Source organism: Brachyistius frenatus, unplaced genomic scaffold (genome assembly GCF_029030835.1).
Source record: "Brachyistius frenatus isolate BFR_SWC_R1_liver_20210118 unplaced genomic scaffold, ASM2903083v1 Contig_56, whole genome shotgun sequence".
NCBI lineage: Eukaryota > Metazoa > Chordata > Actinopteri > Embiotocidae > Brachyistius > Brachyistius frenatus.
In genome coordinates, this window is record NW_027210655.1 from 1,937,409 (window position 1) to 2,009,497 (window position 72,089).

A 72,089-nucleotide genomic window follows, 5' to 3' on the forward strand; every position below is an offset into this window, starting at 1 on the left:
AGATCAAATATGACTGCGCATGTCGTGAGCTGATTTTGTCATTTCTCACCGCCGCCTGAGCCGAACATACAAGGGGGGGGGGGGGGGGGGCACATCATAACTTGATGGAGGTTCAGGTTTGCTTCACTGTGACACGCTATAGCATTTATGACAAAATAACAGAACGCACTAAATTTCCCTTTTAAACAGCTGTCCCCGTGCACTCCTGTGCGACGCCCAAAGCCTTTGCATTAATCACCCTCCTCGTGCATCCAGTTTTTTTTTTTTTTTTTTTCTCTCAGAGCCGTACATTCATGTGAGGCAGTAAAACTGTCGAAAGTTAACAGATAAAAAGATATAGCACCCAGGACAATTTTTAAAAGCCTCCTCTCTGTCAGCATGTTTATGCTAATACGCCCTCATTATCATTCTTTATAGAAATCTGGGCCCCACACAGGAAGTCACATGACCAGGGCTTTGCACACTCTTTTTTTTTTTTTTTTTTTTTGGAGGTCATTCAAAATTCAACGGGGACGTGGTGTAATTAATCAAAATGATGTATTCTGCAGAAACAAGGCAATGTTGGACAGCGGTGCTCAACAACGACGTGAACGTGGAACGCATTTGACGGCGTGCCAACGTATCCATAATGGCGTGGCACGCAGTCGAAGGCAGCTTTGCATAACTCTCCATTGTTTCCCAGTTCCCTAAAATAATCTGGCCTAGAACCTATGAGAATGGTTGAGACATTATTTTTTTTCATTCCTCACATTTGTTTTTGTTTTTTTTTCCTTTTCTTGCGCTTTCTTTTGCAAAAAAAAAAAAAATGTGCCACAAAAATCTGAAAGAGTTCGCATAATTGGGCTGTAGCTCGTCACAAAAGCACCGACCAGAGAGACTTAAATCTGAGTGTTGCTTCAGATATTGCTGCACTTATCACACACATTACCATCTACGGTGAAAAATTGGCCTCTGAAAAGCATCTTACTGACGATATCGCTGATGAAAAGAGCAGGTGTTTTAAATAGAACCGACAAACTGATGCCGTCATTGTTAAGTCTTGATATATGTCAAACCCCGTTCAATAACACTGTACCGTTTGCACTATTCAGAATTGCACCATCACTATTGCACAAGGTACAATTGCACCAGTGTTTATGTGCACTTATGGTTTTTTTTTTTTTTTTTAGCTGCGTATATGTCTATTTATTTTTGATATGTCTATTTTTGTCTGTACGTCGAGAGAGCAAGTTACAACCGGAGTCAAAGTCCTTGTACGTGTAAACATACCTGGCCAATGAAGCCGATTCTGACTCGCATATATTTTCACAAATTTTTAATTGAATTGATTTCATTGCATTGAAAAAACAAATCAATCACAACAGGTGTCAGTAACCAAGAAAGTAAAAAATGTCACTATAGACGCCTTGTCCCACTTCTATGGCAGATACTTTTTGAGCCTTTATAAGTGAGAAAATAACATCTATTTTTTTTAAGACTTTGAGTACTTTAATTGCGTCCTACATACGGTAATCGTGCACTTCTTGACTGCACATTAACTCCGAATTGCCTGATTTCGACACGTTTGAATATTTTACAACCTTTCTCTGTATTCTTTTGTCTTCATAATAAAAACCGGAAGTGGTCTTACGTCCCCCGAGCAACATCTGAAACCATCAGCTTTCTTTTCACAGCGGAGTGGAAAACATTTACCCGCTTCAAAGCCATTTCACCAGTTTCTTTTTTTTTTCTTCTTTAATCCATAAAGGGGCTTTCGTGTAATATGCATACACAGAAATGCCACTTTAATTATCTGGAACTGCTGTAATGAGAGGAAACAGAGTACATTAAGGTTCATCCTCCTACACTGCTCACTCTGATCACTGAATACGAACAAAATCAAATGAAATAAAAAAAGAAAAACACAAATATAGTAAAAAATGCCTGGAGGGGTGTGGGGTGTTTCCACTGTCACAAGCACAGACAGTGCACAGTGAGGTGAGACTATATTAGCATCCACATACAAAGAAAAAAAATAGAAAAAGTGACAATTTAAAGGGAAAATCGTAATAAATAAACAGAAAAATGGCACACGAGGACAAACGACAACTTTGATAGGTATGAATGCGAAAGCCGTCACAGCCACAAGGTCTCTCGTGGTGGAAAAAAGCACCTCGCTAAAGTCACTTGATGTTGTTTTTGTTTTATTTTTGAATTGTCAAATGATGCACTTGCGTAACGGCCTGAAATAGAGTCTATTACCATAAATTTTGTATAACGCGTCTGGCGACCATCGCAATTGCAGTAACCGGATATCCTAAAAAAAAAAACACCACAGAGCAAAAACAAAAAAAGGTCTGAGTGCTTTTCAGCTCACATTACATCACATTGGCAGATTCTTTTGTCCAAAGCATGCGATTTCGTTGAATTCAGTGTCGCTCAAGAACCCTCTAAAGACGTACAACAGGAAATGGAGGGGGGTTGTATCGGACCACTAACCCGACAGCAGCAGTCCTCTTAAAGTACATCCTTGACCTGAATATTTCACATTTCTTCTGATTCATACTAATGTACTACTTTTACATACAAAACGCAAACCTTTCATAAAATATCAACAAAGTAAATGAAATATAAAAAAAAAAAAACTTGCCAGAATGTGAAAATGCTCCTTCGATACTATACTCAAGAAAGAATAATCCAATCATTTGTTGTATGACAATATAACAATGAGGAGCCGTGCTTGCACGTAAGATTACATATTCTGGATTTAGCATTTTGCTGTAATTTCCTCAAGAATTTGGACGCAACAATAGGATTTAAATCAAATATTTTAATACAGCCTCATTTTCAAAAAAGTTGGGACTCTGTGTAAAATGTAAATAAGAACAGAATGAAATGAGTTGCAAATCATGTAACCCTATATTTAATTGTAGACCAAAGACATATCAAATGTTACATTTTATGGTGTATGTGATTTGCAAATCATTGCTTTATTTACATTTTACGCAGCGTCCCTACTTTTTTGGAAACAGGGTTGTAAACTTTCATCATTGGCCTTCCGTTAATGCCCGAACTGCTCTACTACTACATGAACTACTCATAATAGAAATTTGCAGGGACTTGTAGCGACCACGACCAAAAACGGAAATCAAACAAAAGGTGCATACGTCTCAGCAACTTCGTGAAGGCCAGGTGACGGCCATGCTGTGTGTTGAGGTGAATTATAATCTTTCATAATCTTTGAAGTTCACGAATCTATCACAGAAATCTTCCCAGACTATATAATGACCGGGGTCAAGCCCCCAAAGGCAAAAGCACGAACTCTGTTTCCATTTCAATGTGCCCTCCTGAGAGGAGCGGGCACTTCCTGTCTGTTGGGATCCAGGTAGCGTTACTCTAGTTGATGCTAATAATGCAGTCCCTCAGCCTGTCTTTAATGGAATTTAGGCCATACGTGACAGGAATACTTTCCTGTTCAAAGTCACGCAGTCGGTTGCATATAGTCTCCTGTTCATCGACTGCTGCGGCAGGGATGGAAAAAGTCAAGCGCACTCAGCCTTTGCTCTCTGCGTGGGCTTCATCTTCTGGATATCTGTCTCTTTGGGGGCGGCCATTTTAATATTCAAACCAAGCAGAGAGAACAAGTGCAGAGGGACAGCGGCCATTTGAATAATTGAAGAGGCTCCGTAGTGCTAGAGGATCCTCTCTCTCTCTTTCTCTCTCTACCATATTTTCCCTTCCACGTTTTTTTTTTTTTGTTTGTTTTTTTTTTCCCCCCCAGCCCAGCTTCTTGAAGTTTGTCCCAGAAAGCAGTCTGGGACATGTGCTACCACAGCAGCCGATCCAACGATCCCAATGGGCTGATGGGAAAAGATAGAAAAAGGAGGAAGGAGGAAAAGAGATGTCTCGCAGAGAGAAAGAAATATAGAGGCCAAATGCATTTTGACAGAAAAGTGGCTACGGACCAAGAAGAGGGATAAAAAGAGTCAACTGAAGCCATCTCTGCCCATAATTTGTTAAACACTCTCACATAGCTTTTCCCATCTGTGTCCTTCAATTTGTTTGACAGACTTTAAAGCCAGGATCTCTAAATAAGTCAGTGAGAGGAACCTTGTCCTTCCCCAAAAAAATGAATGGAGGAAAAAAAAAGCACTTTTAACTTTTAAGTGGTCTTTATGATTTTTATCAAATCTCAACCAGCGACTCCGTCTCCTGGAAATTACGTTCCCGTACAGCCAAATCGTTTTTCCCAATTATGTTTGCGCAAGGCAAACGCTGGATTACCTGTTAATGTACGAAGCTCCGCATTTATGAACATCGGAGTCGGCAGGTGGTTGGCGCCCATGAGTAAATAAATGTGTTGTGTGTCATGTCGCGGTGGAATTAGTCTGTAATAAACCAGACTTTTCTCTGACTTTACCCAAGTCCTGCGAGTGTCTAAATATAACCATAAAAAGTTCAATAATGCTGTCGTTGCTACAGGTGTACATCTCACAGCCCGGTATCACGCGCAGCCAATCCGCCTGACGATATCGTGTCAGTGTGACGCTTTGCCTCGTCTAGGCGTGAAAAGTACACGCATCTGAAGGAGGTCATGTCATGAAGTACGAAGAATGATTAAGTGCCCATGAAGAAGAGGTTGGAGTTAACTGGACATTACAAACACGGGACTTCACCCGCACATACGGTGTTCAATTGTGAGAAAACGATTTCTTCTTCTGAAGTTACGAACACACATTTAACTTGAATAAGATACGTTAAGTAATGCGTTACATTACAAACAAATGACTTTTTTTTTTTTTTTGTTTAACTCGAACCATGACCTTTGCCTAAACCTACCCGCATGACTTTGGTTACATTTCACGACTGGGCGAACCAAAACGTGACACTGAAACCGTGCCCTCTAGTGGACTGACAGGTGTATTACACGATTTAATGTGAAAGCGGGTTGTATTCTACCACGTGATCAGATATTTTCATGAAAAAATACACAATCTGATATTTAAGAATTTGCGACTTACTGAATAGGATAATTATCAATGTTATTTTTCTTATATTGACAATGTAATCCTATCACATTTACTTCCTAACATATTTGCTTTTGCAATTTACTTGTATTGGAGCCCAATTTCAAGGAGAAATTTCTAGGTTGCAAGCAGTAACAGTAAAACTATTTGAAGCTCAGCGAAGATTTCAAAAGTGATACCCTTTGCATTTTTTTTTTCTAATCAAGTAGGAGCTCTTTGTTAGGAACGCATCGCATTTAGAAAACAAAAATGAAGGTGCACACGGATTATGAGCTTCTACACTCATCTGTCTGTCTGAATAAAGCCGAAAGTGGATAAATTCTGTTAATTGCACATCTTCCTTGCAAGCATATCTGAAACCTTTAAAATAAAAAAAACGCACAGGAATGCACACATGGTTGAAACCATTTCCTACTTTGCCTTTTGAATAGAGGATAGAAAATAGAAGTAACAGAAGCTGTCAAGCTGTCAAATATGCTTCAAACTCCATGTGTTGATTCTTTCCCCCCCAGAACCCATTTGTGGGCTGGAAATCGTTGGCACTGAAACTCAGAATTGCTGTTGTATAACTTCAAATAAAACACACAAGGAGCACTATATTTATTGTCCTCGTACGAAAAACATTGCGATGATGGAGTACGTTGTCGAAGCAGAATGTGGTTGATGTCGATTTTGATTGTATAAATCTGCTGAGGGCATTTTTATTTTGTATTTTTCTGCTCAGGAGATCTCGAGGAATTAAAATTCATATTTCATCAAAGCACGAATAAAATGCTGATAACAGAAAATATATCAAATGCATCTTTAGTGTTTGTAGAGGAGACCGTGCAAGTCTTTTTGCGGTTACGTAACTGTTACCACATTAATATTAGCGGCGCGTATGAAAATGTTTATGGAAGTAAAGTCCAATTAGGCCTCAATACAGGTAACGTGAAACCCACAGGGTCCAGTTTTGGGCACCTTCATCCGAGGCAATGATAATGATCTCGGAAGAGTTTTCCACTGATTTAGCTTCTCGGACCAGAATTCCATTAAATCCACGTGAAACTGGCTTGTGTTTTGACGAGCTACTCTTTTTAGTTATGCATGAGGAGAGCAGCTCTGGGTTTCACAGATGTGGAAAAAAAAAAAGTTTTATGAGAGTGTAGGAGGTTGTTTTGTTTTGTTTTCATTAGTTAAGGCAAGTAAAGTTGGATAAACGTTAACTGACTAAAAGCGGGACATATACAGTACGTGTAGGATTTCAAATTGTTCACGAAAGTACGATTTAAGATGAGTCGGGGGCTCCTGTTAAAACATAACTGTGGTTTATCACACCTGAGTTCAATTTCTCGAGCCACACCCAGGCCTGATTACTGCCACACCTGTTCTCAATCAACAAATCACTTAAATAGGACCTGCCTGACAAAGTGAAGTAGACCAGAAGATCCTCAAAAGATAGACGTCATGCCGAGATCCAAAGAAATTCAGGAACAAATGAGAAAGAAAGTAATTGAGATCTATCAGTCTAGAAAAGGTTCTAAAGCCATTTCTAAAGCTTTGGGACTCCAGAGAACCACAGTGAGAGCCATTATCCACAAATGGAGAAAACATGGAACAGCGGTGAACCTTCCCAGGAGTGGCCGGCCGACCAAAATTACCCCAAGAGCGCAGCGGCGACTCATCCGAGAGGTCACAAAAGACCCCACGACAACATCCGAAGAACTGCAGGCCTCACTTGCCTCAGTTCAGGTCAGTGTTCATGACTCCACCAGAAGAAAGAGACTCGGCTAAAATGGCTGCATGGCAGAGTTCCAAGACCAAAACCACCGCTGAGCAAAAAGAACATTAAGGCTCGTCTCATTTTTGCCAGAAAACATCTTGATGATCCCCAAGACTTTTGGGAAAATACTCTGTGGACTGACGAGACAAAAGTTGAACTTTTTGGAAGGTGTGTGTCCCGTTACATCTGGCGTAAAAGTAACACCGCATTTCAGAACAAGAACATCACACCAACAGCAAAATATGGCGGTGGTAGTGTGATGGTCTGGGGCTGTTTTGTTGCTTCAGGACCTGGAAGACTTGCTGTGATAAATGGAACCATGAATTCTTCCGTCTACCAAAAAATCCTGAAGGAGAACGTCCGGCCGTCTGTTCGTGACCTCAAGCTGAAGCCAACTTGGGTTCTGCAGCAGGACGATGATCCAAAACAAACCAGCAAGTCCACCTCTGAATGGCTGAAGAAAAACAAAATGAAGACTTTGGAGTGGCCGAGTCAAAGTCCTGACCTGAATCCTATTGAGGTGCTGTGGCATGACCTTAAAGAGGTGGTTCGTGCTGGAAAACCCTCCAATGTGGCTGGATTACAACAACTCTGTAAAGATGAGTCGGCCAACATTCCTCCACAGCTGGAAAAGACTCATTGCAAGTTATCGCAAACGCTTGATTGCAGTTGTTGCTGCTAAGGGTGGCCCAACCAGTTATTAGGTTTAGGGGGCAAACACTTTTTCACACGGGGCCATGTGGGTTTGGATTGTTTTTCTCCCTTAATAATAAAAACCTTCATTTAAAAACTGCATTTTGTGTTTACTTGTGTTATCTTTGACTAATATTTAAATTTGTTTGATGATCTGAAACATTTAAGTGTGACAAACGTGCAAAAAAACAAGAAATCAGGAAGGGGGCAAACACTTTTTCACACCACTGTATATGTAATTGGATATATATTTCCAATTAGTATGACCTAAATTAACCACCAAGTGACTTATTTTTGCACTGAGCACGTGCACCTTGACCCTTCACCACCTTCATGGTTATGTCGAATGAGGTCAGACCGACTTCTCAAAACTCTCAAAAGACTTCTGACTTTCCCAGCGGGAAATTCCCAGATCGCCAGGCGTTCAGGGCATTTCTCCCACTCGGAGGTCCAATTTCTCCCACTTCCTGGTTGCTTGTGAACGCACCATTAGACCTTCCTTTAACTTCAGTCAAAATTCGTTAAAAAAAAAAAATTAAAAAAAAAAGTATTTTTGTCATTTCGACTCACGGAAACACTTCTTCAGTTACATTTAAAATTGGGATGCGTTATAATCTATCTACCACAACAATGACAGACACCGTAAATTGATCACTGAATGACAAAATTACAGGAAAATCCAATAAATTGCCTCGATAAGGCGCCGGGACGTGACGATCTGCCAGAGCTGCCTCGATCCTCACTGGATGAGTGTCTGGAATGACAGGGATATTTCCTCCAGGGCTGAATCAATTAGCTGATTAATAGACGACTCAATCAGCATCTGCAACTGTTTTCATGACTAATTAATCATTTAATTCATTTTTGGCCACACCAGTTGTGAAGCTCTCCGGGTGGAAGCGTTGTTTAGCATGTCGGTCCGCCACTGAAGTCTACAAGCGAAATATCTTAACATTGGATGACTCTTTGTTTTGTTTTTTTTCTTCCATCGATCGCCAGACTTTTCCTCGGGCCATCCGCAGGTTGACATTTTGTGGTTGAGCGTTGAACTGTCTCAACAATTGTTGGACGGATTAACATTCAGCTCGGAGCGGAAATCATTGTCCGCTCTGCGATTTTACATCTTTATCGGGTCAAAATTGTTATCAGTCCAAAACTTTGCCTTGTTTTTCTTCACCAATTGCAACGGCGGTGATGTAACGTCTTGTCTTCTTTTAACAGAAACGCTAAAAGTTCACCTGTTCAGGCTTCGCGGTTTTCCCCCCAAAAAAAACAACAACTCGGTAGTCGTTGACTGGACGAGCGGTTTGATCAGAACTAGGGATGAGCATTTACTCATCGATTTTGTAGATTATAACGACTATTTGAAATTCGGGGCCCGTCCCTAATTGGAACAACATCGTTGTTTGGGGGGGGGGGGGAAACGTACAACGTATTTCACCGTTTTCTGATATTTGTGACATTAATAATAAGGAAGTTATTAGCAGCTGTCTTCGTTTTGGATTTGATGATGTCGATGGAGAGCTAACGGTCCAAAAAAAAAAAAAAAAATCTCCCACGGGTGTTAATCTTTTGATGTGGTGACGGAGAAGGCCTTCGCACACCATTCACCTCATTTTCATACCCGTCAACCCGTCCGGTGACACCTCGTGCCCTTTAGGAGAGCGTTCGCCATCACTGGTTCATGTTTCTCTCCCAATTTATTCAAGTTTTTTTTTTTTTTTTTTTCCCCCTACCAGAGCTCTGTAATTATTTACTCTGGATATGACTCGACTCAGCTCTCATTCGATTTTTTTGTTTTGTTTTTTTAGCCGATCAAAACAACATGTACTACAGTGCCATTATGACTGATTTATATTAGTCTTCGTTCTCTCTCCCTGACTTTCTCAATCTCATAAAGCGCCGAAGCCTCGGCGACCGGGGCGACTCGCCGGTTCATTATGTCCTCTAATGAGACAGGCTGCTCATCTCAGATCCAATGAAAGCCACGCTCGCTTCTTGTCTTACCTGCCGGTCTTCACAAGGCACCGAAACCTCCTCACCTTCTCCACCAAACCTGTCTGCCTTGTGCAGTCCATAAAGTTTTTTGTTTTATGACCTTTTTGCAGATTTCAATGAATAAATTGTTTGCTCATAAACACTCTCACTAAAAATAGCAGGTGGGAAAATGATCCTCCGGCCAAGACCAAGAGCAGAATGACGACTTTCCTCCTCCTGGTTGTGACATGGACACATGCACGGCTGCTTTTACTGTGTGGGGGAGGGAGGGAGAAGGCGATCAGATCAGACCTCTAACGTGTTGAATGTGAATGTATTTGTGGATGCTGACGGAGGAAATGGTCCGTTTTGGGTGACTGGGTAGAGAATAACGCCTGTAGGTGGCAACCATACCTCATCAACAAACTGAATCCATCGTGCGCGCGCGCGCGCACACACACACACACACACACACACACACACACACACACACACACACACACACACACACAGAGAGAGAGAGAGCCATCAGATTCCGGGATTTATGCGTTTAATGCTATTGATCCCTGATAATTAACGGCCGCTGGGTGATTTAAATGGGCAGACGGACGCGCGGGCAAAGTGGTCAAAGTTAAAGTGGTCCCTGGGCGATTACGGGAACACGCTCACGCCTCCACATGCGCGCACCTTACCAACACTTCGCTCCACTCACACACACACACACACACGTGATTTCAACACCCACGCGCGCGCGCGCGCGCAGATCCTGTGCCCGGAGACCGTGATTTCAACGTGCTCGCTATTCAAGTCATGGACTGCAGCGAGCGGGGGGACCATTAGGGAGCCGGTGGCAAAAAAAAAAAAAAAAAAAACCCGCTTTATTTGCAACACACGGATGCTGCTTGCTGCTTGCTGCCGCCGCCTCACCAGCCGGATCGGACACACGCTGCCTGACAAGCGGAATTATTACTAATAGCTGCGCTTATGTAATCAATACACCGAACTGTTTTGGAGGGGGAGAGGAAATAGCACCCGTAGAATCTTCCCCATTCTTCTTCGTGGAAAATACTCTATGCCATATGCTCTGCGATTTTTTTTTTTTTTTTTTTTTTGTAGAGCAGCCTATGGCAACCCATTTGTCCTGATGCGACGCGTGTGATGGTTGCAGTGGGACGGATATCCTTTTTTTTTTTTTTATCCAATAGGCAGTCTCAGGTTTTTAATTTTATGATTATTTTGTAGGACGTTTTCTGCACCTTTTTTTTTTTTATTATTATTTTTTTTTTTCCCCTCGCGCTGACCTTATCCACAATGCTTTAAGGTAATTGTTAACTGTCATGTCTGTCCACTGATCCTGTTAATTTGTTTGGAGAGGGGGGAGGGGAGGGAGGTGGGGGGGGAGAGAAATCACAACCGGACTGCCAAAAGAATTACTCCACTTTTTTTTTGGTTTTTGGTTTTGTCCTTTTTTTTTTTTTTTTGGTTTTTGATTTCCAAAGAGGAAAACCACCGGTGGGAGTCGATTTCGGACTGTGACTGGTTCGGGAAGAGGGCAACAACAACAAAAAAAAAAAAAAAAAAAAAGGGGGGGCCTATATACGGACTTGATCCCCTCCTACCCCCCCTTCTCCCCCCCCCCCCCCCATGATCCAAAACTCTGCAGGATTTCCTCCTCCTCAGTCCAGAGGAATACCTTTCAAGTCCAGGGGGGCTATACTGCTGGTCCTCTGAGGGGGGTTTCATCGGCGTACGTTGCATCTGAGGGGATGGTGGCCGCACCGCAGATCCGCGCAACTCTTTCTGAATGTTTGGCATTTTTCGCAGGCGAGCATCTTGACTTGTGATCGAGAGAGACGCGGACTGCAGCAGCCTCCTTTTCACATGGAGATCTGTGCCTCGGTCGTACTGCACATCTTGAAAACGGGGACCGGGGCCCTGCTGATTTTGCCTGCACTGCTCTCAACCTCGATTCCATTTATTCGAGAAAATGCGTAAGTATTTGATTGAATTCAGTCCAATTGTGCCGGCTCGGCGCGGTGTGCTGCTGTATGTTCCCATGCAGACTGATCTTTTTCATCGCCATTTAACCCAGTGGTTTCGCGGTTGGCTCACAGACTTCAACGTAAAGAAAGATACTTTTTGATTTTTGGGGGATATGTCTTTCTTTTTTTTTCTCTTTTTTTTTTTTTTTCCATCTGTAGGTTATGATAGCGGTCGCATCCTTTTTTCCGGGTGTGAGCGATTGTGCGCGTGTCGTAATGTGTGTGTGTGTGTGTGTGTGTGTGTGTGTGTGTGTGAGAGAGAGAGAGTGTGTGTGTGTGTGTGTGTGTGTATATATATATATATATATATATATATATATATATATATATAGAGAGAGAGAGAGAGATAGAAAGGAACAGAAAGGGGGTTGGAGGAGATGTGGAGGTAAACTGGTGCAACAAATTGTGCGTTTGAGCGCTTGACTGTGAGTCTGTGGTAGTCCCTGTTGCCAGTAGGACATTACTGCTAGAAAAAGGCCTACGTCATATGGTAATTCAAATTCAGTTCAGGTATTCTCAGCATCCACGTTTGCAGCAAAAAGGGCGCCGGATTGGCCAGGTGGACCAGTTGGTCCGTAGAGGAAGGGCGCTTGAAGTTGGAAAGCAAAAAAAGCCTCAGATTGAGCTTGATTTTACACTATCTGTTTTTATTTCCTCTTTTTCTTTCTTTTTTTTTTTTCTATGCGTGTTGACCCGGCGTGTATGAAACAAAACAAACAACAACAAAAAAAAAACAGCCAGGCCACCCCGTGCGTTCTTCACCTCAAGCAGAAACAAGGCTGTCATTTCTACCCAAACCACAGCATGACCAGTTTAACCAGAAGTAGCACAGGGGTGGATTTTATAATTTAAACTGTCAAGTTGTTGCTTTTGGCGATGCAGCCCTTGAAATGATGTTGAATAGGAGCTGTCCATCAGTGGGAGGTGCTGAAAATGCCCTGATGCTGAAAATACATGCGTGTGTTGGTTGGAATGGGCAGAAAGAGAGAGGAAGAGCTGCGTTTGGATCAGACATCACATCTGAAATGTGCTGGTGCCAAAAAAGCATCCCACTTGAACCAGAAACCAGTTCCTCCTCAAGTGTACACTTTCAAATTCACATCTGGCGATTTTACGAGCCGCCTGTAAAAAAAAAAAAAAATGAAGAACACAAGTCTGAGTGTGAATGGGTCTGTCACTCTGGGTTTTGGTTACCACAGCATTGGCATGCATGTATAAGCACAGTCTATCCATTATGTAGTCTGCGGTGTCTCACTTGTAGTCTTGCTCGATTGGTTTGGCTCTTTCGACGACTAAATGGGGAATTGAATGCTAAGAAGACGTTTCAGCGGGTTGTTCTGCCGATTGCAGAAAGATTAACCTGTTACCGATCAGTTCATTTATTATTTAGTGTCGGTATCGGTCTTTAAATGTCTGAAAACTGTAATTTGAGGTGTTATTCTTCCCTGCATTTGAATATGTAGTACATACACTGTGTCCTCTATGCAGAAATACTGAACTACTGCTCCTTTACAAATGATTTTCAGCTGGTTTCTGCAGTTCTAGGTCTAAAACCTGCTGTTACTCCTTTGTTTCAGTGCACTGTAATACGCTGGTAAGAGTTAAAATGAAGGCCACACACCAGTAAGTGTCTCAATAGGGCAATGGGCCACCTGAGCAGCTACACTCAGCTTTTTAGATTCAGAATAAAAAAAAATAAAAAATAAAAAAAAAAACCTGGAGATGTGAGTATTTCTCACCAGACGTTCACAGGAAGTTTAAAGGCGGTCGGCATTGATGTTTCAGTGTTGAGAACGTGTGACCATTAAGGCTGGTTAACATGATTTGCGTGCTTCGCTTCATCAGGACAGAAACACCAAAAGCGGTTTTGAATGGGGGAGGAGGGAGAGGGGGTGTCCTTTACCTGCCTGCTGTGGGAACGAACGGGTGTAAACCGAGCCAGAACCGCTCACCAGAACAACCACTGACAGAAGCCTTCACTGTGGGAAATAAGCTGAATAGATTTATTTTCATGCGTGACACGCATGTAGTCAACCACTGGTTCAGAACAGGGTGAACGGTGACTCATATCAGCATCCGAGGTTCTTTCCTCTCCTCCCTAAAACCTCTCTCCCCCCCCCCCACTGCTTTTGTTCTTTCTGCATCAAAGAGGTGATTAATATATAATAAGGGCTTTACATTTTCCACCATTATACTCCTCCTTAATTTTTCCTTCTGACAAGCCGCCTTCTTCTTCCGCCTCAGAAAAACGTTTTTTTTTTTGTTGTTGTTGTAGCGGCTCCATTCACGTTGCCTTGTCTTTGTTTCTAGAGTCAAATGTTTCCCGTTTCATGCCATTTGTGACCTTAGCTGCTCTGACCGATCATCAAACAGCATTTAAGTGGAGCAATGTACACCACAGTAGATGTATTTCAGCAATCAGCCCTGCTGATGAAACTCTCAGGGTTTTTTTTTTCTCTTTGAGCCACAGGAGCCAAAATAATGAGCAAACCGAGTCAGCCCTGGGTTTTTACACAACACTAAGCGTGGTGGGACGTTAATCACAGAGCTATTTTAAATGACCGGACCCACACATGTGGAGAATAAACTGCCCCCCCCCCCCGCCCCTTCTTTTGGATGTCCAATGACCCGTCAGCCAAACTAGGATTTCTTAATTAGTTTCCTCAAAATCCTCAGGTGACGGGTCAACTGTTGAAAGTTCAGAGCGGTTCATTGGTGCTGCAGCCGAATCTGATTTCTGTATGATATTTTGAAGATGAAAAAACAAATCTGCTTGTTGTAGTTATGATGGTACTAAAGTTTGTTGGGGATTAAACTAGAACTGAAAAAAAAAAAAAAATCTATCAATAAGTAATGACATAAATGAAGTCATATTACGATGATATATTATACATTATCAGGATTTTCTGATTTTCTTATTGTATATCGTTTGCCTCTTGGTTTTTAGTATTGCAATTTAAAGATGTCAAATGCAGCTTTTGGAAACTGAAGGGCATTTTTCTTAATTTTCTCAGCTATTTGTACTTGAAATTATTCATCGATTAATCAAAAACACAACAATCGAGAGATTGATCCTCTGTTGAGAGTAATAAATTGCTGCAGCCCTTGATGCTAAATATTTTACCCAGTGGCTCCACCTTGTCGCTGTCATTTAGTCAATGATTGACGAACCTTTTGACAAGCCTGAATGGCTCTTTGTGCGATGGTTGTTTGGTGTTTGTGAAGGTACGACAGGTAATTCTTGACTGAAACTGCAGATATAGATCAATGCCCATTTCTAAAATCCTTTGGTTTCAACCTGTCATTTGCAGAAAAAAAAAAAAAAAAAAAAAAAATGCTGATTCATTTTCAAATTACTATCTTATCCAATGCACTTCTGCTTTTAGGACGATGGATGCGGGCCCTGATAGTTTTTGAGGAATATGCTTTACTGCGCACTATTTTGTTGTTTCATCAACTTTGCCCTCTATACTCCTGTGTGTGTGTGTGTGTGATGTGAGGACTGGTGATAGCAGTGGCAGATCATTTATGGGCCAGAGGTGTCTGGATAAAGTGGAAAAACAGCACAGTGTGTTTTAACTTAACTAAACAGGGATAGAGTGTGTGCATTCCTATATGTGTGTGTGTGTGTGTGTGTGTGTATATACATATATATACTTTTTTCTACATATATTTTTACATGTATTTTTACACATATATTTTTTTACATATATATGTGTCTATGCGATGTGAATATGTGAGTGGGGTGCAGCTCGGGATTAGCCCTGACTTCCAGCCGGCTCCATTTTGATAGATAGCGCTCTGTATCTTTTCCAGTAGTACCTCCACAAAACATGTGTTTGTGTCGAGTCGAGAGACAGGCTGATCTGAGCGAGTCGGACTGCTCGGGTGTGAAAGAGTCCAACGCATGCCAGGCTGGAGAGAGAGACTTAGTATTCACTGTAGCAGCTTAAGTTATGCCTTTGTGCACCAGAAAGGGGATTATTCAGCGAATCCTGCTCTGTGTCATTCACGAGTCGGCATTTCTAAAATCAACAAATATTAACGTGGCGATGTCTGAGGAGGCTGTTATGCGCCGTTATGTGCCTGTAGACCCACTACTGTTCATTACAACTACGTGTGACTTATGTGGAGTGACAGTGTTGATGCCTGCAAAAAAAAAAAAAAAAAAAAAAAAATCCCAATTATGACACAAATGTCATAATTGTTTTGACTGCGGCCGTTGGTGCTTTATTTCGGCATCTGTGTTGAGCACCATGTGTCTGCAGTGGCCTGCAACAGGATCCCAGCCATCCACCTCCAGCGAGAGCCTCTGGTGGGGAAGAGTATGTTGAGGCTATACAGGTACCACGTTTTTCTGCCTCTTCAGCAACCACCTTCCGCAAATGCCATAACGACCTTTATAGATTCCTCCACAGATTCCCAACAACCCACACACACATATATATATATATATATATATATATATATATACAGTTTAGCGCTAGTGCTGAAGTCAACAATATTTTCTGTGATTATATTCTGTGACGTGAGTCCTGCTCACTGCTCTGAAGAATTCATAATTACAGTAAACAATGGCCTAAAGACAGCTTCTTTTTTTTTCTTTTGTTTTTAATCTATTTTGTACCATTTCAAAAGTTGTCCTTAGTGTAAGAATATGGTCAAATAAATCAAAACATATCACAGCAGATGACACGAAAGCACAGAAAACAGTGCATCCTGGGAATTATTCGGAATATTTCGATTGTCGATTTCATTTCGGATCTGATTCCAAGCTCACAAAAGACGCTGATTAGTTCATGGCAAAAAAAAAAAAAAACCCTCTTATTAAATCTTCGATCTCCACTGTCTATCTGGTAACAATTCAGTAATACCAGAAAGCGTTAAAACTGTTGATTTGAAGGTCAAAAGATGTCCAGACATCTAATTTACCGCTCGGCGAAATTCATTGTTTGTTTTTTTAGCGTGTCTTGTTTACAAATAAATACGACTACAATTTCACAGCTCAACAGCTCCATTTCTGTGCAGAGCAGGTCCTAACCACAAGTTCAAATCAGGTCACTAAAAGTCTAAGTCAACACATTGGCTGTGTGTGAACCAGACGTTTGAGAAAACTGATATTTTTGGACTCGCCAGTCACCAAATGAATATTCTGATTTATCTCAACAACCTCGAGTTGGCTGGAGTGTACGTCCAGTAATGTTATATATCCAAATATATATGTCTTGCATTGACTTATTTCTAACTTCTTTAACTTCTAACTGCTGACAATTAAACCATGGTGAGATTAGAATATAGATTTAATGAAGTAAGGGCCTGAACACGATTCTGATTTGTAAGATTCATTCTTGGATTCAGATTCAGAAACAGGTTTTCCTCGATATAGAATCAACTAAGCCTGACTTTACCATTGCATGGCATACAACGATAATAGAAAATGCTAATTCGGCTAAAATGTTGATTTATGGTTCCTCTGAAGTCAGTTACCAGCAATGACAGAACAAGTCAAACGTACATGACAAAACATGTGACTCATTTGTTTACGTGATGTTAAAATGCAATTTAAATGCAGATCAGCAAGGGATGAAATATTGGAATACGTACAGTCAACTAGAGCTGCTTAATTTGCATTTAGTAATCCATAAAATAAAGAATTCAGAAACTTATGTTTATGAATATCAAAACACTCCACCAGCGCATGTTTAAAAGGTGGAAGAGCAGCTTGTTTTTTAAATGCCAGAGTCCCAAAACAGTATGAAAACCTCCATGAATGTATAAACTCCTGCAGGATTATATCCCGAGCAGTCACATTTTATTGCTAATCACGTTGCAAGTGTCGTGGAAAAACTGCTTAAGACTTAAATAAAAACATGAAATTCTTGCAGGTCGTTGACAAATGATTATATTATGCTGTACAGTGTAATATGGGGACAGTCACCTTCTTCATCTCGAAGCCTGACAGACAAGTCCTTTCTTTTATAGTGTACGTTCTCCTCGTTCCGTTGGTCAATTAAACATAGCTGCATAGTCTCATCATACATACACTCAACATAGACACTTCAAGTAACCAGAAAAAAAAAAAAGCCTTGAGGGGAATTGCCCTAATTTACAACCCAGGCCTCTGACCTTTGACCTTTTACGCAAGTTCATGTTGCACATACGCCAGAATCATATCACTATAGTGTTAAAAAACGCACCGACACATCGTCTAGGAGAGGAAATTATCATTATGGGATCAACAAAAATGAATGAATAGAAGCGCCTTAAGCTGCAATACCACCGAGTGCCACTAGAGGTTGGCTTCAAAAAGCCTCCAGCTGTGTTTTTTTTTTTGGGGGGGGGGGGGGGCTTGTCTGTTTGATTGACAGGCCCGTGGAGCAGTCAGATCACAGTTATCGCTGGGCGGGTCGTAGTATCGCCGGCTGTCCAATCAGACAGAGTCAGGCTGCCGGCTCCAAACCACCCGGGACTAGGAACATGACGCCGGCCAAAATCCGAACTCACGGCTTCACAACGGCCGTTCACGAACCGACGGGTGACGTCGCTGTCGGCTGAGCATCGCACACCTCCAACGCGTCATCCATTTGCTTCTTCCCATCTGAAAAACAAAACTCCTCGCTGCTCTGCCTTCACTCTCAGCCCGCAGCTTTACGCCGGGAGAAATTTCCCCGAGTGTGTGTCCCAATTGCGAGAAGTTACAGCTGCACCTTTGACTTTTTCGAGGGTTTCGGCTCCGACGGTACTAATTAGCCGGAGACTCGCAGAGGGCAGAGCGTCAAATTCCCAGCAACAGTTTGCAGAGACACCTGGAATGTTTCGCTTGAAAACACGACTACACAGCAAAATCCAAACCCGCGCCAAAGAGAGTCATCGGAGTATTCTGCCATTTGATGCGTCAAGTTCAAACCTAGTGTAGGTGAAAGCCAGCCCTTGGAAAGGCTTTGCCTCGAAGCGCGGGCAAATCTCATTGTCTGCTTATCAGCCTCAAATTTACTCCGCCTTACTGAGATATTCCCTCAGAGAATTAGGGATAATAGCTGCAGTGATGACTGTCATGATGAGCCTCTATCTCTCATGTTCGATGCCTCCTCCTCTTTTCCATCTCTCTCTCTCTCTCTGTAACTTTCCCCTATTTATCTAATTCCCCACATATTAATATACATTCTATCGCCTGCCAGTTCATTTAGCTTTAGATGTCTTTGACGAGGAGTGTCTTAACGTTACTGAGGGCCGCGCATGCACCGACTTTCATGTCGCAACTCACGAGGAGACGGGCCGGGATTTGTGATACAATGAATAGAGTAAGCAAAATCAGCGGAAGGATGAAATTAATATCTACTTCATTAATGCTTTGGCAAACAGCGCATATTGTAGCTGCTGGAATACACTAGATTGGCTTAATTGGCAAAGATGAAACCCCAGTAACTGGCGCCAAGTCAAACACTACTAAACCGAGAGGGGAGTCTTGTAGGGATGACAAGATTGCCTCTTTAGTTCGAGGCCGGGAGTCGCCACTGCTACGTTCCTCCCGCCTTTTATGACAACACTTTTCTTCAAACGCACTGTTTTCTGGGCTTGAACCAAGCTGTTAGAACATAATGTTCCCTTGTTGCTATGCACTAATGTATTATTGGTAAACCTCATTGTTTGCCACAAGAGTATTTTGTCCTTCAAGTTCAAAGGAAGAGAAAGGGGGAAAAAGCTTTTATTTTGCTCTTCTTTGTCTCGTACATCCAATAATAACACAAAGTCCCTTCCATTTGTCATGAGATGTATTATGCCTTGACTAAGCATCCAGAGGATACTTAGGATAAAGGATAGCTGCACACACAATTCGATCTTATACTCGCTTCCTGCGTCTGGCAATCGGTTTACGTCACTGCAGATACCGACATCACAATCATTCAAGACTTCCATTGTAGCGATGCCATTCAATTAGAGCCCGAAAGATATTGGCACAGATGTATGGGTATCGGTGTATATGTTGGCCAATATGTGTGGATATGACTTTTTTTTTTTTTTTTTTTTTACAGAACATAATGCAGAAAAAGATGCGTCGAATAAATTAGAAATTGTTTTATTTGTGTTTTTGTTTTATAGTTTAATAGATATTTCTTATCATTATTAAATTCCCAGTGACGTTTACGGTTTCAGTTTAAACACTCAAAACCACATTTGAGGGATCATATACACACACATACAGAATAGCGGATTTTTTTTTAAAATTTTACCCCAAATATTGGTATCAGCCCCAAAAATCTATTCCAATGATTTTTGTATTAATTATGACAACGTAATGCCAGTGTTAAGTGCATACATACCTTAAATTGAAAGTGAAATTGAAATTAGTATGAATTTCGTAAAGCTATTAACTGTAAATACGCAACAAGTAAATAGTTCTGCTTCAACTCAATTTGAATTCTACTTAAAAAAAATTACAGTGAAAAGAATAGAAGACAACGCTATTCAAATAGTAATGTGAAGGAAATGTTAAAGCGACATGCAGAAGTGGAATACACATGTCGGCTGGAGGACAAAAAAAACCCAAGAAAATAAAGTTTGAACTTTTCTGTAACGTCTGTGGAACGAAAACAGCCAGCCTGAACCTGTTCAGAAGAATTGCGTCAGCATTTAGTGTTCCTGTTGCTCAGATGTGAACAAACTTTCTCTTTTTGAAGCATAGGTGCGGCAAACACTGATAAATCATGGTGACATACAGTACCGGGCTCAACATTTTAGGCACTAAAACTATTAGTTTCCTAAGTGATGACATCAGTACTTTTTATTTATTAGTTGACTTCCTACAAAGTAAACCGCACAAACTTTAATCAATATTTGAAATGAGCACTTTTTGCCTCTAAAACAACCCCAAATTCTCCTGGAGAAAACTCCACACGGTTTTTCAAGGTACTCGGTGGGGGGGGCAGTTGTTCCAAGCATCTCGCCACAGTTTTTCCTGTAGATCTCTTAGTGGCTTCCGTCTCCTCAAATAGACCCCAGACTGACTCCACGATGCTGAAGACAGCGTGACTATACCGCCAGTTATTTCTTACGATTTCAGCTATATTTGGAGTAGTCATGATGCAAAATTAATGTAGGGAATGACAGGACGCCTCCCTGGTTGCACTGCATGACAGATCATGTTTTTGTTGTTCTGTCATTTCTGTGCTTAGAAATTCACTCATGGGTCACTGTCTGAAAACAAAGGATCCAAAGTGGATCAGGCTGTGTGGCTGTTACAGAACCTGCAGCTTGTCTGCATGATGTAATGTAAAACAAAAGCACTGTGTATATGGCAATCATGCAAATTGAAGGCTGAAAATATGTCTTCAAATTAAAACAACGTAGAAAATTCCATGAATTTCCGTTTTGCATGTTGGCTCTCCAAAATTGAACACGTGCTGTATATCCCAAATTATATGCGTACTTAATATTACTTAGGTTAGGTGGGAAAAAAATAATGTATGGTTATTCGGTGTTCACTATTTATCAAATAACTTTGATAAATTGCCAAAAATGGATTAGTTCCTGCTTCTCAAATGTGATATCACATTTGGATTTTCAAAAAAAGTTGTATGCAACGCATGATGATGGTTTGTGGTGATAACCTTGGATCTTAAATGACTTTGCCTTGTTTTTGACTTGACCACTGTGTGTTGTTGAGTCGATATAATGTGTCTTTTCATAATGCTGCATCAATCACACCACAACTTTACTTTAATTATCAATGTATCAACAATTTTCCTGACAAATTATGTGTTTTAATTTTTTTTTTACAGCTGAATGGCGAAACAATCAGATCCTCACATTTAGGGAAGCTGAAACCATTAAATGAATTTTTCTCATTAAACGAATTGATTATTCAGAGGTTGTTTACCAATTTTTTTGTCAACTGATTGCAAGAAGTTATTAGTGCTAAAACCGGATTATTCAATTATCAAGAAAAATGCACAAAGAGTCATTGGATTACCAAGCAAACATGTTTCTATCAAAAATCCTCCAAATTCTCAGACTTTTCACATTTACATTTTTTTGGGGGGGATTTTCCTTTGTATGATTCTGAACTGAAATATTTGTGTTCTAAAATGTTGGTCAGACAAAATAAGTCATTTAAAAACATCACTTTGGGCTTTGGAAATTGCAATGGGTGTATTTTTGCTTTTAATTGTTGATCATTTCAGGACAAAACTAGTCAATGGACTGATAATGACAGAAATACATCCCTTTTAAAAAAAAAAAAAATCTCTGCTGTGCTATTTGAATCTTGTTTCACTGAAACTGTGTCACTGTGAGCCAGACGAGCAGCAGCGTCTCCACCAGTATCCCCCAGTCGTGTTTTCTCTCATTCTTGGGAAGTGATGATATGTCGACTATCGTGAGTCATTTAATATAGCGTAGAGCAGCTATGCTAAGGGGCATATGGCCATGCTGGAGCCGAGCCATGCGGCTTAAGGCGGGGTAAACGGATGGGCAGAGACTGTTGGTGCATTAGCTGTTCGAGCTCTGCATCATGTTTCATTGTTGTCTCTACAGCGAGCGCGCTGTTTATCCAACAGCAGTGAATAAAACATTGCAATCGCATTTATTTATTTTTTTTGCTCCGTGATCAAGAAAGTTAGTGTTCAAAGGAATTACACTGTAAATACCACTTGTCTGCACATGCAGATGAGACAGCCAGAGAAGAGACAGTAGGAGAGGGAGAGCGCCCGGGATCCACTTAAACATCCTCGGTGACAAAAAAAAAAAAGACGCTGGATTCGCGTGTTATTCACGGACAGTTTGTACCGACACTGACAGCGTGCCGAGGCTATGATCTGCCGTGAATGGCTGAATGCACTGGAGAAAATGCTGCCGCAGAGCTAGAGAGCTGACGACGGACTGTGTGTGTCGACTGTTGATTATGGGGAGAGCCTGTGGTTCCATCTATTTCATATTCATGAGCCAAATGGCGCCCGTTGTAATATTCATGGGCAAATTAGACGTTCAAAACACCAGCGCGAGCAGAAGCCGTATGCAGAATGCATAGGAGCTCATAAACCGAACTTTGACTTGAAAACTCTGCCCCCTCTTCCTTGGCCCGATGCGCGGATTTAAATTCGGTTTCTTTCCATCGCTGATCCTCTCGCCGCCGTTCAAATGAGCTGCCGACGCTGAATGTATGCCGCAGAGCAAAACGATTTCCAGGCTGCTGTCCTTACAGCCACCATCTACAAGCAGTGGTGAAGCGAAGACAGCCTTTTTTTTTTTTTCTTTTTTCTTCTTCCTCTTCTTCTTCTTCTTCTTTTGTCTTTCTTTTAAACATATATACATATCCTGTTTACTGTACGAGAGAGGCTGAGAGCGGACTGACTTGTAAGAGAGCGGCTTTGTTCTGCCTCTCTGATCAGCTGGCTTGCTAGCAGTCGGGAGGGAGCAACAGAAGTGTGTCCAATCAAGCTGAGCCCTGTTTTTAAAAGGCCCTGCAGTCCTTGGGCAGAGGCCGCATTTATGACCCAAAAATGGAGGAGACGAGCCTGGCCCTCTTCCAAGCCCTCGAGCTCGTATATTCTGTTTGAGCATATACAGGGGAAAGTGCAGCACCGCAAGGAGGCCCCACGAGACACCTGTACATGTCTAACCGACTGTGTGTGTGTGTGTGTGTGTGTGATGAAAGTAAGCCTTGTTAAACTTCAAACCTGTATTGATTCACCCCTTCTCCCCCACCTCCCCAAAGTATAGACAGAGGTAGAGACAGCAACAACAATGAAATGATCAAAAAAAAAAAACACTGATCAGAGAAGCTGCACATTGTAAATAGTATCATGATTGGTTTCTGTACATCAGCTGCAGTGTTCTATAAGATCAATAGAAAGAAAACAAGACAAGGCGGGGCCTCCCATCGCTCCAAAATGTCCAATACCGGTACCGATTGCTTTACTTCCATACCTGTTCCTGAATGATACTTATTGCTTTACCAATTTAAAAAAAAAAAAAAAAAGAAAATCATTTTAAGAAGAAGACAATTATATCATCCACTACAGTACCAATCTTTAGTGTTTATGCAGTTCAGAGAGGGAGCGTGTAACCGAGGCTATTTTCTGAAGCTATAATTTATAGATTTCCGCTGAAAGCGTCAAATGCAAGTTACGGCTAGACACTCCAATTTACTAACTTTCCCTAAACGTCCCACAAGCTATCGGTACACGCCAACGAGAAGCCTCCGGTTACTGAAGCACAAGCAAACAACTTTGCCAAGCTTTTTTTTTTTTTTGGGGGGGGGGGGGGGGGACAGTGAAATAAAGCGTTTTAATTTAAGATTTACTCACTAAAGTTGAAACCAAGTTTATTTCCGTCGGTCGGCAGTCCAAGTAGAAGCTTCGGTAAATGCTGGTGGCTCGCTGACGAGATTTTCTCCTTGCGTAAACAAAACAAAAGTAATGCTAAGCATTGAAATATGATAACGAATGACCAAGCATTCAATGAAGGCAATGCAGGCGGTGCTTTAAAAGCACCAAAAGTTGGATTTTTTTTTTTTTTTTTACCCCCCGAGTCAAAACCTCGTATATATGTTGCGGACCATGTATGAAATCCAAGAGGGCTTTTCAATTTGAAACGAGAGCCATTATTTTGAAAACTCTCTCACGCTTCATGCAGCTGACCAATGGTGTAACGTCATCATCCAGCCTCTCACTCACTAAACCTAACCCAGTTAAAAAAAAAATAAAAACATAAATGAAGAAAAGAGAAAAAAAAACTGAATACTGTCACTCCCAGCACTAATAAATACAGTCTGCTCAGTGTTGCTTGAAATTACATTTGACTTAACAATAAAATTAAAAAGCCACTCATTTACATTAGCCAAATGGGGATCTAGAGTAATTTTTGTGATTACAGTGCGGCCCCTCTATTACTGTAATGGTGGTGATTTATAGCACATTTTGCCCATTAGGTGATCAGAGAGTGTTTTACACCACAGTGGGTCCTACCGTAACCACTCCAGAGTTCACCCTCAAAGTGAAGGTCACGACCACAACCGAACGACTGAGCGTGCCTGAAATGTATTTGAACACACCCTTTGTGTGAAATTGACCGTAAATTAAGTCGAGTGGAAGTCATTACTGACCAAAAAAAAATGGCAATAGACTGCAGAAATGATGATAATTTCTTACCTTAATTACTATATCCCATATCTTAGGGACTATTTTTTTTTTTTTTTTTTTCCCCAAAAATTGTTCTACCTTGCAAAATGAAGCATCCATTTTTTTTTTTTTTTTTTCAAGCTATGACGGCCCGACTATCGCAGCCTTTTGTTCTGCAGCGGTGCGTTTTCCTCGGGGTGGATCTATGCCAGCGGGGCCCACAATTTTGCCTTGCTCATGCTGATCAATAGGAATTAGCTTGAGACAAGTGTTTTGTCAAGTGGGTTTTTCAGTGAGTGATTGGCAGCTCCGTGCTTCACCCAGGTGTCAACATGCACCCTTCCTACGTCTGACTGAGAGCGCCACACACTTCTCAACCTGAATGAATGAGCGCAGGCAGCACTCACCGGGCCGTCACTGCTTTTTCTTTGCTCTCTCATTTTCCAAATTGAAAATCACCGGAGTTGTTCTAGAGCTCTGAAATGATTCATCAACATTTGTTTCTAGATCGCTCTTAACGGGGGGAAAGAAAAGGCCCCACTTTCACCTCACTGACGCGGGTCTTTGCTGTTTTTAGTTTCCGTGTTGTCCTTTTGTTCAGCCAAGCCTCCTTCCAAACCATAAGTCATGTTACAAATACTGCTTTTAACCAAGGCGCTAAACTCTGAGCTGCTCTGGCTGGCAAGTGCCGACTGCTCTCAAATAGTTCCGATTAATCGAAGGGGGAATTTCTCCCCTGAGATTTAGAAAGTGGGACTGCAGCGGTTTCTCAAAGTTGGGCACTTTGCTGGATCAATTTGAACAGATCCATATTCACCACCTGTAGCGACAGCCTGAAAATGAATGAAGAAACATGAACAGCTTCTGACAGGTGAAGGCTTTACTTTCTAACATCCACTAGGGCTGCTTTATCTCAAGGACACTTCATCATGTCCGAACTCATAATTAAAAATGTATAAGCTTATCATGTGGATGAGATATTTATAAAAGTTTAAATTGGAGTCGGAGCAGTTTTTCCAGAGAAATGTCGCCACTCTGTCCTCTTTATTGAACTACAAAAACAGTCAAATTCTGGACAAACAATATTAGAGGGATCTTTTGTCCTCTAAATATTAATATTAATAATAATAATCTTTATTTGTACAGCCACTTCCATACATAAAATGCAGCTCAAAGTGCTTTACAAGAGAAGGCCAGTGCAAAAACATAAAATAGGATCATGCCGTTAATAAGACAAGTTAGCAATAAAACAAGCTTGGGATAAAAATTATTTTAAAAAAAACATAAAACTTTTATGGAAGTAAAAAAGTATTAAATAAAACAGTGATGGTAAAAAATTGAATTAGTTAAAAGCAATTTCATAAAAGTAAGTCGAGCTGTTTCTTAAAACTGTCAACATGACACCATCTTGCTGAAGCACATTTACCCATCAACAGACACAATGTTTACTGTGACTTTACTGTATTAACATTACAGAAGCCTTTAAGTGTATAATTATGTTAATAAAAAACAAGCAAGGAGGGAAAATAGCTTTAGTAAAAGATCAACTCCGATATTTTACCAACCAGTAACCAGACCTGCTCAGTTTTTAGAGGGTCTGGAGTCACGCATTTACGTAAATTTGCTGACTCGTCTAATGTTTACCCTGATAAACTGATTAATACAACGACACCTAACGTGAGTTGATTGCACATTAATTTGCTCGTTACCTTTGTCCGGCTTGACATTTTGTTTTGTTTGCTTTGTTGAAGCGGTGACTCAGTGCGCTTTGGTGTTCTTTTCTCTCCACTGATGACCCGCCTTGTATTGGTTGAGCTGAATTAAACTCTTTCAGCAAAAACGGAGACTACAAGATGGAATCCGGCTTTTGTACAGCGAGATCCAAAACACTGGCTCCGGTTATCCTCAATAACAACGTTTGGTTTTTTTTTTATTGTTGTTGTTTTTTTGGTCGATTCATACATATACGATGCAAATGCAGCTTCAGTTGAATTTATTTTCTTTCATGTCTCTGTCGGAGTTTCCATCCCTCTTTGCAACAACATGTGATAAGTCTCCAACCAATTGACCGTACGCTCGAGTTTATGGCCGACGTTCGAAATGCACACGCACATTTCACAGAAACGTGCGAGTTGCCTGCGCAGTTGCTGGATTACACAGCGGAATAATGGGTACGAGCCCACTTAGCATGTCAAATGTGTAGCTGCACATTCTTATGAAGCTCCCTGTGCAGAAACAGTGTCTGACTCGTCGGATAGGATACAGTGAATTGGATTTCACACGACAAAGACCTGATCTATCACAGGCAGCGAACGTGGCAATGAACTTGAAGATGTGCAACAGGAGGGGTAATTTAATTATTGAAAATCTTGTGGGCTCCTTCCTCTGCCTTCCCCCCACGGTGTTCAAGGTTAATTGTCAAAAGTTCAGGTCCAATCCACCACCGAGGCACAAGGGAGGGGACCAGAGGAGAGACACCACGCTGAAACTCAATTTTATTAAGATGATTGTGCATTCAAGCAATATTTTCCATTAGGCATTGATTCTTCAGCGCAGAATACCTTCAGGCAGCATCAAAGAGTTTCTCCAATTTCCTACAGAAGTTACCGCTTGTCTTCTCCTCTCGCCGACATCACGGCTAATAGGAAAAACCAATGCAACACATTTACGGAACTAGGTGCGAGTAAAAGCTTATGTGAAATGTTTTCTGAACCATATCCTAAGCTAAGGCTCTTGGCTGCGAGATTAACATAGGTGTTTGGCATTGCTAAGGCGCTGGAGATAGAAACAGGCCATTCCAAACAGCAGCATGTTTGCTTGTCTCAGCCGTTTAGAGGATTGCTTGTGTAATGCCATCTGTATTCAGGGGATGAACACCCACTTTTACACCGGGACAGAGAGAGAGAGGAGCAACAGTGACTTCAGCCAACATCTTTTTTTTTTTTTTTTCGCTTTCCTTCTATCTCGCATTTACTCATCCGCTTTCATCCACTTAAAATTGTAAAACAAGCCCAGATATTGTAATCGGACGGAGAATTCACATACGACGGATAAAGTTATTCATGAACGCCGAACAAGAGCCGCTGTGAAACCGAGCAATGGTGGGTTGTTGATATAAAACGTTTGAGATATATAATTTGTTCTTCGCTCAAAGTTTCCAAGAAAAGGTACAAAACAGAGATGAAAAAAAAAAAAATTATCTTTCACAAGTAAACCATAAAAACCAAACATATTCTTGTTCCAGCTACTCAGATGTGAGGATTTTGTAACTTTTTTAATGAAGCCGCAATCATAAGTTGATTAGTATATTTCAAGAAAATAAATTACAGTCTGTCTTTGTTTCAAGTCATCTTTTTTAATAAAAAAAAAAAAAAGTGCTCAAACTCTCAAAATCCAGCTTCTTAAATGTTAATATTTTTTGGTTTCTTTAGTCCTCCATGATAATAAACTGGATTTATTTGATTTATGGCCTGTTGGAGACAAAACAAGATATTTTTGGCTGCATTGGCTTTCGGAAATATGGGTTGACATTTTTTTTTTTTTTTACCATTTTCTGACATTTCAAAGACCAAACAGCTAATTCAGGAAGTAATCAACACATTTGGCGATAATGGCAATAATCTTTAGTTGCAGCCCAACATTTTTGTCATGTGTAATCTGAACATCAGTTGCTTTGAGAAATTAAGATAAAGAAGCTTTTTTTTTTTTTTTTCAATTTTTCGCTTGGTAATGCCCAATTTGAGTTTTTTAAGCCTGCAGTTGTCCTTTACCAACATGGCATTCAACTCTGCTCACATTGGGGAAAGGTCTCTGTTGTTTACAGCTTGGTGAGTTCCAGGCACACAACATAGGTCACATGAGGGTCAATGGCAATTGCTTAAAGGCTGCTCCAACAGTTTCAAAGTTAACCCGGGGTCTACGCGCATTAGGATGCAACAACTGGAAACGATTCCCAATGAAGCGTGGCCGGACTAAATCTATTCAAAAAGGGAATTTGGGGTCCGGGAATACCAGGCTAGCGTGACCTAAATCTATGTTAAATACTTTTTTTTTTTTTTTTAAAGTCAAATGTGTGCAAATTTGTTCATAAAATGAAGCACGTCTGCTATTCAGTAGTTTCCATAAATTCAGAAAACTAAGATCCATAACCGCCTACACAAACCAATGGTCTTCCCAAATGTGCGTGATACAGAAGCCACCTGATCCGTGCCTTTATTCCCAGATCAGGTATAAAACCCCAGAAAAGGCTGGTAAAAAAAGAAAAACAAGCGTACAAACTTTGTATAATGCATTATGTAATTTTTGTTTTTCTCGACTCACATTAGCAAGTTGTTGTTAGTCACAGTTGGTCAGGTTGTCAACAGCCTTGTGGGACACTAGTCGGGGTGGCCATAGAGGCGCATAAAAGGTACCTTTTTTTTTTTTTTTTTAGGATTAAAACGAGAATAACAGGTATAGTGACAGAACGGTTATTGTCAGGTTGTTATCGATGGCTCACTGGTAATGTTGTATGATGCGGGGAAAAGGCTCCGACCATTAGGTCTTGCCTGCAGAGAATCGACCCTCTCGTGTGATTTCGTCTTGACCTTCCCTATTATCGTGTCAACGGAAAACAAGATGAAGATCTTCCGTGTGACGTTCAATCTCTGCTCCTGGACAATTTGTAAAGAGGAGAATTGACCATTTTCAAAAAGTGCACACGCACGCACGCACACGCACACACACACACACACACGCTCTGCTGTTTCTCCGCTGCTCTTTTAGGTCAAGAGGCATCAGCGACAACAGTAATGACGGCGGTGAAGTTTGAAAGCTGTGCAGAATTTCAGAGCCATGTGACACCTGTCATCACTGTAATAGTGAGATAGCACACGCCGGGATGCAGATGCATGTGATTCTGCCCCGCACAAAACTGCCGCTAAATGGTTTTTTGAAACACTTTGGGTGTCCAAATGTGAGGAGATTTTTTTTGTTGTTGTTTTTTTTGTTGTGGTCCCATTTCATGTTGGCGGCAGCTTTGCTGCGTGATATATGAACAGTGCTTTGTCCCCCCCCAAAAAAACAGGCCCAGTCTGTTTTGTTCCTCGTTGTCGCCGCTTCACCCTCAAGTGCTTTTTTTCCATCTTCAAAACTTCTACTTTCGGCTTGCATGCAGTTATTTACACGTTTAGCAGCTGGTGTATCCTCATATTTCCTGTTTGTGTAATTTGATTGCAGGTGGCATCCTTTTTTTTTTCCCCGTGTGTTTGCCCAGTCATGTGGCTGGCGGTGCTCATGCAAAGTCCCCAGATCTCCTCCTGTTTATTCCAAAACCGGCTGCTGTTGTTGGCATAATTGTCTGTGCTGAACGGGTTTTTTTTTTTTTTTCACTTTATGCGCGAATATAAACGTTTTCTTGACCTGCATCGATCACTACTGTTTGCTATAAATCGTCAATAAACAACAATAGACATTGAAAATAGCTTTCACTTAATAATACGAGGTTGTTGACGAGTTTATGTTGCACCGGCTTTGTGTTAGAGGCAATCGGTCATCGTCGATTATTGATTAACATACATATGTGTAAATAGTTCCAATGAGTTTCAGCATTTTCATGAGACTTGCACATTTGTATTCTGGCAGGATTGTGGATTGATTGTTATACACAATCAGTCTAGATTCATAAATGAGGCGCCTGAGACACATTAGTCTCGGGCAGGCCACACACACACACACACACACACACACACAGACACACACACACACAAAGCCACCCAAACGTAGATTTATTTTATTTTTTGAACTGTGGTCAACAGATAATAATAAGAAACAGAAGCTGGAGATGAGAGCTATTGAACTTACTCACCTGCCAGAGAGATAATTAGTCTAATGGTTGGAATAAACAGACATATCACAGACACACACATTACCGTAGGATTATTTTGACGCCAACCTTTTCCCCTGCTGTCAGAACAAGGCCAAAACAAGCAACTTTGTTGTTCAAATATAGCTCAAACAAGCACCTTGTCGCCCCCCCCCCCCCCCCCCCTTACAGACTGAACAGGGGGATGATCAGCACGCCTTATTTTAGTTTGCTATTAATTGACATGACATTATTTTTGGTCTTGTGGTGGAGTCGGATAAACATGTCTATTTGTTTTTTTTAATTGGGGCACAACATATATTTGTACTTCATAAAGTATTTAAGACACACTGAGCGCAGTGAAAGACAAAAGTTTCTCCAAAAATATGCAAATTAGTTATATCTGTTTTGATTATCAAAAGTAAAATTTTGACAACGATGATGCTGATTTTTTTTTATTTATTTATTTTTTTTAATTAGTGACTTCCTCGCATGTGCTGTATAATTAATAGGCAACAGTTTGTTTGTTATTTATAGGTCACATCGCACATTTGCATATTTCTATTTTGGATTCATTGCGGTGTCAGAGGGATGTCACCCTATGTATTCACTGCACCGGAGGAGTCCTGACAGCATGTTGCAGCCTTCAAAACATGATGTACGAAAACCCCGAAGCATGAGTACTAAAAAACAGCCCTTTTAAATATTGTACATGGAAAACCAGTCTATCATAGCTCTTTCCATTTTGGAGCAGGCCCTGATTTTAATTACTATACATGGTGAATTAGCTAATGAATAATGAATGGTTCCTCATACTAAGTGCTCTGACTGCTAATGCACTCGCAAGTTCCCTCACACTACAACCCCCTCACACACTGCCAATGTTGCTTCCCGATTCTCTCTTTTTTAGCCCCTCCCCCCCGCCCCACACACACTCTCTCTACCGAGTCTGATTCACACACACAATTTCTCCCCATCTCGAGCTTTTCTTGCTCTCGCTGAGATTTGATTAGATTTTTCGTCTGTAAGGAATTATTTAGTGATGAGAGTAGAGAAGGAGACGGAGGAAGGCTCCAGGACAGAGGGAGACAGATAGCGGTTCTCGGGGGAGAGAGGGAGAAAAGGTGCTTCGAGGAAAGAGAGTGAAAAAAAAAAGCTCGAGGATTAAGGTGCAGTGGAGCTGCAGGCTTGCAGGGAGAGACGAGAGTAAGACAATGTACTCTTATGTGCTCAGCGTGCACGGCTTTAAATTCCATTGAGTTGAGATTTAGGAAGAAGAAAAAAAAAAAAAGAAGTCTACAGATATAGATTTTCCAATGAAGGGAAATATGTAACACAAGTAGAGGATTGTTTGTTTTAGCCTGACACCCTGCTGGTGAAAACATCTAGACACATAAGCTCTATGATTTTTTTTTTTAATTTTTTTTTTTATATATAGCTACACATCATCCCCATGTTTGCATCGTATTTCTTCCGTGCCCAAGTTTCGTCCCACAGTCCGGAGACATGCAGGGTAGCTGACCTGCGGATGTAAATGTGTCTGTTAGTGCTGTGATAGACTGGTTGATTCTCACTCGATGCATGATGGGATAGCTACCAACCCTCCAAGACCTTTAACATGACAAGTGATATAGATAATGAATGGATGCTTTTGCTGACAGTATATCAATACTTGATACATTCAACTGCTACATGCACGGGTGTTTTAATGATTTAAAGCTGCTAACAATGCCAACAGTCACCGAAGGAATACACGTAATGGAGACCGTCTGCCGATAGAAAAGGCAGGAAAAGAAAGGTCAAACGGTCATTTGTGACAGCTCCACCGACTGGCTGTAGTAATATCGACGGGAGCAAAGGAGGCAGTGAGGTGACGCCACGAAGCCAACATAGGGAGGAGGCCGGGGCGGAGGGATGGGTTGACCAAACATTAGACACGTTTAACAAAGCAGATGTGAAAATATCTGTGATTTATTACGCTCCTATACTGGTAGTATTTTCAGAGTAGGGACCAACGGACCTTGCTGGTCGTTAGGTGGAAGGACTTGTAATAAGCTAATAGTGATGTTTTTTTGTTTTTTTTAGAGAAGTTTTCAGAGTTGCAGTTTATTGTTTTCTGGCCTTGAAATACTTTGGAATTACAGCTGGTAGCAGTTTTGGGCAAACCCCCCCCCCCCCCCCAAAAAAAATAAAAATAAAAAGACACCGTGCACTACTTGCTTTGCACAGAACTGCAGACAGAAACCGATAGTAAATTGAGCTGGTTGACGTCATGCAGCATTTAGCAGCTAAAGAGCTGAACATTTTTTCTCAGGTGTTGGTGGAGGTGTTGGTGAGGTGTCCAGAAACACACCTCCAAAATGAATGCTAAGGCTGTTGCATATGAAACAGCTGTTTGTTTGTTTTTTACAAATTTGCCATATGTACTTGGTGATAACATTTCTGTGCTGTTTACAAAGCTTATTAGTCGTGACTCTAAGTTTCTTTGTTCTTCGGCATTTATCAAATAAAAATTAAAAAAAAAAAAAAGAGAGTTCCTACATGGGTTGAGACAAATTTTCTCTTTAGCATGATTAAATCTTCAATTAAAATACACAGTCACTTAACATAATACAGGTATGCCCATTCATTGCAATCAGATATCCACATGGTTTCCCAACACACTAACACATTAAACGTTCCAGTGGTGGAATGTAACTAAGTGCATTTTCTCGAGTACTATACATGAATACAACTTATTATAGTATTTCTTTGGTATGCTACTTTCTGTTTCTACTCCTCAATATTTTGCAAGCAAATTTGTCAGTTTTTACTCCTCCACATTTATTTTAACACTATAGTTACTAGTTATTATGTAGATTCAGATTATTCATCCACAATTTTAATTAACTAACAAATTAAGATGTATTATTATAGATTAAGCCACTTAGTAGTATAAAAGGTAATTGAAATAGTCTCCAGCTGCAACATTAAAGTGATATACACATGAATTACTCAATACGTATAATCCTATAACGTGTGATTCTGAAGTGTGCCATTCTAATTAATTAGTACTTTTACTTTAGTTACTTTACTTACATTTTGATGATGATACTTCTGTACTTTTAATTAAGTAAGATTTAGAATTATAGTTAGAATTATTTTATTGGTACTTTTATCTAATTAAAGGATCTAAGTACCTCTTCCAGTAATGAAATGTTCTTAGTCAATCAGGGGATAACTAGAACACATATTTAGTTTTGTAATAATACAAATTTACCAACAAATCCTTTTAATCCGTGTTTAAACTGGTCTGATCAAAAGAAAATTCGATAAACTCTTGTACACATTGCAGAATGCATTAAACCTATATTGACCAACATTAGTTTAGAAAGCCATAATACATTCATAAATGTAATTTATGTAACATCCCCTGCATTGTGATATACATATGGCATCTGTAACCCTGTAGCTGGCTGACATTAGCTGTAGCCATGAAATAGAGTTATATTTTTCTAAATTCATGAATAATTCAAAGTACACAGTGCACATTTGTTAGCAAATACAAAAGCATACTGTAGCTTGGTGTCAAGCCAGAATATGAAAGGGGAGAAAAACAAGATACCTCAATGAACAATAATCAGCACCACAGTGGCTGGACAGCTCCGCCTCAGGCTAACCAGGACTAAATATAAATACTAGCAAACAGGTAAAGATAACCCAGGGCAATTCAAACATCAGGATTGAATCCCAAGATTAATAAGGTTAAGTGTGGGAAGAAACTTGTACTGGAAGTGTTTGGACTGTGGACCACTTCATATTTCAGTCAGGATCATTGTTCTAGCTAAAAAAAAATATATATATATATTTGTTTGAATAAGTCAAAATTTCATATACAATAATGGAAATGAACCATCTTCATCACTGTGGTGATACTAGGCCCAGCGTAAAGTACGTTAACTTCACATACCCAAAGTATTGTAAAAGCAAGCAAAATGCAAAAAGTTAGCGAGAAAATGTCCCATAGGATCAAGGAGGATGTTTCAGGAGGTCTGACGCGAGCGGTTTTACCAAGCGACAACCAGCAGTGATGTCACCGATTGGTTTGTGAACGGCCGTTATGAAGCCTCCAGTTCAAATATTGGCCGGCGCCATCTCACTAGTTCATAGCGGTGTGGAACCAGCAGTGACCATATTTGGAGGAGCTGTGGGGGGATCGAGAGGGGGATCCGACTGGATCTGATTGGAAACCCCGGCAATACTACGTCTCGCCCACCAAGCAATAACCTGACTCCAGCACATGCCTGTCAATCAAACAGATGGGATTATTTTCAGATGGACCGCCAGAAAACTAATAAAAAAAAAGGAGTGACTTTAGCTAGCAACAGCTAAATAACTATTCATTTTATGAGACCAGTTGAATGGGAGTCTATGGATCCGGAGGCTTTTTGGAGTCACCCTCTAGTGGCACTCGGTGGTATCGCAGTTTAAAGCACTTCTGGATCGTGCGTTTTCCTCATTGAATGTGTCTCCCGACAATATGCTGCGCAATAGTTGGATCAGGAAAATAAATCTAATGTACTATATATATCACCATTTGTTCTGAAATGGTAAATAGATTACTGTGTTTAGAACTGTGATTTGTGATGGTATAATTTAAGTTGCTGTGTATTATGATATCCGCGTGAAGAGCCACAAAATAAAGAACACGACACACAAAACAAAAACAGCAAGGACAAACAAGGACAAATCAACAGGGAAGCACATTTTTGGAGCGATACAAATTTTGGCACGACACCAATTCTTAACAGCTTATCAGCATGCCAGCTGAGGCTTCTCACTATGAACAAATAATAAAAGAAACAAAAAAAATGATGGACTACCTACTGTAGGCTGTCAACACCGGCGACACACAATCAATCAGCCGTCAGCAGTGAGAAACCAACATAATCCAATATGTAGCTCCAACCACAGGCTGTTCACCAACCGGCTCGGTCGATTGTAAAATTAAAACTTCCTTCACCACCTTCAAAATAAGAGGTGATGATCACCAGCATCGCGCTTGGGCCGCAACCATACAACCAAAAATGATTTCTACCAAATCACCTCGTATCAGCTTAGCAACTGCAAAGCTCATTGGTGTTGGTTTGTCATCCTCTCGGTACATCTGGGCTTCTATGAGATACTCTGTGTACAGCGTGGATTGAGCTTTGACAAATTTGTTGACTGTCGCTTGAACAATTACATTTTCCCTGCTTTGATTTCCGACTGACTTTAAGATGGTCTCCCACCAAGCGTCATGTATTCACTGCTGGATTTTCAAAGCAGATTAACAGAGAAAGGGGAAGGTGGGGAGGGGAGGGGAGGGGAGGGGGAGATCACACCACTGAGAGAATGTCTGCTCTTCAGCTTTCATTTGTTGAGTCCAAATATATTTGATGGTGGTTATTTTTAAACAGAACTTAATCCTCTGCTCACCCTTCATCGCGAGGTGGATAATTATAGTAATCTGGTCGAAGGGAATTTAATTTCCAAGCTGTAAATCGTTGCAGTGGGACAGACTAGTTGCTTTATGTCCTACAATTGCAACAGTTAGGAGGTGACAACATATATGCAACATGGAACAATGTTCCGGGTCTCATTTAGCAATTTTGACATACTAATTACCATTCGTGGCGGCAGGTACCCTCATGACATATACATAGCAGATATATACTTTAAGAAAAATAGTTGAGGAGTACCCATTGTTCTTTTTGTTCTATATCGAGGGCCGGGTGAATAGGTTGCCTTCGAAGTAGGACGACCTCACAGCTCTCTCCTCATACTCACTTCAAATAAAAAATCTAACCCCGAATATTAGAAGCTTGTCTCATGTTGGGAATTGCTTTTGAAGATGTTCTAAGTCGGAGATTGCCCTCCCCTTTTACCCACACAGTTTAAGTCCTTGTAATGTATACGCCGTTCTTGTCCTGCCCTTGAGCAAGTCAGCGATTCCCCACAGAACCCGCTGCCAGCTCCAGGGGGGTTGTGGGGGCGCTCTGTGTGAAGATGACCCGACACTCTGACCTCCCTGGGGGGAGCAAAGTGAAAAGAGAGGTTCACTGCGGGGATCAATAGCCGTATCACATTGTAACCGTTGTATTTGAAGTCACTGAAGCAATTTGGGGGAAAGAAGGGTTTAGCTTTCCTTTAATCCATGACCAAGATATGCTGTATTTACGTGTCATCTTTTTATGCTGTGGCTGTGTATGCTTGTGTCTGCAGCTGCTGCAGGATTAAATGTGATCACAAGGTGAATATGTATTTACTGCGCGGCAAAGGTTGGCCGGTTTCAGTTCTGTTTGTTTTATTCCTGGCGAATATATATTTCTGTTTTCCATTTTTAACTTGAATCTCTTCATGCTCTGTGACAAAGTATAATGACATGTTATTATGCTTCCTGTATTTCAGGTTTTTTTTCGGCGCAATGTCTACTCGTGTGATTATGCGTAAAAAGCCTACCTATAGGCTCGTAGGTGTACGCTGCGTGCTCTTAATGGAAGCATACAGATGACGCTCCGTGCTTTTAAACTATAGAGGTCAATTCATACGAAGCCCATTAACTATACAAGACCAAGGTTTCCTTGTATTTTTCATCTTATGCATTTTCTAAGAATCCCGACATGATTATGAGCGCTGGAATCCAGCCTCAGAGTGCATACAGATCTGACGCCTCAGCACTATAGTAATTCCTCACTGTTGAATCAGAACTATAACATCCCTCTTGAATTTTGAAAGAAGTTCTGTTCAACATAACATATTAATGCTTGTAGTAAGGAGCAGTGGGCCAGCTAAGGCAAGTCAGGAAAAGCTTTTTATTTGTTTATTTCTATTATTTCTCTCTCCAAAATAAAGGTTCCCATTAGTTAATAGTTTGCTGTGATAATCAACAACTCCTCAAGCCAACAGAGAAACCTAAGCAAGGCGCTTCCACGAGCTACAGCGGAGTTTCTAAAGAGGCAAATATCACGGACGGGTATTTCAAGCAAGAATACTTTCCGATATTAACTCGGGACTAAACGACTAATATTCTGTTGTCGTAGCATCTAGTTTCACGATGCCACACACGCTTTACCAGACACCTGATATCAACATTTTCTTCCCCTCCTTCTTTTGCAGTTGGCAAAAAGCTTTAAGGTGCATTACCACCACCTTCTGGCAGTAGTTACGCATTACTACAAGGCATTGGTCAAAAAAAAAAAAAAAACAGGGGAAATAAGACACAACAATAGTCACATAAACTATTACATTTTTATCATTTTAATGGCTTTTCAAAAATAGGAAAATCATGACCCGTCCCTACCAAATTTAGCTAAAAATGTATAGCGGTCTAATGGGGTTTTTCTACATTTTGGATTGGGAGTAATAATAATGTATAGTTGGGAGAAAGGTGTACACAATATTCAGCGGCATCTTTTTAGACTTCCTTTACCTGTTTGGATGTATTGATTTGATAGTTTTATTTTGATCAACCCAACAAAACTGAAGTAAACCTGAACAAAATTGTAATTCTTCTTTACTAAAAGAGGGTGTTGCTATAATATACGCCCTTTGAAGCCAAACTGTTCAGATTTAAAAAAAATCTTTACTGTCTCCTAATGCTAACGCTACACCCAGCTAAAAGGTATTTTATTTTGTAAATAAAAAAAACAATACAAATGCAATTTAGACCACCATAATTATACATCATGAATGTAACCAAATTATCATTTAAGTTCACACATGAGCTGTAATCTGTTTCAGGCAAATTTTCCCGAGACCTTATGGACACCATTCCTTCAAAGCAACTGTGCAGCAGCATAGGGATATGCGAATGGTCGCAGCATTGCACTTGTTAGAGACTTGCGAATGACTTCTCACATATCCGACAGACATGGGGCAGGATCCAGAAAAAAAGATTTCCAATGAGAGACAATGACACACTGGTGGGCAGCAATCTTGAGAACAAAAGAACAAAAGACCGCACTAGTATGGTGTCATCTGTTGTCAGTATCCTGTCACCCCGATGTGAACACAAAAGCTCCAGAGAGAACTGCCTGCAACTTCTGCTATTCAGTCAATTTGCAAACTAGAATGGCCGGAATTCATTGGCAAATAGCTGTGACTGAACAGAGGACACTTCAGTGAACTAATCCCTTCAAGCACTCTGCATTTTGGAGGGAGTGGCAACCTGCCAAGACCGGCCACGGAAGCTACATTGCTATTGTGTCATTTTTAATGCAACACTGTTGTCTTCCTCCACACTAACAATGAACGCCAGCATTTTTGGCCTTTTGGACGCATAACCATTGAATACCACTGCGCAGGCGATTTGCAACAGTAAGGTAGAAAAATCTCATCGTTAAAGTCGTATCTACCCTTGGCCATGAACATTTTAAATTTACAGTTTCATATCATTAGAACACACTTTCCTTGCCCATTTTTCTGCAGCTTATGAACCTGAAAGAAATCCCATTCACTATGTCGTTAACACATTTGGAAACCGCCAAGTTCCGCTAATGAAGCATAAAATGTAACAAGGGCATCACTGTGATGTGGAACCTTTTTTAAGTAAATATTGAATAATTCATCTTTCATACAAAATACGTGTTACAAGTTAATTCAGAATTCTTTTGCTGGGAGTCCAACATTGGTCCTCAGCTGCATATTTGACCTGCTACCTCACCAATCAGAAATCCCCTGATAGAGTGGTGATCTGTCCAACTACTGCAAGACGACAGTTTATTATTCAGGCAATGGTGCTGGCCGTGTACTCTGCGGCTCTACCTCACTCAGAAATGTGTCATGCGAATCGGATTTGGATATTAAATACAAAGATTTGACGATTCATTACTGTTTCTTTTTTTAGAGTATCTAGCGATCAGAAAATCCTCAGCGCACAGTCCTTTGTCTCCATATTGCTTTGTCTGTTTTCGGCAAATACACCATCAAGTCCGGGCCTTGCTCCCAACCGGACCACCGTGTATCCCCCCATATTACTTCCGAGATGTTAGGGTTAGAGGTCGACCGATTACTGTCCTGGACGATTTTTTTTTAACATTTTTATGCTTATCGGTATATTTTCAATTCAATCGGCAATAAAAGGAATTCATGAAAAAATGCGCTGCTTGACCTCAGTTGCTCTGATGCATGTTTTTCTCAGTCTGCCGTCACCACTCTGTAGTGTTGAGCAATGTTCCGCCCACAGCTTTATCTCCTTGGTTACACCTCATGAGTAATGGCCAATCAATTCCATTCCCAATTCAAAATTTGGACACAAAGATTTTCATTTTTACTGCGACTGTATATCGATTCCAAATATCAGTTTATCGGTCCCCTTCATTACCAATAATCGGTATCGGCCCTTAAAAAAAACATATCAGTCGACGCCTAATTAGGGTGCACAGTGAAGCTGGCGTGGGGTCCGATGACACCTGGTCCTAACCTGCCACTCGGATACTTAAACTAAGCGCACTACGGCGGCTTCACCCTGCTCGCCTCCAGTACCTAACTCTTCTCCTGCCTCTGGAGGAAAGTGAGAGGTCCAATGTTTGTAATAAGAAAAACAAAAACAAGACTGAATGACTTCTCCACTTGAAGAATCTTGAAGGGTTCCACTCATCGACTTTTAAGGAGGCTCACCAACCTAACTCAGACCGCTACTGACCTTTCCACAGTTTTCTGTTCACCAAAACCAAACTGTTATCTCCTAGTGAGAGTCAGTCCATATGTGTGCAGCCAATTACCAAGATGGTCTCCGCTGCCTGAGTCATACCACCATCCTTCACTGTGCCATGTTTTCACTTAGTTCAATCAGCCTCGACTCTGCCGCGATGCCCTTCCACCTACAGTTGGCCGAACCTGCAGATCTCTTTTTCGAGGCGCAGTCATGGGAGCAGATTGGCGGGCTAGACAAGTGACACGAATACTAAGAGCGCCCTCGCATTCAGTCCCGTCTGCCACCCAGGGCATCCTATCTTAATCCCTTTGCAGAGACCAGACAGAGCCTTGGCAGAGTGCATTTGAACATGGAGGTCCCTACAGATTATTTAGCCCATGCAATTATCATAATGGAGGCAGCATAAGGTAATACGTGAACAGGAATTGAATTTTCACTTGAAAGGTGCCTCTTCACCCTGTCGCTCTCCGTCTTCCCCGCATTGGCATATGATAGCAGCGGCTTTCCACTACTTACCTGAAATTAAGGCACGTCAAATACCATACAGGTACTGCGGTCTGTAATGAGATGCTGCTTAACACTATAACACAAGAGGTAATGCAAGTATGATTACCTGAATAACTGTTGCGTTCAGGTTTACTTACAGAAACAAGATACACCTACTGATATAAATCGGTGTTATGTGTCCGTATCATACATGCCTGGAATTTCACATATCATCATTGTGATGTTCGAGTGAAAGAGTCGCAAGGCTTTTTTTTGTTTTTGGGGGTGGGGGCTTTTCTACTTAAATCTCTAGACGTTCTTACACAGTCATTTTCCAGTGTTTTAAAAAATTGCTTTTCCTACATATCAAGGTAATTTTGAAATCATGTAACGTAACAATCCCCCAAAAAATCTGTTTCATTCTTTTTGGCAGCACCTCTGGTGATAAGTGGTAATTGCAGCATTTGGACATCACTACCTGGACATCCAAAGTGTCGCCTGTGTGAAGGCAGTCACTTAGCAAAGCTGGGTATTGTTAAAACATTTTAAATATCGGTACTTTGATACCAGTTCCTGAACAATACTTTTTTGTTTTTGTTTTAATGAAATCCATTTTAACAAAAGAGAAATTACATTACATCTCATGTTACAATTTTTTTTTTTATATCCGTGCAGTTTCAGGGGAGAGATAATATAACCCAACTTGTTTTCTGTCGTTACAATTAACAGATGTCCCCTAAATATGCAAGTTACCGCTGGACAATTTACCGTCTCGGGAGTTGAAACCGAGTCATTTCATCTACGAGGGCTGGCCGCTCAAGTAGAGTCAATGTGTGGTGTGGTAAAGGCCGTGGCTCACTGATGCTGATGAAATATACTCCTGCGTAAACGCAGCAAAAGTTGTGTATTTAAAAAAGAAAACATATCAGTGTGGACGAAGCCATGGTAGCGAAGTTTGGTACAGAATGACCAGGCATTTTTCGGTAGTAGTTCAGGTTTTTTTTTTTCTCCCTTATTTGGCAATAGCTAGTGAATTGACAGACATTCATTTAAGAAAGAGTGTAATAATGTAACAGTGGTGTTCACATAAACCTGGACTCATACATAGCCATCATCTGTCTATAGGGCAAAGTGGCTGTTAGGCTGATAATTATATCGCATTTCTCACCAGAAAACAAGAGATGGATGAAAAAAAATGTCTTCTGTCCTGTTTCAGACATATATTATCATCGCGTATTGCCTGATAGCAAATTAAAAAGTGTCTATAGGTTTTGTCCTCACAGCGATTGTCCGTCTAATCATAATTCCAGATGGCAGTTTGATTGCTCTCAATTTTGGCCTTTCTTTTAATTTAATCTCTGCCATCACAGACTGGAGAAAATGAGCTTGGTCATCTCGATACGTGATGGTTTTCAATAATATGATGGTGCCATCTGGGAGCGCTGCTGCCCCGAGGGGACGAGGTTAAACTCGGGTCATGGGGTCAACTGCTCCACCCCTTCTCTCTTGATAAAGAGCCTCAGATTAATGTCTGTTCTGGTTTTCGGTACGAAGCAAATTAAGCTTGTTTTGCTAGTTTGTTGCCTACATTTTTAGCAGAACAGTGGCATCACATTTGTTAATAAATTAGCGTATTTATATAGAGCGTCCTTCTGCACAGGATAAGTGGGTATTGAAAGTGGACAGATGGCTTTTATATATATAAATAAACGCACCATATCTATGATCCATACACCTATGTGGGGTTGTGCAAATTATTTAACATGAACACCAATCTCACCATAAAGCTTAAAAACTGAGACTCAATATTAATAACAAATAAATAGACTACAATATGTGCAATACAGAAGGGATTTGATCAACAGTTCATACAGCATTTTCAGTAACACTGCTGTGCCATATGTTTTCATGACTGTATTTCGTGCCCTCCTATTTACTCTATGGTTAAATCAACACAATTGCAAGTTTGTTTTTTGTTTTTTTTCCTCCTTCAAGGCTAAAATCAGTCAATGCAGCTTCAAAATGAAAAAGGAGTCGATGGCGCTTCTGTGAAAGCCTTTAGTTTAAATAAATCTGGAGTGTCCCTGAAGTTGTCATAGCACCGTGCACCCTATGGCTGTATAGAGCCACTCCACCTTTCCACTAACGCCCTTGGCAGCCATCCATTCACAAAGTACTTTATCTCCACACAGATGAGATAAAATATGTGGTGCAACCTACTAGCTTTTTTTCCCCCGAATCCGTGACTCAAAATTGTCTTCCAACAAGACGTTACATTATGTGACACGGATTGTATATCCGAAGCAATCAGGTTGATGTTACCTCGAGTCCACTAAAAATGAAATATCGTGGCTCCACAAAGTTGTACTTCAGCTATTTTGTCAGGACGCTCATGTTACTTTCATCACCTTGAAAATGAAATACATTATGTCTGCTTTCAGCTGCGCAGAAATGATTTACATTGGGTTTAATTCAGAAATGAAATGATGATTTCTCCATTCCTCTCCGGGCCATCCCACTAATTAAAAGTGTTTTCACAAAGGGTGCTAGCTAAAGAAATAAACACCAAAAAAAATGATCATTTGCATCATGCCTGTACAGTGGTGTGAAAAAGTGTTTGCCCCCTTCCTGATTTCCAATTTTTTTTTGCATGTCTGTCACACTTAAATGTTTCAGATCATCAAACAAATGTAAATATTAGTCAAAGATAACACAAGTAAACACAAAATGCAGTTTTTAAATGAAGGTTTTTATTATTAAGGGAGAAAAAAAATCCAAACCCACATGTCCCTGTGTGAAAAAGTGTTTGCCGCCTCCTGTTAAAACATAACTTAACTGTGGTTTATCGCACCTGAGTTCAATTTCTCTAGCCACACCCAGGCCTGATTACTGCCACACCTGTTCTCAATCAACAAATCATTTAAATAGGACCTGCCTGACAAAGTGAAGTAGACCAAAAGATCCTCAAAAGCTAGACATCATGCCGAGATCCAAAGGAATTCAGGAACAAATGAGAAAGAAAGTAATTGAGATCTATCAGTCTGGAAAAGGTTCTAAAGCCATTTCTAAAGCTTTGGGACTCCAGCGAACCACAGTGAGAGCCATTATCCACAAATGGAGAAAACATGGAACAGCGGTGAACCTTCCCAGGAGCGGCCGGCCGACCAAAATTACCCCAAGAGCGCCGCAACGACTCATCCAAGAGGTCACAAAAGACCCCACAACAACATCCAGAGAACTGCAGGCCTCACTTGTCTCAGTTCAGGTCAGTGTTCATGACTCCACCATAAGAAAGAGACTCGGCTAAAATGGCTGCATGGCAGAGTTCCAAGACCAAAACCACCGCTGAGCAAAAAGAACATTAAGGCTCGTCTCATTTTTGCCAGAAAACATCTTGATGATCCCCAAAACTTTTGGGAAAATACTCTGTGGACCGACGAGACAAAAGTTGAACTTTTTGGAAGGTGTGTGTCCCATTACATCTGGCGTAAAAGTAACACCGCATTTCAGAACAAGAACATCACACCAACAGTAAAATATGGCGGTGGTAGTGTGATGGTCTGGAGCTGTTTTGCTGCTTCAGGACCTGGAAGACTTGCTGTGATAAATGGAACCATGAATTCTACTGTCTACCAACAAATCCTGAAGGAGAACGTCCGGCCGTCTGTTCGTGACCTCAAGCTGAAGCCAACTTGGGTTCTGCAGCAGGACGATGATCCAAAACACACCAGCAAGTCCACCTCTGAATGGATGAAGAAAAACAAAATGAAGACTTTGGAGTGGCCCAGTCAAAGTCCTGACCTGAATCCTATTGAGATGCTGTGGCATGACCTTAAAAAGGCAGTTCGTGCTGGAAAACCCTCCAATGTGGCTGGATTACAACAACTCTGTAAAGATGAGTCGGCCAAAACTCCTCCACAGCTGTAAAAGACTCATTGCAAAAAAACTCATTGCATTAAAAAAAAAAAAAAATTCCCCTCAGGGATTAATAAAGTAAATACCCACCTACCTTGCAAGTTATCGCAAACGCTTGATTGCAGTTGTTGCTGCTAAGGGTGGCCCAACCAGTTATTAGGTTTAGGGGACAAGCACTTTTTCACACAGGGCCATGTGGGTTTGGATTTATTTTCTCCCTTAATAATAAAAACCTTCATTTAAAAACTGCGTTTTGTGTTTACTTGTGTTATCTTTGACTAATATTTAAATTTGTTTGATGGTCTGAAACATTTAAGTGTGACAAACATGCAAAAAAAACAAGAAATCAGGAAGGGGGCAAACACTTTTTCACATCACTGTATTTCTAATCACAGAGGAGACAGAGCAAAGACCCCCCCCCCCTCCTTTATTTTTTTTTTTTTTTTTTAAAGCACTCTACTGAACGTGTCAAGTGCGGAAAGTCCTTCTCTTACCAACGCTCCTTCAACAGCAGACCCGACCGAGTCAAACGATGAAGGCGCATAAAAATTGTATCGGGCTTAAACAGCTAGAGAAAAGACAGATGTGACGATGCCACAACCGCTGTAAACATGACGCTAAACCACGCAATGACAGCTGCAGCAAGGCCAAGAGTGTGAACAACCAGAAGCTACCCTACTTCCAGGAACAGACAGCGGGTTTAAAAAAAAAAAAAAAAAAAATGGCTGCAGCAAGCCAGTAAAAATTCTGAAAATTATATATGACCTTAAAAAGTGTGTGTGTGTGTGTGTATATATATATATATATATATATATATATATATATATATATACACAAAAGGGCTAGCATTTCCATTGATGTTAAAAGAATAGAGTGTAGCTGATACGTCAGCAGCACCCAACAGCCTCTGACTGTAGATTTATTTCCCCAACACCAGCACTGAGTACCGAGGCCAAGACACAGCAGCTGTGCAATTGCTTTTTTTTTTTTTCTTCTCTTTTCTGAGGTGGAGCAGAACTGAAGAGTGAAGCACTTCCTGTCTGCCTGTCTGTGATGGCAACTGGTTATGACCCTCCCCCCCTCGGCGCCAGATTTTAAAGCCCCCCACCCACACACACACACACACACACACAATGTACCCCCGTTGGGACCCACAGACAAGCATGCAAACACACTGCAGCAAAGGGAGATGTTTTCATAGTGATGGATTTAAAAGTCTGGTCCTCTCATTAACAAATGGAGCAACTAAACATGGTCACAGTCACAATATCAAATTACCCACTTACCAAAGCAAGTAATTATCATCGGGATGTTAATACACGTGGGCTACTAATGTTAACAACTGAGCAGCAGAACAACACTACAGACATAAAGATGCACGCAGTCGCAGGCTTTTAAACCACAGTACACACTGTCTTCTGATTTTATTACAGCTGTGCAGCTGTTGTGTTTTATTGAACCAATTATAAGAGTAGTTTTTGTATCATCTTTTATTTTCTTTATTACCATATGGGATGGCAAGGAAAAACAGCAAAGTCCATCACTCACAGCGGGCCACGTGTGGCATTTGTCGAAATGTAACACAAATGGAAGATTAAATCAGCGCGTCTGATCTTCAACAATTTATTGTAGCGCTGCAATCAATTTTTTTTTTTTTTTTTTTTAAAGCTCAAATAAGCTGAAAATCATTATAATGACAAATCAGTTGATGGTTTCAGCTACCAAAAAAAAACAAAAATCACAAAGTGGTCAAAAATGCTCATTTTAACTTTTTGCAGGTAAAAGCGATGCAGTCATTTCGCTTCCTGTATGTTAGCAACTGTCCAAAATCCAAAGATGTTTTCACCATCACGAAAGACTTTTGAAAAGTTGGCACCAGGGAAATGTTTGGCATTCTTACTTTTAAAAATGAGTAAAATAATGAATCAGTTGGGCAAAATAATTGATGATTAACTGATTTGCAGATTTAGTTTTTCATTTTTGTTGAATTTTTTTTGAGGATAAAGCTGTCGGTTCTCTATATTTATGTTTACTTTTCTGCCAATGCCATAAAATAAAAACACACCAACACTTGATTTAATCTTATAAAGAAGTAGTGAGTGTGTAGTTCCAACAAATCCAACCACTTCCTGCTCGAGTAAGGTTTGCTAAAACAAGATAAAAAAAAAAAAAGAAAGGAATTATGTATTTGTGCTTCTTGCCGGTTTACATCAAATGGGCTTCGAGCTTAGTGTCACAGATGTACTAGTGCTGTTGTCGAAAATAAGAAAAGTTTAGAATATCCGCAGGCTTGTTACGTTACATTGTTTGTTAGGTATCTATGCTAATATATTTATTAGAACTCAGAGATTTATGATAATTTCAAACACTGATACAACAAACCTGTTCTCCATCTGTGTTCCCCAGATCTTGTTAAGACCCAGATGGCCTGTGAGGTTACAACATCAGCACGAACGAGGTATAAAAACAAGACATGCAACAAACGTATGCAAATGTAATGAATCGGTAATGCGTTGAATGCGTTGGCAAAAAAAAAAAATTCTAATCAGTGCATCAGGCGGCCACGGGGCCTCTTCCTCCAATATGATGACAGACTTCCCAGATTTCATGTCACTTCATATTTTAGCCACTCTTATCAATCTCCCACTCACGGGATCAACTGTAAATGGCTGATGAATATCTGCCTAATAAGCAATGTGCCTTTGTTTAGATGCTTTCTCTCCTCCCACACACTACACTAGGTAAATAATGTACTCATGCAACTATTGTTTATTGTTCACTCCAGTGACTTTAGATATTATATCATTACATTTAATGTAGGAATATGACATTTATAGTGTATACGACGTAGAAGGTGAGTACTTTTAATGCCGGGTGTTAACATCAGCGTTATAATCTTGTGACAAACACCTTAGCTTGTGGGCATGTGACTTTTTGTTGTTGTTCGGATGCTGTAAATGCAAATTCAGACGTTTATTTTTTAATCACTTTGTCGTAACAATACTATCAAACAATGCAAATTCCCCCTTTAGAAGTGTAAAGGGAAATGCTAAATATGTCAACAAGCCAAGAGAAATATCAAACTCAAAATGCAACATCAAAATGAAAGTTGTTCCATAATGTAACATTCCTTGTTACATTTCATCCTCAAAGATTTATTATCTTTTGTCAGTTTGTCAGATTTTTTTTCTTCTCATATTCATACCAGGAGACTACAACACAGATTATTTTTTTTTTTTTCAATGTGTTTCTTTATTTCTTGATAGGAAGACATTTAGTTAATCTCGGCATTCGTGCCGAGCTTGCTTCCCCGGTGCGTGGGGACATCCAAGTTGACACATTTTGCGAGCTGAAGTGAAATTTTGTTTCTTGAAATGCTCCACACATCCGACGTCGTAATGTAAATGTTCCACGTTACGGTCGCCTTGCTATATGCACCTTGACGGAGACATATGTTACCCCTCGCACTTTCCCAACAAAACTCGTAACAAATGAGTTTGGCAAATCACAGTGGTGTCAGACGTAATGCCAGTGGCTGCTGGTGCAGAGGCAGAAAAAGTAAGGGTGGGTGTGTTTTTATGTCGCTGGCAGGATTTTAGATGTAAGCAGCTACTGCTTTCAGTGGCGCTGAATACATGTTGAGCGTGCAAAGATGAAATTAATCCATGCAGTGTTGCACCAACAAAAGCAGGACGGATTGAAGCCTTTTTTTTTTTTTTTTTTCCCTCCTGCAATATATGTGCCATTCCTTTATGAAATGAAGCATTCTGTGATGATAACGTGTATTGAGATCAAATGCTGCACGAAGAAGGCATGTGGCCAGCGCTAGGATCACTCCAGGAGTAGGACATCGACATGCTCGTTATATCAAGAAAATTCGAGTGGAAATGTAGACTGATGTGTTTTATTGACGGCGGATAATCACTATCAGTGTGTTTGCCTTGTTTGACATTTTCTCCTGTTAGGTGGCAGCGGAAGGTTGTTGTAATTCCCAGCCAGACAAAATGAGCTCCTGCCAGTGGGAGGTCTTATTCGATCTGGTTCCCCAGCAGAGGTTTGTCTCTCCGCAGCCACGTCGCATCACCACGGCCGCGGCAGCCCGGCTGGTGCAGAAAAAGGAAAAAAGAAAAAGAAAAAGCCACACGTAGACTCATTTCTTCTGATTAAGTAAACCGCTCATCCTCACCGGAGAACATTTCCACTTCACTTAACAATTTTTACAGTTTAGAAAACACCTGTCATACTATACTTGTTCCCCCTTGCTTGTGGGTTGACGGAAAGAGACGATTAACAGATAACCTCAGTTGTAAGAGCTGGAAAGAGAGACGAGGAGAATACTTAAATCTAAGGACCCTGTAGGCAAGGTTAATGTTTTTTGCAATAGGCAAGAGTGCTCTGCTCTTGGCAAAGGTATTAACTGTACTGAAGAATGTGTGTCTGTATCACTTAACAGCACAGCTTGACACAATGCCGTCAAGATTTTACACTTTCACCTCGTATATGATGTTTGTTGTACTGCATGTATTGATTTATTCGTAGGTTAGCATCTTTAGGGGCAGACAAAAATGACGGGTGATGGCAACACATAAACACTGCAGTGTCTGTAGTCTATGTGTATGAGTCTCTCGGTCTATTTTTATCTCCAGCATACTCGGGCATATTCTTCGACATGTTGGCTGAATGGACTAATCTAATCTAATCTAATTTAATCTAATCTAAGATAAGGGAGTAACGAGTTTCTTGTTAGTCACTTGATTTGAGCGATAATAAATTCTGCCATAGTCACGCGAGGGCAGAATTAGACCTCTTCACACTCATGAACGGAGATATTTTGGTGTGGTGATAAATTGGATCGTAATGAAAAGTAAACAGCACTGCGATATTGCTTTGAGTAAAAAAGAAAATGAATCGTGAATCAATGAAAGATGTTGGTTTTGAAATCCCTGGAAGATTAATCAGATGATATATTTCAAAGGCAATAGACAGTCTACAGAATATTTAAGCAAAGATTTATCAAACTTCATTGTTTTGTCACTGGATATCATTTAACTGGGCCTTTGTAGATATGTTTTTTTTTTTGTATTGTGCTCCAGATAATAGTCATGGTACAATTTCAGCCAAGAACAGCTGGACTTTCATTGGCTGCATTTCACCGGTTGCATTGATTTTTGCATTGTTATTAGCATAGACACATAATCTGTGTCAATTTTTTCATGGGTAATCAGGCAGTATTTGTTTGTATCGGTGCAGAGCCACATTCACTGAGTGTAACGCTTTGGTGGTGTTAGTCCCATGTCTTGCCCTGAAACGAATGATTCCCAACAACTCCAACAGTTTGCGCTACTTCGTTTGAAATATTAATGACCTAAAGCTTTGTGTATTAAATAATTCCAGACTCATGATTCCAACGAGTAAAGGGCTTAACAAGAAATTCACAGGTCCGGCTCCAAGGGGAGGCAGATGCTAAGTTCTCATTTTTCATTTCCAGCCTCCTGTGTAGATGCATCAGCCTCTGTGAAGTCTGAAAATCTGGGACAAGCCAGGGCTAGAGAGCTGACAAAAAAAAAAAGAAGACGCTTGTTATATTACAACAAACGAGATATATTGACAATTAATTTAAGCTTTTAATTTCAGCTTGTTCTTTTTCTTTCATTATTCCTCTGCACATTGTTATGTACAAATGTATTGCATATTTCATAGTCTGTTGATCTTTTTTTGATGAATCATTTTGTCTAAAGTGTCCAAAAAATAAAAAAGTGTTTTAATTTCCCACTTACATCTACAGATTGTTTCTGTCAGCCGACCGACAGTGCAAATCCCAGAGATATTCAATTGAGAAGCTAAAACGAGGAAATGTGTTTTCGTGGTCAGTTCATTTTCTGTCGTCCAACTAATAAATTCAGCACTAAAAGGCTCTTATATATTGCCAGTGATACCCATAACTCACAATAACAGCAGCAGCAATGTAGTCCTTGATACTTTACTGATTACGATTCTCTCTTTTTCTTCTTGTTGCAGAGAACACAAACAGCGGATGAACTATGAATGCTGAACACAATGATCTCCTCCCTCCAGCGCCAGACAATGAGAGGTCGTAGGCTGAAGGGGGCGCTGTCCAACCCCCTCTTTGTGCTGCTTTTGGCCCTTCAGATACTGGTGGTGGCTGGGCTGGTTCGCGCTCAGACCTGTCCTTCCGTGTGCTCCTGCAGTAACCAATTCAGCAAGGTCATATGCACCCGCCGCAGTCTACGGGACGTCCCAGATGGCATTTCTACCAACACTCGCTACCTGAACCTCCAGGATAACCTCATTCAGGTCATCAAGGTGGACAGTTTCAAGCATCTGCGCCATCTGGAGATCCTGCAACTGAGCAAAAACCACATCCGCAGCATTGAAATTGGCGCCTTCAATGGGCTGGCCAGTCTCAACACATTGGAGCTCTTTGATAATCGGCTCACGACAATCCCCAATGGAGCATTTGAGTACTTGTCCAAGCTGAAGGAGTTGTGGCTAAGGAACAACCCCATCGAAAGTATACCATCTTATGCCTTCAACCGGGTCCCCTCGCTTCGAAGGCTGGATCTAGGTGAGCTCAAACGTCTCTCCTACATTTCTGACGGAGCTTTCAAGGACTTGAGCAATCTGCGCTACCTGAATCTGGGAATGTGCAACCTCAAAGAGATTCCCAACATTATACCTTTGGTGAGGCTTGAAGAGCTCGAAATGTCAGGTAACCAGCTCGCTGTTGTCAAGCCCAGCGCATTTACAGGGTTGGTGAACCTCCAGAAGCTGTGGATGATGCACGCCCAGATCCAAACTATCGAGAGGAATTCCTTCGATGACCTTCAGTCGCTGGTGGAGCTCAACCTGGCTCACAACAATCTTACCTTTCTACCACATGACCTCTTCACACCGTTGCATCGGCTGGAGCGAGTCCACCTCCATCACAACCCTTGGAATTGCAACTGTGATATTCTGTGGCTCAGCTGGTGGCTAAAGGAAACGGTACCGGCCAATACCAGCTGCTGCGCGCGTTGCCATAGCCCTTCGGTCTTCAAAGGTCGCTACATTGGAGAACTGGACCACAGCTACTTCCAGTGTGATGTTCCTGTTATCGTGGAGCCACCCAGTGACTTGAATGTGACAGAGGGCATGGGTGCGGAGCTAAAATGTCGTACCAGCTCGTTGACCTCCATCAGCTGGCTTACACCAAACGGCTCGTTGGTGACACACGGAGCTTACAAGGTGCGTTTGTCCGTACTCAATGACGGGACGCTGAACTTTACCAGTGTCACAATGCAGGACACTGGGACTTACACCTGTATGGTTAGCAACACAGCAGGCAACATTTCCGCCTCTGCTGTGCTTAATGTTACATCCGTGGAAAACAGCGGGGTGACCTATTTTACCACAGTCACTGTGGAGACCATTGAGACCCCGGGGGATGATAGCCAAACGCCACTTCCCCCATTTGGCTGGGTGTCATCCTCGACAACAAAAGGTACTCCTGTTTCAACAAGGACCACAGAGCGGACTTACACCATTCCAGTTCTTGATCCTGATGGAGAGGGAGCCCTCAATGGCCTGGATGAGGTGATGAAAACCACCAAGATTATCATTGGCTGCTTCGTGGCCATCACGCTTATGGCTGCTGTTCTGCTGGTTATTTTCTACAAGATGAGGAAGCAGCATAACCAGCAGGACCCCGATGGCCCTGCCTCCTCCATGGAGGTCATTACTGTTGAGGAAGAGCTCGCGGGGGTCGCAGCTATGGAGAGACACCTATCGCTGCCCCCTCTGGAGCACTACAACCACTACAACACCTACAAGAGCACTTACCACCACGGTCCTATGCTCAGTACCATACACAGCTCAGCCACACAGGAACCTTTACTGATTCAAGCCTGCTCAAAAGACAATGTACAAGAAACCCAAATCTGATCTTAAATTTGACTAAATATCCCATATCAGCAGTTTCACACTTGGAGTACAATGGACCAAACCGTGAAGATAAAAGAAATCAAATGCCGTTGACTCGACAGAGTTGATGTCAATTACAGCAATTATTCAGCATTTGGCAAAGGGACGACATATGATACTTTAAAAAGTGTCTTTACAAAAACAAAGATTATTTATTAAAAATATGTCTAGTGGCTAAATGAAGAAAAACAATTTGTGATAGCTTTTTAGCTCATTTTATTTCTCTCTCTGTGTAATACTGCACAAGGGAAGGAATGGTTTACTAAAAGACAAAATGAAAGGTATCAAATGCAGCATTTGAAACCACTCTAGATTTTGGCCTGACACCAAAATTAATGCAATACCATTCATTTAAGACGTTGATTTTTACCTGATCAAGGACATTTCTTCAGCATTTATATGCATTTATTTGCTCATTGGTCAGGTTTCCTTGTCTGATTTGGAGGAATTTTCTGAGACACAACACATGAAATGGGTTTATTTTCCTCACCATCATATTCAAGCTGTCACTCAACACAAAATTAGATATTTAATGACACAATCTCTGGATGATATCGCAGTGAAACCAGCATGCCTGTGGAGCAACGCTGCCAAATGAGTAAATGTTCATCTCCCCTGTGGCTCCTAAACAACAGCCATACATCCTTCATTTTAATTAAGATTAAGGTCTTGCTCCCATGCACTCCTCCTCCTACCTGTTATTTACACTCTTTAACTTTACTACATTTTCCCCTTCTTATCCTCTCCCATTTTTCTGCTTCCTTTCTACCCGCTCTCTGCTTTTCTCTCCACTCTCCTTCCCTCCATGTCCTCTTGCTTCTTCGATTGTCTCTCCGTCACTCAGCTCAGGCACGTTCTTCACCCCTCCATGTCTCATTTGTCCCGCATTATCCGCCGGCATGTGCCGTACGACGGCAGAATATTGCGCTGGAAAATGAAGGGGAGCATAAGGCTGTGGTCTGTAGCCTCCCTGTTAACCCAGTAATGATCTACGTCCACTCAGTGTCCCGTTACCTTGCCATCACCCCAGGGTCACATGAGCTCGGGCGCTGATAGTCCATCTGTTAGTACAGATAAAGAGGCAAATGAGGCCGCTTCGTAATGTAGTGTGACCCTGTCAGACTGACGCAGACGGGGCTAACATAGTCAGTGAAGCAGCTAGGAACCTGCAACAAAATAAGGGAAGATGGGATCACAGCTCATTAATCTGTATCAGCAGTTCATTTGCAGACTAACAGAGGAAAGCTGATAAGAAAACAGCATGAGACTTTTCCACTCTCACTGTGCCCAACATCTAACGGGGGGGGGGGGGGTAGCGGCCTTTGATATTTAAGTCTCATTTTTGCTTGAGAAAAACACACACACACACACGGGCACTTTGATGTTGCATCATTTATAGACCATCAAAACATTGTCTCTGTTAGTCTGTTTACGCTCTGCTTTTTCATTTAGTCTTTCAAAGAGGGAGGCTCAAGGAAGGGGAGGGAGGGGGGAGTGCTGGGAATGAAAAGTGAAGAACAGCTGTCAGGGAGGGAAGGGGTGGGGGGGGGTCACAATGGTCGTGAGGGGTATTCAAACAGAGATATTGCAGATATGAGAGGAGTGAAAAATAGATAAGGAATAAAGAGGCAAAACTAGCCATCAGCCTGTCGCCATGGAAACAGTGACCTTGTGCAGAAAGTAAGAAGAGGTAGATATGCCTTTTCACTTTGGTCTCTGTGCAACAAGCGTATTTTAATTTCCCACTGGCGATCTCACAAATGCAACTGATTATCGACAAAGCTGCCATAATGGAATGAATATTTTGCAAATGGGTTTTGATGGGAATTGACCTACACACTCACTCGTCACTTCGCAGAGCAACTTTCTGTTTGAATTATTGAAAATAAATCACTTAAAATTTTGAAAAATGTAACCGTCGAGCATCTCAACCTGCCTTGTTGACTTTCATCTCTGTGAAGACTGTAGCTTGAACTGTGAGCATAAAGCACCATCACACACAAAATCATAAACTTCTGATCAAATAGTCTCCTACATTTATTCTTTGGTTTTCTATAATAACCACAGGATGGTAAACAAACATAACGGAAGCAAAAATATGCATAAAGACTGCTCGTGTCAGAAACAGAAACCCCTACAGTGTGCATTAATGGCAAGAATAGTAACCGCCAGTGGTAACGTCAATGAGTAAACCATTCGTTCCCTTTCCACCGTTTCCTTTTTTCAATGCTCAATTCCTTTTCAATGCTTTTGGTGGCTTAATGATTCAATGTTGACGCTGGCTACAGTGAAAAAAAAAAAAAAAAAAAAAAAAGGTTACAGATTTTTTTATATATATATTTGGGGATGACGTTTGTGAGTTTTTCAGAATGAATGGAATATCTCTGTATTGGTATTTGCTTTAGCAGGACGGCTCACGTGAGGAGATGTTTGAATGCCAGAATGAAATTATGACTGACATGCAGAATGTTGGACTTGAAATACCAGCAGAGTGAGCTTGATTTTTTTTTTTTTTTTTTTTTTTTGTGCAAAAACCCTTAGCCAAGGTGATCAAAATTTTTGTGTGTTATTCTGCCAACTGTCCATGTATGGGGTGGGGAGGGGGGGTGTTACTGTATGTGGGGAAATTCTCTCTCATTTTTGGAGAGAATAATCATCACATGGTTCAATTTCTACAAAAAAAAAATATTTTCAAAAACGTAATGCAAAAAAAAAATATCTTAAAATCATAATTTTACATGTGCTTCAATTGTTAAAAAAAAAAAAGATTAAAAAAGCTAAACAAAAACAAGAAAAAAAAACAAAAAAACAAGAGACCGTGCTTGTAAGGAGTCCAACTAATTTCCCTGACGATGATGTTCAATTATTGATACCTGAGATTGTAGTTCATACTGTACATGAATACAAATAAAAATTGCGATTCTTTTTTTCCAAAAGATTTTATGGAACGTCTTATTAACGGAGGATGTTGTCACCATTTTGCCATCTCTGTCCCATTTGCACATGAACGTGTATAGAAAGACTCAAACATTAAAAGGGTTGCTAAGCAGCTCCCCGAACGCTGAAGTGAGAAGAATATGCTGGAAAGAAACCAACTGTAGCTTATTCTGTGAGGTCAGAGGAGGGATGTGGATTTCTTTAAGGGGAAAGGGAAGTACTCTCTCTACATTATACGTGGGAAGTTGGATTCTTTTATCCAATTTGAATCACTCCATCTGTCTGACAGAATCATTTGATTCATGCCGGCAAATCGGAGAATTTCTTAACCAACAACACAATAGGCTATTCCCGCTCTCTCGGCGTGAATAAAGGATCTCACAGATCCTCGGAGAACATTGTCGCAGTCGGAAAAATGCAAGTCTAATAGCTTACACCGCAGCTCACTGACATTTGCAAAATTCATCTAATGTTGAATCAATTAAACGGAGTATCTACTTGAAACAATCGTGGCTGGCGTGAGAAATTACCTCAATTCAGGGAACAGACTGCCTGTCATTATGACTTCCCCCGCTGCCCCCAAAACAGCACAAAATGGCTCGCAGTCACAATTGCCTTCGGGATCGCTCCATTTCATTCACAAAGTGCCTATGAGATGGCTGCCCGGCAAAAATATTGTGAGGCGATTGATGCAGGCTTCATTCAGACTTTTACTGTCTGTGTGTGGTCCGGGTTGAATGCTAGAATGTCTATTCTAAGATCTTAATTCATTCTGAACAGGAATATCATTCATTTATAGTTATAGTGTGTAAAAATGTACGAAAGAGATGGAAGTATTTTCGCATGTAGTGCAACGGATGATCATTTATTTTCCGTGGGATTGGCGAAGCTTTGGATTTGGATGTGAGGGTATATCTCCTGCTTTTATTTGTATATTTCATCTAGCTCTTTGTCCAGAAAAAATAGGGTTATTTTCTAGTTGTTGTTTTTTTTAACCACAATCTAAGAAGAAAGGGGAAAAAAGTTGAAAAAAATAACAACCTTTGCTGCTCCTGTGGGGCTGCGAAATTGTGTAGAAAAATCAGCCACAATATTTACATTATACCGAGGAAATATAAACAAAACCAGAGTAAAAAAAAAAAAATACAACCGCATGGACATTTGCTTTAAGAGATATCTTTCGATTTTTTTTTTTGCTAACATGACAAGTGTCAGCAACGCAGAGAGCACATGAAAGGAAACGGATGCTTTCAGAGGGAAAGAATAGCATACATCGAGACAACACAAGAGGCATGAGTTCGATCATGTTGCCACGGGGAACGAGTAAGCAGAAAGATCCGCATCGGGAGACCGCTGTAACTTAAGGTTAATTAAATACCAACGTAGAACATGGCAGTTTGTACGCAGGCCGTCAGCACACCTGTAGCTCCACTGGCCTTATAATATCTTACCGTTTTAAACTAGCGTGTAGTGTAATAGTGCCTTTTTTTTTTTTTTTAAAGAAATGATATCCTTCCAACTGGCATTCATACGTTCTTATTGCACCTCCCTACTTGTTTCAGCTGTAATCTGCGCTGCACGCAAAGCAGCGTCGTCCTTCAGGCCCGCCTGTCTATTCTAATAGCTTCACCACTCGACTGGCCTGTTCTTTACAGCCCGTGACGTTTAAGGTGCAAAAGTTAAGAACCTCTGGGTTTTGGTGCTTGTTGGAAAAAAACAACAACATCGTCATTGAGACAAATTGAGTAAAAACAATCGTAACAGTTGCGATACGCTGTGTATTACTGCGGTTCAATTTTTAATGACATTTTCTTACGGAGAGAAGCCACAAGTTCCCGTTTCACTCTGGCTCTCCGTTCTCCTTTGGGGCAGGACTGTCCATCTCCAAACAAATGATCAATTATTTCCTCCTGTGCTGCCTGAGGGGACGTGTTCACACATTTTCTGCTGCAGAGCCGGTGTGGAAGCTGCCTTACATCATGTGCACGTGGTTGTTAATGTATGTAGGTAAAGGGCGGGGAGCGACTTCTAAACACACAGATTCATTCCTTTTAGATGAAAGAAGGCAATCATAATCCTTTTTTTTTTTTTTTTTTTTTTGCAACAACAACTTCACAACTCGTTTATACCGATTTGGTTCTGGAGCTGTTGTCGTCGCGCGCATCGTGACAAAATCCGGTTTATGAGCCCCAACTATTTGCAGCATTTTTGGTGAAGGAGAAACAACAAGGTTAAAAAAAAAGAAGACACTGAGTCCAACCTCTTATGAAGGACAGGGCCAAAGGTGGGGAATAAAGGAGACACATGATGACATATAGTACAAACCGTGTACAAAACAAGCTTCTTACTGTTCTGGCACATGCTGTGCAGATAGTCCACGATATTTTTGGGCTGCACACAGACATTTAAACAGACCCCTTCGCAGACTTGGGCAGGTATTTACCTCACATGGACCCTCGCAAAGAAACAATGACCTTTTATAGGAACAATCAGTTATGTTTTCAATCATGTGTAAAACATACACGATCACCAAAGCAGTCCTTTCTGAATTTCAAGCCTATTTCATTGCCGGCGCTAACGTGCCCTTTAAGAAAAAATATCTGTCGAGGGAGTCTAGTTCTAAGAGACAAGACAGCCAGGTTAAACAGACCACCAGCAAGCTGTGAAACAGATGGTTTCTCACTTGACTGCTGTTGTCCATAATCAAGCATCTAATAACACCTGTTACACATATGAAAGGTGGACAGAGAGAGACAGGGGGAGAGGAGGTAAGGCTGCCAACAGGTAGCACACGCACAGACTGAAATGTGTGGGCTGGGGGGAAAAAAATTAAAAAAAATGCTCTAAAGAGGGAACTTCTGGACGGTGCTGGTGGATCGGGTTCCTACACCAGCCGTGTCTGCGTGGCGGGAGCAGCATGTTAGCAGAGCAGCGGCTCCGGTGCCTTAGGTTTGTCCAAATAGGAGGCATGAAGACAGTGTCGAGTTGTAGCCTGCAATTTTGGAAGCACTCGGAGAGCAACACACGAGCACTTACAAAACAGACTCCAAGTGCGAAAAGAGGCTTCAGGTTACGTTTACTGTCACACGAGCAACACGCGAGCCGATACAAATCGCTCGTGTAGACAGATTACAATAGATGGACAGCTGAAATACTCAGCTCAAATGGTTCGTGTGTAGACTTGGACTTTGTTTCCTATATTAGACCAATGTTATAAAAATCCATTACAAGAAAAGGAACATTACATCACAAATGAGGTTGCAAATCTTTAGTTATCATGCACTTTAGAGGGGGAGAGTGTGAGCCGGGTTGTTTTTTTTGTTGCTACAATTAACAAATGTCCCCTAAACGCCTGACGTGGAAGCTCGTGGTAAACTCTGCAATTTACCCACGTTCCCTAAAGGCCTCGCGTTATCGGTAGACGGTAGCCGGCTGCGCACAGAGGTGACCAGTTACGACAGCGCAACTCAAGACGGATATGTGGCCAAAAATGAGTTTGAAAAGAGTGAAATAAGTCACTCTAATGAGAGATTTACTCATCCAAGTCCATGAGTGATTTTATCAACATGGCGGGCCCAAGTAGCGGCTATGTACTGTACTATGTACTATACTATTTACTGTACTATGTACTGTACTATACTATTTACTGTACTATGTACTGTATAGTAAATGCTGTGGTTCACTGACATTCAGGAGATTTACTCCTGCGTAAACAGAAAAAAGGTTCTGTATTTTACAACAAAAACTTGTTCATGTGAACATAGCCTGGGTATTAGAATTTGCAAACGAATGACAGAGCTTCTATTTTTTTTTTTGGTTTGTTTTTTTTTTTTACATACTAAGCAGCAATTCTGTACATAAATAAACTCAGCAGTGTCAGACACTCCACAAACGATATAATCTCGGTTGTAATCACGCTGCGCTTCGGCTGCTTGTTTCATCCCGTTCTCTTGTTTCACAATAAATTGTCCAATAAAGTCGAAAACATTCAACAAATATTGTTTGAAAGCAATACTATGGAAGTGGGATTGCTGCTGTGAACATCAGAAGGAGCCGATGTGAAACAAGATGTAGGCCAAGGCCCCTTAAAAAAAACTGTGTTTCCAGGCACTGATTGTTGCCTCCAACTATAGTTTGTCATCTCTCACAGTTTTGGCAGCTTTTATGCTCAAAGTAGCTTCAGACATTTGTCTGCACAGACTGGATGAAAGAAGAAGCCAAGTATCTGATGATTTTTATGGAGAAGAGAGGTGGAAAATATTCACGTGGCCTCAATGTTCATACTGTACGTGTACGTGTGCGCGTGTGAGGTACCAGATGCTTTAAAAAAATATATTTTTTGATTAATATGCTAGTTAATGGATAATATATTAAAGTATGAGACAGAAGCCCGCAGCTGAAATCCTACTTGAGCAAAAAGCCGTAAAAGGTAACAGCACTCCAACCGCAAAGGTTTCTGTCGCAGCAGCGATTCCGACGAGTTCGGTTACAGCTGAATATGTTTTCTGTCATCGCCGATACCTCCGAGTGATGGAGCGAATAGACACCCGGGCGTCGGGACATATCTGTTCCTGTGACGGACAGACTAGCCGCGGCGATGTCGAGGTGTCACATGGTAGTAGCGGCCATGGAGGCAAAAGTCACGGCTGCACGTTGCCTTGACAGCAGCCAATCAAGCGCTACCTTTGCTACGAGACAACCTGTGCTGCGACAAACGATCCAAAAGATGATTTGAGAAAACTGGCAGAAGGAGCAGGAGCATGTGGTTACTGCCCGAAAATGACGCACTCTCAACATGCCTGCTTGACTCACGTGGGCTGAGAATCTAAAATATGTGTTGCGGCTCCAGAAACAAGCTCTCCTTGAGAGAGAGAGAGAGCTTAAAAGCCGCATGTTGATGTCAGCCAATGTTGCCCTTTGGGTTGGAAGAAGACATCTGTTTTCTTTAATCTGTAGTAGTCTGTGTGGTTGTTACTACAAAAAAGAAGAAGAAGAAGAAAAAAAAAACACTAGCAAGGAAAATCTGACGAGATGAGTATCATCTGATTAAAAAAAAAAAAAAAAAAAAAGAATCATCATTTCTTATATTTAGGACTTTTGAATAGATAAGCACAAGGTGAATCCCAAAGGCAGGGAGACAAAGAAAATAGTTTTTACACACTTCTATGTCAGTATTTCATAATGGAGATAGTGTGCACACTTGTTTTGTTCAAAGCCATCATTTTGTGTTTCAGGTGATTCTACGTGTAACTTAAAGATGTTGATACTAAGCTAGCTTTCTTTACAAGGAAAATGACAAAAAGCTTAAATATCAAAGACTTTTTGCACACTATTGCAGTTATTTTCCGCGCCCGCATCGAAATCCAAATCGGACGCACCCCATCTGCGAGGCAGCAAAAGTGTCACGCGGCCCTTCTACCCCGGCGCTGACACATTGGAAGCGAGCGACACGTGACGAGATTGACATGTTCGGCGTGAGGACAAACTGCAACCGGACCTCACATGTCGTGCTGATAAATCAGACTGTCACGCGGCAGATTAAACAGAAGACGCGTCACGTAGCCCGTACGCGCTTGAGACTGCGTGCGCTGCGCGTTTGTCGCAGCTCTGGCATATTTTCCAGCAGCGCACGGGCACAGTTGCGCAAACGTTTTATGCATCTAGGTTAACATATAGGGCGAGCTGCATGAGAGCACGTACCACAGACGCGCATGTAAGTGTATCGCTGATACGGTGTTTCCTTTGGGAGACTATTATAATAATAAAAAAAACAGTATAAGGTGAAGTTTTTCAGAATCAGAATCAGCTTTATTGGCCAGGTATGTTCACACATACAAGGGATTTAACTCCGGGGTGTAACTTGCCCTCTTTACGTGCAAAGACATATCAATAGACGTATGTCGGTTTAAAGACCTTAACAATACTTTTGATTAAAAAAAGATAGTGACAAACTAGGTTTGTAAAGTTGCTTAACAATTTGCCGGGACATAAATGTACTTCCATCGAGCGAGAAAACATGTTTAGTGTCTTTAAGGCTGGATTTCAGTGGGTAGAAACCAGCCAACATCTTATTTTGACACTAGGTATGCAGATCAACTGCTGCGCTCCACATCTGAGAAGGGCCATTCAAATTATTTAATAAGGACCAGTCGAAAAGCCTTCGTGGGGACTACTGCGTTGCTGCTGTCTTGACTTGATATTCTAAAAACATCTTATTTGTATTTATTTTTTTAATACTAGGACTAAATCACAGCCAATTTAGACAGTAGAAAAACTGCAACGCTATGAGCTTTTTTTCTTCTGATATTTAAGTGCAGTTTGATCACTTCGGACCCGTGTGTATTTTAATGGGCTTTTTTTTTTTTTTCTTTGATTTTTTTTAACGGGTACACAGTGAGTTGACGAAGTAACCGTTGTTACTAGTTTCGTGCTTGTAGTTGTGTGAATGTTTGGGACGGTACCGGCTGTGGTTTTAAGAGTCTTACACAGTCGGATGAGGAGCGTCACTGCTGCTGCAGCTGCTGCAGCAGCGGCTGCTGCGAGCTCAGATGCACCAGGAGTATCTCACACTAAACAGGCGGTTTTACCTGCGCTGGCAGCGAACATTTGGCAGCGGCAGCGATATTCTCTGCCCTTTTCCATGCTTTGATGAGCTGGCAAACAGACGAGCTGCCTGTTCAGCCGTTCAAACGACACGCCGCCGCTTCGCTCCGGCACTGTTAATGTGCGGGTGCTAATCTAGCAGACTGTTGGTTCAGTAAGCGGACACCAATATGTCATTAGCAGGGTTAAGCAACAAGATGACAGGAACACCGACCGCTGACAAGGTCCGCAGTAGATTTGAGCATTTAAGGCAGGAGTCTATTGGCAATATTAACATATCTACCATTAGTCCTACTATTTATGGCCCAAATATTAATGGTCGTCGATGGCAGTGGAACATGAAATATTCATTCAGAAACAAGCCAAGAAAACTTCGATGTCAAAGTTATCAAATTCAAATTAAAGATACAGCGTAGCTAAAAGCAAAATTAAAGATTGTAAAATGCTTAGAAATGATTTAAAAAGCAACTTGACAGAAAAAGCCTATCGATGTATGCTATTTAAGGTCTTATGCCAGAAATGTTTCATGTTCAGGGACGCTCAGAAGAAAACCGTTTTAAAGGAATTTGAGAAATGACTGGGTCCTGTCAAAACTTAAAAAACATCTGCAAAATCTCAAATATTTCTTCAAAACCTGACAGGCAGCCAGTGTCCAGGTAATATGGTGCTATGTTCTCCAATGCTTCACAATGCATCCCACAACAGGTGGGATGGAGAACCGAGGATTAGAAAAGTAAAGACAAAGAAGATGATGGTCTAAAGATCCATTTGATGTCAAACACGGCAAATATAAAAAGTTATCTTAACATTGCTCCAGGCTTGTTAAAGGAACCACGGTCACGTTATCTTTTTTTGGCAGATTAATCTGGCCTCATATAATGTATCAAACGTTACTGACTGATGTTAAACTTCAATTTCATACAGTTTTGTATGTTTGGGGACATGAACTGAGCATGCCGCTAGTTTTCTCCATTTTATTTGTTTCGTTTTTTTATTAATATTTGAATTCATTCGGAGTGACTGATAGCACACTACTCACAAATATGTAATTGAAATCACGCTAATGTCCCCGTGGCAACAAATGACTGTTTAAGTTACGATAATCACATAACAGGCGCTGAACTGGTGAACATGTCGTAGTCTGCACTGAAGATTGAAATTCCCCTGAATTGTAACTTATATCAAATAGCCTATTCACCAACTGTTGAATATTGTTTTTGTGTAAATATTAATATTCTAATGCAGCCGTGAGCTGTTGCCTAGCAACAGCTGCTGTAAGTGGGAGAAGACAGACGAGTGGTGGGAGAACAGACGTTGGACAAATTTTTTTTTAAAGTAGTTGAGGGATACATTGAATATCAAATAAAGTGTGCAGTTTTCATTTAGAATATTTTTTGACCAACCAGGGGTAAAAGCCCAAAAGAAATGTATACGATTGATTTTTACAATCTCACAAACACTGACATAATTACCATAGTATGCAAAAATTACTCTGAACTCCTTCACAAATTTTGGGATAGCGAGATAAATAATATTTTTTTCAAAACCTACACGAGGAGCATTGGAAAAGGACTTGAGGGACTTTGGTGAATATTTTAGCAATTTGTTTTTCTCAATTACGTTTAACATAACTTTTTCAAATGGTAGGTCAGGGTATCAATTGATAGTAATTAATACATTAAATATTTGTAATGAGTAAAATATTTCCTTTATAATATAAAAAGACATACTATTTAATTGGGTTTTGATAAAGAAATCTAAATCCACCCCCAGTTCCCACACGTCCGCGGAAAACATACTTTAAATGTATGCTGACAGCAAACGAAATGCAGCACGCCACTCAGGATATACTGTACACTACTACTGTAAATCCATATGTAATGATACCGAAATAATCCCTTCAAAGCGTAAGCATAAGAGCGAGAGAGAGCGAATGAGCGTGAGTGCACTGCAGAGGGAGAGGAAGAGGAGGGAAGTGGGATCAGAAGTCAGTGTTCACCTCCACAACTTGGAGTAAGCACTTTTCTTGCGAGAGTTTGGAGTCGTGCCAAGCTCTAAACAAAGACCTCCTCACCTTTTGAAAGGATTACATGCCTTGACATTGACATTTGTATACATACAAATTGCATTTTCCTTTTTCTTTGTCTTAGTGGTTTTGCTTCCTGCCAGGTGGACATGCAAAGCTGAGCTTCAGTGTGTTCAGCTTGTGAAAAATTGTACTGCAATGCATTCATGGCCCTCCTGTTATATTTCAGATGGTTAGAAATCCTAAATATTTAATAATTGAGAAAAAAAAAAATCTGTTTGGCCAATTTTGCCAAATTTTCTCTCATTTTTACACTCCACGCTAACACATGTAATTGATTTGATTTTAAAGGGATAAAAATCTTATCAAGAAACCAAAAGGTAAATTGATGAAAAATCTAAAGCTAAAATCTTTTATTTATAAAAGCTTTTAGACCCTTTGCTGTGGCTCTATAAATTGTGGTCAGGTGCATCCTGTTTGCTTTAATTATTCTGGAGAGGTGTTTAGAACTTGATTGGAATCCACCTGTGTCAAATTGGATTGGACATACTTATAAATGTGTAAGAAAAAACACATCATTCACAATGCATGTGAGGGTATAAAACCATTCCTAAAGATAAGAAGAACAGTGGCCAGATTCAAACCCCATAAAACGTCTGCGAAGAGACCTGACGATGGCTGTTCACAGACACTTCCCATCCAGTCTGACAGACCTTCAGAGATTCTGCCAGCAGGAATCGGATAAACTGCCCAAATCCAGGTGTGCAAAGCCTGTAGAGACTTAAAGCTGTAATTACTGCCAAATGGGTTTTTTACAGGACTGAATTATGGTCCTGAACACTTCTGTGAATGAGAGACTTTGGTTTTTGATTTTCATTACATTTGCAAAAAATTCCAAAAAGCTGCTTTCACCTTGTTATTATGGATTATTGTGTGTAGATTGGTGGGAAAACGTATGCAATTTTAACCATTTAAAATGTATGCAACACAATAAGCGAAGCAAAAACTGAAGGGATCCGACTACTTTCTGAATCAACTGTAAACGTGTGCACGATCGAGCCCGACCTCACCAGAAAACCTCATTCGTCGATTGTTGAAGGAGTCTCGCAGGACAAATGTTTGCGTAGGAGACCTCTAGTGGCCGTAGTAGTAATGACGGAATCCAAGAAGAAAGTCAGGTGACGTAGAATAAAAAGTGAAAAAGTCTGTAGATAAAGGAGGTCAGGGGTGGTTGGAATGACCAAAAACGGGTGATCGCTGTTTATGTCCCGTGTGAAAGCAGGCGATGCCGACTTATTTTAACATAATTACTTAAAAGGTAACTTAACATACAAGTTACGTCATGTATATTGTGTAAGTTACGTCTTTATTTCAAACCAAACCATGATCTACACCTGAACCTGGCCGAGTAGTTCTGGGACCTGAACCTAACCAAACTGTAACCGCTTCACAGTGTTTGTTATTGTCACCACGACGACGAAGGTCCAGTTCGCCCGTCACTGATTCTGTCCATCAGTCACATTTAGTCATTCTGGCCTCTGAACAATTCTGTCGTTTAGGCCTCAGCGTGTAGAGGGCGCTGAAGACGCTCATACTGGCTGGTTTTGGGAATCATTGGAAATGGACCTGTTTGCTTGTTTTGTACGAGGTGAATGATGATGATGATGATGATGATGATGATGATGATGCAGCACTGGAGAATAGTAAACAGGTGAGAGCTCCAAAGAGAAGGCTTCCTGAACAACTCTTGAGCAGAGCTGCAGCCGTGATGCACAGTTGACAGTCCATCAGATAAGACGAGACTTGGTGTCAACGTGGTTCGTGTTTCCGATGGCAACACGCACGCCAGGCCGGGATCGAGTATTTATAACACACCAGTCAGTTTTTCTTCAGTTCAATTCAGATTATCAGGATTACAGGGTTAAAACAAGGACACGTACAAGGGAAAAGATACAACTCTCTCGAGTTGTGTAATGACCTTCTCTTTATTAAAATACTTCATCTTTTGTATATATAAAGTAATTTAAAAAGTCAAGCAAACTGAAAATGCTGCCCTTTCCTCTAATGCAGCGTAAATGTAAAAAAAAGTGCTCCCTCATTAGCCCGCAGCTACTCATGATCTTTGCAAAAAGCTATTGTCATCATCTGTGGGAAACGCAGTGGTGAGAAATTTGGCCCGTGAGAAGCCAGTACGGGTCACAAACAGGTTTCTGCGGCACAGAGAATTTATGTTATATCGTTCTTAGGTTAATTGTTGGTCGTCTTGACAAAAATGGTGTCCTGCATCAGCACTGTCACAAAGCCCACAGTCTCCTGTGGCCTTCGTCTATTTCGCTAACAAGATGGTGAAAATCACGGGGGTTGAGAGGTTCTCTTTTTGTCGAGATAATTATCTTTCACCAGTTGTTGATTGTTTGTCATAGCGCGGTGTAGACATCAGGGGGCACACAGTTAGTGTAACTAAAACAACCTGACACGCTGCTTTTACTGCTGATCTTCAAAATAATGAGATGATCAACTGCAGAGAGTAATCCTTATGTTTTTCATTGCACATTTCCAATTGTTGGTTAAGACTGGTTATGTGGGTTCATGTCGTTCTTTCATATTTTAATATTGTGTCGAGCAGTGATACCTATACAATTTTTTTTTTTTTTTTAAAAACACAAAAAGAAAAACATTTTTGCTCACTGCCTGTGACCAGTGCTTCGCTCCCCAACATGACTGAATTTTCTCTTCTCTCTCTCGAGTATGGGCACATGAAAGTTACAGGCTTGAAGTGCAGGATGTGAATAACTCTCAGTAGAATTAATTAAACATCCACTTCCAGTTTCCAAAAGAGCTCATATGCACATAATACAGCCAGTTTGAGCCAGTTAACAAGCTCTTCCCTCAACCTGACTCGCGACTGAATATGCAGCTTGTACTCCGTGACAGGTGCAACATCTGTGCCACTGCCACAAGTGGCCAAAAAGGTCTTCATCAGGCTTCATCAGCTCCGGTCTCTCGGGCTAAAAAACTCTCACCGTTTTCATATGGAAGTGCCATGACTAACAATGCACGCCCGAAGCGAAAACATAATTAACGCATGAAGAGGGGCTGCAACAACGAACATCATACCTCATGGAGAAGAAAAAAAAAAAAGCTTTAAATAATAGATTTTGACAACCTGGCTTTATGCAAACACATGGTTGAACATGTTAGGTTGAACAGCAATTAAAAGATGAGAACATTGAAGTATTAAATAAAAGGTGCTGGCTTTGTACACTGGGGGGGCTGGACGACTCGAGCGGCAACACCTGCATATGACCAACAAGTATACTTGAAACACTTGTGTAAGGTACTTGGTCTGATCATTAGTATACCGTGAAACTCAAATTTGAGAGGTACAATATGACAAAAGATAAAAGCTTCTGCCTTTTCAGAGGAAAGAGACGATAGTTTATTCGCTCCAAAGGCGGTGGAATATTAAACTGCACAACTGAATTTCAGAGTAGGCAAATTAGATTGTGTAAAGCTTTAATCTTTCATAAGATATCAATAGTTATTTTCCTTGATTTACTGTATAATACAGCACAACTGGAAGGGACTTCCTACCTACTGCATCAGATATATTGCTGCGATGTTTAATGGTGTGATGTCAAAGCTGGAAGTCATGAGGCCCTCATGCTGCTTTGCTTCTCTGCCTCTCACAGAATCATATCAAAACAGGTGGTGGCTGCTTTTGGCTGTGCTGCACAGATCTGGACATCACTTAGCACTTTAAAAATCAAAGATATGGACATATTTTAGAGGCTCCCTATTAGCGTCAACACATAGCATCGAACTGCAACATCACCAATTCAATTTCAGCCTGTCAAAGGCAAAATGCCACGCAAATAATTTGAAGAATTGTTGCGGTTTTTTTTCAGCCTTTTTTTTGTTTGTTTTTATGTTGACAAATTTATTTTTGGCATTTTATTTTTTTCTGGACTTTTCAGTGTTTTCTCCAAGTCATTTATTGTTGTCTCCATGTCTCCCTTTGGTCGTTTTGAATTATTTTGTGTGTGAATGTGTTATTCCTGGTGCACACAAGAGAATTTTTAAATCTTGACCGATTTAAAAAGAGAAACTGTGGCTGAGAAGATGCTATCGGGATTGCTTATACATTTTGGCAGAGGGAGCTGGACACGAGTTGAAAATAAACTTTTATGGGGCTATTGCTACAAACCTTGCTGTTATCAGTATATAGGTGAAGGGGAGAGTGAAACAGAGATCAACAGAAACTTTGCCATTTTTATACATTCTCTGACCTTCCACTGCCAAAGAAATGCCGTTTCATATTAATACTATTGTGCTCTGGTCAAGTCACTCTCAATGGCTACGGGGGGCTTCTGCTCAATGTCTCATCGCAGTTCCTTTCACCACTACAGGATTTCAAATCAGAACTACCAAACATGTTTGATGCCTATGGTTTAAAATCAGATACTCCAACTCAAGTCTGTAACATTAAGAACATGTCTGTAAACCCCTGCCTCTGCAGGATCGTTTGAGCAGGTAATTTGATAAGACCGGTCTCAAACTGAGAATACCCGCTGGACTTGTGCAGGAAAGGACAGCAGGGACAACGCTTCATCTAAGTCTCCATGTCTCTAATGCAAGTAATAAATTGTCAATTGTCGATGTGCAATATTTTGAAAGAGATTTTAAATAGAACAAAGTGTAACAAAATGAACCAACTATGCAATACATCTGGCTACCAGGTTTATTGTAGATCCAACGATATTGTAAATTAGAGCGAAACAGTTTTGTGATGTAAAATTCAGGAAAGCAGTGCTAAATCAAGCCTGGCTTTATCTCCATTATTTAATAGCCTGATTTACAATTAAAATACAATCCATCAAAGCAGAGAAACACTGTGTGTGGTCCCGCAGCATGGGCATCTAAATAAACCGAAAGGACACAGTATTGACTGGTAATATAATCCTTCTGTTACACACCTGGAGTTTGCATTTTAATACATTTTTAGATGGAATTTTGCTAAATTACTACTGATAGGGAGAGAAAAGCTGAAAAGGTGCATTGCATTTTGCAGTATTTATTCTGCACATTCTACCAGCAGAAAGTGAGGTCCACCTCTTCAGGGATATAGTGATGTAATTCTGCACAGCCAATATAAAACAATATTTCACCACCTCCTTCATAAATGGCTGGCTCTCCCACTGCATCTGCCAAATCGAAGAGCAAACTGCAGTGCATCATGGTGGAAGAGGAAAACAGCGACTTTACTCTCGACTGAAATTATCAACACACCCTCATACCAAAACAACGAAATGGGTCTATTTTAGGGAAAGGTCATGATATCCACGTTTTAGATTTGTGGTTATTATTTTTTTTTTCAAACTTTTTATCTGACTGCCTTGTTGCGTTCTTTTCCCTTGTTTTTACCTGCTCTTGGTAGTAATGCATTACTACCGCCAGAAGGTGGCGGTAATGCACCTTAAAGCTGTTTGCCAACCAGTATTCAAGTACAAGAGGAGACAAAGAACATGTTTCTATCAGGCTGTGGTAAAACATGTGTGGCACTATGAGAGTCTAATTGTTGAAAAGTTTTCAGCGAATATTGAAGAGCAATTTTGCTTGAAATTCCCATTCCCATTTACGATGACTGCTAAAACAACACGCAGTCAATTAATGTTTTCTGTGCCCTCTATATGACAAACTCAACTGTTTCTCAAAAAAACAGTATAGCATATTTCCCAAAAATTGATTGTGGGTCGGGCTAAAATAAGTTACATTACTTACGTTTAGTAAGTGAACGTTGACTTTTATTTTCACGTGGGACATGAACAGCAGTCTCCTCGATGAAAGTCCAGTCACCTGGGTACCTTCCTACACGGTCCTCTATGTTTTTAAGTGTATTTCTATCATTCAAGTTATTATTATAGTTACTATTGTAGTCCGTGTCCCAAATGCTTTTTTTTTTTGCCTTTAAATCAAAAACAAAAGGAAAACAAATAGAAAGAACCAGAAATATTTAAATATCTATTTACAGTATTGTCTTGGTTTGACTGTAAAGTCAGTATTTGCAAATAGAGTTGTTTACTTTTGCACCTATGCTCTGGTCTTCATTGCCTGGGCAGAAATTCATGCCATGGAAGTTGACATTTATTTAGGAGGACGGGAACACTGAGCGTGGATGAGAAGAAGTTGGTTGGAATGATTAATGACTTGTTTTCTCAGGAAAAAAAATAAAACGGCCCATGTTTGCACACAGATAAGTAGAAAATGGGGAGAATTTTTAAGCTGATTCTTCATTAAATATTCAGAGGAGCAAAGTGTACTTCTTGTATGTTTAATAAGCACCTTTAAAGGAAGATTGCATTAGAGGTAAAGAATGTCCTCTCACACGGCGAGGCTCGGACTGAAGATGAAAACTAAATTGAGGTTGTTGCTGTGAGCAGAACAACACGCATGTTGCTCTAAACTGAAGCTCCCTGTAATGTTAAAATCTTCACGGTAAAAACAGGAGAGGAGTTGTCTCTATAAATGATAGAACTAGATAAAAGAGTGCAATATTTTTCTGTGATTCAGCATATCAGATAGACTCATTTTGAAGCACAGTGGGAAGATGATCACGTACTGAACATGGTGATCTCCTGCCTTTGACAAAAACTCAAAAGGGTTTTTGGATTGTTTTTGTTCCTATTTTTTTTTTTTTTATTGTTATTATTATTATTATTTAACATATGCTTCCGTGTTCCCTACAAGCACAAAAAGGGTACAAATTTAACATTGTGTTCAGCCACTTTACCTTGATGGAGGTAGATAATATTTTAGGATGTACAGTTCTATCTGGACCATTCCAAATATCGAAGCCCTGCATCATTATATGATAAAAAGCTCATTGTTTTACGAGTATCATAGCATCAAAGTGGCACTTAAAGGTTGAAAGAAATGTGTTCATCATAACAAACAGAATATATTAGATTCAGAATGTGATTCTGTTGTTGTAATAAGGCATGGTTCTCTGTTGATGATAGGAGAGTGCAGTCGTTAGGTTGTTTGTCTTGTTTTCCTACGGTACTATAGGTACCAGAGATACTGTAGGTACCAGAGATACTATAGGTACCAGAAATAATATAGGTACCAGAGATAATATAGGTACCAGAGATACTGTAGGTACCAGATATACTATAGGTACCAGATAATATAGGTACAATATATACTTTGGGTAAATATATACTATAGGTACCAGAGATACTGTAGGTACCAGAGATACTATAGGTACCAGAGATAATATAGGTACAAGATATACTTTGGGTAAATATATACTATGGGTACCAGAGATACTGTAGGTACCAGAGATACTGTAGGTACCAGAGATACCTAAAGGTACCAGAGACACTATAGGTATAAGAGACACTATAGGTACAAGAAATACTGTAGGTACAATAGATACTTGATACAAGAGATACTCTGGTACCTATACTGTAGGTACCAGAGCTACTATGGGTACCAGAGATACTATAGGTACAAAAGATACTAGAAGTACAAGAGATACTGAACAATAACAAAAAGAGTGCAGATGCAGCAACCGGTATGCTGTGATGTGTGGGGGTGGGGGTGGGTGGGGGGACAAACACAGCAAGATTTGTGTGTGGACATATTTTGCATTTTGGGAACGTTATAGAGAAGCAAAAGCTAGAATGAAAATGCTGCCACAGACCATTTCAAATGAAAATAGCTAACACCTTAAACTCGCCTCAGAGAACAAAACTTTGATCTGTGCACAGCATCTAAAACGTGAGTGAGTTTCAGTTAACTTTATATTAATGTGTTGTCTGAAGTGTTAACATTATTGTTTGCAAATTAACATAGCGATAGCTTTGAACATGCACTCGATGCTGCTCCCGAAAGTAGACTACTGTTACTACCATTCAGTCTGTGAGAAGGTAACTGTATGTGTTAGTACATGGTGTGTTTCTCTAATAAGAGTCTATATTGAAATGCATTTATTTGACTTTTTTGGTATTGATTTGATAAAGAC

General features: G+C 40.7%; 1 protein-coding gene across 4 annotated transcripts; it reads left to right on the forward strand.

Moving 5' to 3' along the window:
- Positions 1-10,847: 10,847 nt before the first annotated feature.
- Positions 10,848-53,825, forward strand: lrrc4cb (leucine rich repeat containing 4C, genome duplicate b). 4 transcript variants are annotated; one of them, XM_069705442.1, is made up of 3 exons: positions 10,848-11,429; positions 46,924-46,975; positions 50,536-53,825. In XM_069705442.1, the coding sequence occupies exon 3, from the start codon at positions 50,563-50,565 to the stop codon at positions 52,456-52,458; it is 1,896 nt and encodes a 631-aa protein (XP_069561543.1). In that variant the 5' UTR covers positions 10,848-11,429; positions 46,924-46,975; positions 50,536-50,562; the 3' UTR covers positions 52,459-53,825. The 4 variants fall into 4 exon arrangements, with proteins under 4 accessions (XP_069561543.1, XP_069561540.1, XP_069561539.1 ...); XM_069705439.1 differs by lacking the exon at positions 46,924-46,975 and adding an exon at positions 50,303-50,383; XM_069705441.1 differs by lacking the exons at positions 10,848-11,429; positions 46,924-46,975 and adding exons at positions 48,483-48,571; positions 50,303-50,383.
- Positions 53,826-72,089: the final 18,264 nt, after the last annotated feature.

Excerpts from the sequence above, each read along its gene's own strand:
- lrrc4cb (XM_069705442.1), top strand. The coding sequence starts at position 50,563 with ATGCTGAACACAATGATCTCCTCCCTCCAGCGCCAGACAATGAGAGGT.